The 72,089-nt window shown below is 45.7% G+C and overlaps 1 protein-coding gene across 19 annotated transcripts; it reads right to left on the minus strand.

Moving 5' to 3' along the window:
* Positions 1–19,797: 19,797 nt before the first annotated feature.
* Positions 19,798–60,528, minus strand: LOC103652160 (formin-like protein 12). 19 transcript variants are annotated; one of them, XM_035966302.1, is made up of 19 exons: positions 59,930–60,509; positions 57,463–58,160; positions 57,171–57,388; positions 54,747–57,087; positions 52,745–54,662; positions 52,411–52,534; positions 38,068–38,139; positions 37,075–37,173; positions 36,939–36,980; positions 36,702–36,782; positions 36,567–36,617; positions 36,401–36,482; positions 36,160–36,254; positions 32,081–32,152; positions 31,887–32,003; positions 31,652–31,720; positions 31,500–31,566; positions 20,283–20,619; positions 19,802–20,176 (listed from the first exon to the last, which is right to left on the minus strand). In XM_035966302.1, exons 3-18 carry the CDS (start codon positions 57,288–57,290, stop codon positions 20,429–20,431), a joined length of 5,541 nt encoding a protein of 1,846 aa, XP_035822195.1. In that variant the 5' UTR covers positions 57,291–57,388; positions 57,463–58,160; positions 59,930–60,509; the 3' UTR covers positions 19,802–20,176; positions 20,283–20,428. The 19 variants fall into 19 exon arrangements, with proteins under 19 accessions (XP_020405882.1, XP_035822195.1, XP_035822192.1 ...); XM_035966299.1 differs by adding an exon at positions 37,330–37,378 and having other exon boundaries at positions 52,745–57,087; positions 57,171–57,392; positions 59,930–60,340; XM_035966295.1 differs by having other exon boundaries at positions 36,567–36,612; positions 57,171–57,392; positions 59,930–60,330.
* Between the last annotated feature and the right edge of the window lie 11,561 nt (positions 60,529–72,089).

Genomic DNA, 72,089 nt, shown 5'->3' on the forward strand with positions numbered 1-72,089 from the left:
TCATTTTGTCCTCGAGGGATATTTTTGACAGAAAATCCTTCGAAGGAAGCTTCAATCCTTCGGACCGTGTCTAGATATTTTTCAAGCTTCGGATCTTTAGCCTTACAACTCTTGTCGATATGACCCGAAACAACCTGGGAATCAGTTTTAAAAATGGCCCTTCTGATTCCCATTGCTTTTAACTTCCGAAGGCCCAAAAGCAGGGCTTCGTACTCAGTAATATTGTTAGTACAACTAAAATCGAGTCTTGCTGCATAACAAGTTTTAACTTTGGATGGTGAGACCAAGACAGCGGCTGCTCCTGCTCCGAAGGTTCCCCAAGACCCATCGCAAAACACTGTCCATACTTCAGCATCTTTATTTGTTTCTTCATCCTGAGCCCCTGGCGTGCAGTCAGCAATGAAATCTGCCAACGCTTGAGACTGGATCGAAGATCTATGCACATAATCAATGCAAAATTCATTGAGCTCTGCAGCCCATTTTCCAATCCGTCCAGTAGCTTCTCTATTTCTCATAATATCCTTCAACGGTTGTGAAGAAGGAACAACAATATTGTATGCTTGAAAGTAATGCCGAAGCTTCCTGGATGCCATCAAAACAGCATATAACACCTTCTCCAATTCTGTATAGTTTTTCTTTGATAAACTAAGAACTTCAGATACAAAATACACTGGGACCTGCTTCTTGACTTGGCCATCAAGCTTCTCCTGGACAAGTGCTGCACTTACCGCTGAATGCGAAGCTGCCACATATAATAACAAAGGAGCCCCTGGCGTTGGTGGAGTTAATGTTGTTAAATCTATCAAATATTGCTTCAGTTCCTCGAAGGCTTTTTGTTGGCTTGGTCCCCATTGAAAGACTTCGGCTGATTTCAGCACTTCGAAGAATGGTAAATTTCTCTCTGCTGATCTAGATATGAATCTATTGAGAGATGCCAGCCTCCCTGTCAATCTTTGGGCCCCCTTTTTTGTAGTTGGTGGCTCCATTCGAAGTATAGCTTCAATTTTACTTGGATTAGCTTCAATTCCCTTTGTTGAAACCAAGCATCCAAGAAATTTCCCCTTCTTTACTCCGAAGACACATTTTTCTGGATTCAACTTTAGACCAGCCTGTCTAAAACTGGCGAAGGTCTCCTGCAAATCAGCAATGTGATTTTCCTGTTTCGTGCTTTTTACAATGATATCATCAACATAAGTTAGCACATTTCTGCCTATCTGAGACTGGAGAACCTTCGCAGTCATTCTGCTGAAACTTCCTCCAGCGTTCTTGAGCCCCTCAGGCATCCGAAGGTAACAATATGTTCCACTAGGGGTTATGAAACTGGTCTTCGGCTCATCCTCCTTCTTCATCCAAATTTGATGATAGCCTGAATAACAATCGAGAAGACTCATAAGCTCTGACGAAGCTGCTGCATCAACTAAGGAGTCTATCCTTGGCAATGGGAATTCGTCCTTCGGACAGGCCTTGTTGAGATCCGTAAAATCGATACACATTCGCCATTTGCCATTGGCCTTTTTTACCATAACAGTGTTAGCTAGCCATTCTGGGTACTTTACTTCTCTGATAACTCCTGCACTGAGGAGTCTTTTGACTTCATTGCGAGCACCTTCGGCCTTGTCATCAGATATTTTCCGAAGCCTCTGCTTTCTGGGTCGGAAAGATGGGTCAACATTGAGCGAGTGTTCTATAACATCCCTGTTAACTCCGCAAAGATCATTGGCTGACCATGCAAAAACATCTTTGTTGTTGAACAAAAACCTTATCAAGGTTTTCTCCTGTTCTTCGGATAATTGAGAGCCCAACAGCACCTTCTGCTCTGCTATGTCCTCACATAAGAGCATGGGCTTCGGCTGATCTGCTGAAGCTGCTTTCTCCCTTCTGAATTTGTACTGTTCACAAGCTTCAGCTCCATCTATGTTATGGATTGCTTTTGAGTCAGTCCAGTTTCCCTCGGCCCTTCTGGCAGCTTCCTGACTTCCATGAATAGCAATGGGTCCTTGATCCGAAGGTATCTTCATGCAAAGGTAAGCAGGATGAAGAATTGCTTCGAAAGCATTGAGGGTGCCACGACCAATAATTGCATTGTAAGGGTATTCCATGTCAACAATGTCAAACACAACTTGCTCGGTTCTGGTGTTGTTGATGAAGCCGAAGGTCACTGGCATGGTGATCTTGCCCAGTGCTACAATCTGTCTTCCTCCGAAGCCACAGAGAGGGTGTGTACCATCATGAATCTTGTCTTCTGGCTCTTGCATTTGTCTGAAGGCCTTAGCAAATATAATATCAGCTGCACTGCCTGTATCAACCAAAACATTGTGGACCAGAAATCCTTTGATAACGCAAGAAATAACCATAGCATCGTTATGAGGAAAATCCTTGAGCTGAAGATCCTCTTGGGAGAAGGTGATTGGAATGTGTGACCATCTTGACTTGATGAAGGGTCCCTGCACTCCAACATGTTGTACCCTTCTCTGCGCCTCTTTCTTCTGCTTTTTGTTGGCTGGTTCTGAGCACGAACCACCTGTTATCGGGAACACCAGCTTCGGGGCCGAAGCAACTCCAGCTTGATCGTTAATCGAAGCCATCAGCTCAAAAAGTGGAAGTGAGTTGACCGGAGGTGAGCGCCAATGTTGGGGACTTGTTCTCAAATGTTATGAATTAAGAACAAGGCAACATAAAATGTTAAATGTTAATGTCCTTCGTCCAACGAAGTATTATTCCCTTGGGGATTAATGGACCTTGGACGAAGGTTGATGATAAACCTTCGTAATTGAATTTTAATAAATTGTATAAGATAACATAAAATATAGAGTATCGAAGGTAAATGAATCATAAATGAACCATATTATATTTACTCAGTATATTTAATCATTGAATACAGTTATACCTCTGCCTTGGCAAAGATTGGTTCCCGAATGATGCGATTGCAAATACAGGAATGCGTGAACAGTAAAGGAATACTGTTCACTATTTATAGGCACGGGACACAGCCTGTGGGGAATTACAATTATGCCCCTTATAAGGGATTACAACAGCGACCCAAGCATTTATGGACTAAAAGGTCATTCTACTTTTAAGTCGGTTTGTAATTCCGAAGCTTCATGAAGAGGATCCTTCGGTCATCTCATGCGGACAGCTTCAGCCGAAGCTGCTTCTTCCTACAAGACCTTCGGCGACGAAGCATAGTCCCAACATCACCATTCAAAAATAGAAAGAGATAGCAGAAGCTACAGCCCAACAGAGCCAGCCGAAGCAGGTTATGCATACTGCTTCATATCATTCACTATACATTCCAGAGTATGTGGGCAACCATCCTGCAGTTTCTGTTGCTTCGGCATGCCAACCTCAGGCATCTTGGCAACAGCCCCCACCTCCACCACCAATGCAACCCGCTTATCCCCAAGGCCAGCAGCCAGAAGGGAGCCAGCACAGTCATCAACAGAGAGACTGTAGGGAGCAGTCCGAAGCTCGCACAGTCAACAGTACTATGCCAGAATCAAAGCACATCTACTAAGATATATCCTACCTCAGAAACAGTTTTTACATTTGTTATCATTTACCTTTTCAATAAAGAACAATCATTGAAAACTCAGTTCTTTTATTGTTTTCAATTTTTGTAATAGTTTCGTCATTATCATAATGAATATACCTTCTTCACACATCGACGAAGTTCTAAAGGTTTTTGACAAAGGAATGCATTGCAAGCTATTGTCGAAGCAACAAAAGACGTTCTTAAGGGAACACAGCGTAAGTTTTCTGCTCAAAAGTCATTCCAAAAGGGAATGCAGAGCTTACAGCGAAAAATAAACGCAGATACCGCCGAAATAGAAGGCGAAGAAGCTCTTAAGGGAGGCTTACAGCGAAAAATAAATGCTGATACCGCCGAAATAGAAGGCGAAGAAGCTCCTAAGGCAGGCTTACAGCGAAAAGTCAACGCTGATACACCGAAAAATAAACGGCAAAAAGATTGTGTGCTCCGCTAGGGAATGTGTGTGTGCCTTCGGTGTAAAAATCATTTTGCATGACATTACATCATGAGCATAGCATAGCATCATACATCATATTGCATCAATGGCACAAGAAGGGGATGCAATGTTAACCTTCGGAAAGGGAGACAATGTTGACCTACAATATTGAACTTCGGAGATCGTTTCAAAGAAGTGCCAAGGCACAAAATAAGTTTTCAAGAAATACAGCTTCGTCATTTCAATATGAAAAGGAGATCCATTGTTCACAAAGCATAATGTTTTTTCGGAAACTATATATTATTATGGAATATGGATATTCTTCACGAAGCATGAAAAGAAGGGAAGGTGTTTTTTCACCGAAGGCTCAAAAACGGTATGTATGTAAAGTTTCATGCATCGTAAAGAATTGAATTATAAACAGCTTATATATTACATTCAGAATTATAAAATATTACACACATTGTTCAGCAAAATATTACATTTCAAATGTCTTCACAATAACAGCTAATCTTCTCTTAAAACAACTTCGGCAACTTCGTTTAATAGTTGATCAACAACTTTATCCATAATAGCTTCGGCCATTTTTCTAATTTCGTCATCCCCTTCGCTTTGGGGTCCGCCAATGGCTCGGCGGGCTTAGGGGGAGGAGACAGTGTGGCTGTGTTACAAAGTGTAAATAAGTCCGAAGTCATAAAATTACAACATAAAGTCAAAAGTTATTAGTCAATACCTATTCGCCTCTTGAGATCCGCACTTTTCTCAGCGGTCTCTACTACTTTTCTAGCATCGTGAATACCTTTTTCACTTTTCCTTATAATTTCTTGAGCCATCTCCCGACCGCCATTTTCCCAGATGTCGGTGAAAAATTTTCCACCAACCAAGCTTGCTTCGGCCGAGGGGTCTTTTATATCCTCAATAGATAGTGTAGCTTCGGTTTGCGCCAAGGATTTCACATGATCGCAGCCTCTTCTCTCCAAGATAGTGGTAATCCCCCTAGCACCCGAGAAGGCGCATATGTCCCCACGGCCACTCAAAATTTCTTCAAAAGCTTCGGCCTCGCCGTTGATCCAGTCGATTGGACCTTCGGGATCTCCCAGTACGAAGTTGCTTTCATTCGAAAATGCGCCGACGCTGGCGAAACTAGTCTTAATTGTTTCCACACATTTCATGGATTTTTCATAACATCTTTCTTTTGAAGATCGAAGTTCTGCAGTTGTTTTCTCCAAATGATTCTTCCAGTAATCGCAGGCGTCTCGGTCAGCTCCGGCAGTTGCACACTTTAATTTCGCTTCAGCCAACTGTTTATGAAGATTTTCAATTTCACACTTCTGGGCTTCAGCTTGGGCCTTGGAAGTAGCTTCGTCTTCTTTTATTTTGTTAAGCAATGAATTTAATATTTTATCTTTCTCAAGACCTTCGTTCCTTAGATCAATCACTTCGGAACGAAGGTTATTCAATGCTATGGTACATCCCTCATCTTCAGCGCTTTTCTGCGCTCTGAGGGCATTGCTAAGAATAAGGCCCTGCAAAAGGAATGTGGTATTAAGAAATAAACACACGAATTTTTAACCACGCAAAAAAGTTTATTTTCTCACCTTTAAGCTATTGTACGCTAAGCTGTCGGCCAATTCATCTTTTGAAAAACTGAGAGCCCATCTTCTAGAGTTGGGAATCCGAAGCTTCTTGCCATTTCCCGGCAGACAGAAATCTCCTTGCTGTCTGGGAGACAATACAAGAAGTCTTCTTCTCCGCTGCCATTAAATATCAACGCCCCTTTCAGATATTTCAATTTCTGGGCATAATGATGAGCTTCTCGCTTTTCCTCTTCACATAGCATTTTGCCCGAAGCATGTCGTACAATGTAATCAGGCAATTTGGAAGATGCTTCGGGAGTTGAAGAAAGAGTTTTTTCAGATAGAATTTGCTTTAAAGTTTCCTTTGTATTTTCTCCTTCGGTTTCCAAGGATTTCTCCTTGGCAGACTCTGAAGGTCCAGTTTCGATTTCAGCCTGGTGCTTTGTAGTTTCGGCTCCAGAGCCTGTTACTTCAATTTGTGCTTTTTGAGCTTCGGCAATTTTTTTAGGAGTAGAGCTGGAAGACTTTATTGTCTCCAGTACATCCAAAACATTAACCATCCTTTTTCTTTTGGGGATCGCAGCTGGACCTTTTTGAGTTTGTGGCACTCCAACTTCTTCCGAAGGGCTTAAAATTTCTGATATTTTTGTCCCTTCAATTTTCGGCTCTTCAATTCTTTCAGCCTTCGGTATTGCATTTAGTTCTTCAGCTTTCTGCGCAGGTATAGGTTTTTTGGCTTCAGTGGCCGAAGCAGCCTCGCCGACAAATTCGGGCACTATGGCCGGCTCAATGTAGCATGGCCGGTGGGTAAGAACCTTCACCTTTTTTCTCTTCGGCGTTGGCTCACTAGGAGCGACCGAAGCAACTTCCTTCATAGAAACTATACCTTTTCTTTTTTGACCCCGTAACGGGTAACGGTAGTCAGGATAGACAAATCCAATAGCATCAAAAACTCTGTTCAGCCTCTTCTTTTTCCGACCTCCGAAGGCCGCTGATAACGCAGTATCTTCTGCCTTTGAGTATGCCCCAAGTAATTCATCGCTTGTAGCTTCAATACATTTCAGCCAATCATCATCTGGTTCGACAAATTCACCCTTGTATCTGAAAGTGAACTTCATCCTAACCAGCCCACCTTCGTCAGGCTTGGTGATAGTTTCTTTTGGCATTTCCCACTTTTCTACAAGTGGCCAAACTCTGAAGGCTATGTGATCCTAGACTAAATCCCTTGTCCCAATGAAAGAGCAAACTACGCTGAAGGCTCTCTGGCATTCTTCGACTGCCTCGTCAACATTGACCTTCGGTTTCCGGAGTCCGAAGCGTTGCCAGATAGGGCGCATAATGATATCTTTAATATCTTCTCGTGCCTTCAAATCGTTTTTCACATAGAACCATTCCTTCATCCAATCCCCGGGCCATCACTTTCGAAAAGTCGGCACGGGACAGCTTGACCCAGAGCGGGCACCGAAGCTATAACAGCCAAAATTGTTATGATATTGCTCTTTACCCCAGGGTTTCGTCTCATATAATAGCTCATGTATATTGCAAAAGCTTTTTGCATTTGGCTCCAAGCCCTAGATCTTCACGGCCCAGACAAAGATTCCCATTCTTATGATTGCTTCGGGCGTAATTTGATGAAGGTAGACTTGATAAATCTTTAAAACCTCAACCACAAATTTGCTTAATGGAAACCGAAGCCCAGCTTTAAAAAAGCTTCGGAAGATCACAACTTCATTCTCTTCGGGGGTAGGCACAATCCTCTCTCCGTCATCAACCCTTACAACAGAAATGTCCCGAAAATATCTTCCCCTCATATTATCGAGATGACTCTGTTTAATAGTTGATTTTCCAAAAACTGCATGACTTGGTCGCCAGGGTCGATCTTCGGAGTCTTCTCCCCCACTTTCCACATCATAACTGTCACTATCACCAGTGTCTTCAGATAAACCTTCTAAAATCTCCCTAGTAATCTTCTCTGTATTTGTTTTCGCTATCGATTCAATAAAGCCCAGATTCTTCTCCTTAGAAAGGCTCAGTTTCATTTTGGCAATAACTTTCTTTTCCTGAGACATCCCTTCGAAAATGCTGAAAATGTGCTCTTAGGGCCGAAGCTAAAAATCTAGGAAGCTGGTCAAGTGTTTGTGGGCAAAGAGCTGTTTGAGCAGGCAAAGCAAATGGAAAGAAGGCGTGCCAAATGAGCTCGCGGTAGTAACATATTTATACACCCAGGGCATTGCAAGTGGGAGGGTCCCGCTTGCCATTGACTGTTGCTATTCTAGCAAGAGGAAGGTGTTTTTTCGGACCTTCGGCTTAGGGCCTTCGTCCATATCGCAATCTGAATTTATTATCCTAACAAATTAATATTGCGAGGGGCTACTGTTGGGGGCTTTCGGCTTCCAAAGGTCCTCAAAACGTGATTTGACAATGTTTCTGGAGTATAATACATGAACAGGTACCTTCGGACATGGACCCTTCGGACAAGTCAAAATCGTTGTATGAAGAAACACAAGGAGGACGAAGGATGGAACAGAGCCGAAGCTGTGCGCAAGGAAGCTTCGGCATGATGGCAGAAAAGAGGAAACCGACTTAAAGAGGAAAAGACTATCTAGACCCCGATAAATTATTATAGAGTTATTATCAAAAGCAAAGGGCCTGGATGTAATTTTACATGGGCTGCGACCCGTGCCTATAAATAGGTGAACAGTACTCCCGTATTGTTCACGCTGACTTGACATTCGCTTTTGCGTCACGCTTGTACTTTTGCTTTCCTTCAAGCCGAAGGTACATTTGTAATTTGTTATCATTTCTATAATAATAAAAATAGAAATGAGTTAATAATAATATTTAAGTATTTATGTCATCTCTCATACTTTATGTGTATTCCTTTTTCATTATTTGTTATACTGATGAAGGTATGTCGTTCACAACCTTCGTCCGAAACCCATTATATCCTAAGGGAAATAATGCTTCGAAGGACGAAGGACTTTAACTTTTAACGATTTCTGTGTTGCCTTGTTCTTAATTCATAGCATTTAAGGACAAGTCCCCAACAAGTAATATCCTTCATTTGGTGTCATTTTGAATTATATGTGCTAAAGTTTGGATTATAGACAATTTGCCCCTACTTGATCTCAAAGTCAAAGTGCATGTCTCCTACAAGTATTCAAAAACTTATATGCACACTTTTAGGGGGAGGTACTCTATAATCTAAGTCTTTAAGACTAACACCATTTTTCAAGTCTGCTATGTGTGTAGTAGTCTCATTGAAAGAAAATAGAGTCCCCTGAGAAAGACAATGTGCTTCCACCGCAAGTGTTTCATAAATCATTATCCAAATCTTTCGATTGGTATCATTTACATGTCTTCTCCAATCTTTGAATAAGCTATGTCAATTTCACATCTTATGCCCCCATGTTGCCAAATATGCATAAGCTTTTAAATTCTTCATTTGGTATCACTAGAATATTCTTTACCATATATATAGTCATAGATTAAGGGGGAGTTAGTCTATTCAATCATGTCTTCTTTCCTGTTGCATGAAATTATTATGTTTTTCCTAAGTGGAAGTTTTCGACATGGGGAGTATGTCTTTTTCCATAAAAGGGGAGATTGCTTTACAAATTGGGGAGAACTTTCTTTTAAGGGGAGAAATCTTTTTAGAGGGCAATCCATTTATTGCTTCCTGTATGATTTATCATATCTTCATTTTCGGTGTCTGATTTCAAGGGGGGGTTTGTGGACCAAAGAAACCCAAAGTTATCAAATACCAAAAAACACCAATTTAAATTGTTTATGACCTTTCAACTGGGTTATGATCTTTCAAGTGGTTGCTTATGTTTGGTTTCGGTCCTAGATAGGAAATATGTGGATGATGGAGTCAGGGGAGGCTTAAGTCCATAATCACACATTGGGGACTATTTCATATGCAAGAATGTGCTTAATTTCTAAATGACCACACATCTATCAAATTGCTATCTCATTCATCTTGCCTATGCAGATGCATCCATACCAAGTAGATTGCATATTTCAATTTGGTATTTAATATTTGCTTGCTTTGGTTGTGTTGTCATCAATCACCAAAAAAGGAGAGATTGTAAGAAAAATAGACCCTGACCCATTTGACTAAGTGATTTTGGTGTTTGATGACCAACATAACCTGTGAACTAATGTTTTCCAAGTGTTTGTGTTTTATAGTTCATAGGATGCGACACCTCAAAAGAAGATTTGAAAAGACTCTAAGAAGACCTACAAATATTTAGCACAAGTACAAGACACAAGACCAAAAGAGCTCAAGCAAAGAAAGTTGAAGAAATAGAAGATGGGCTAAATCTGGGTGCACCAAACCGAGGCAACGAACCAGTTTGTCAGGAAGCCACTCTCGGGTTTTCAACGAGCTAGGGCACCGAACCGGGTGAGTGCACACCGGGCTGGTCCCAATAGTCGGCAATGACTAGTCAGCCAACGGTCAACTGACGTGGCGTGTACTAGACTGTACGGGTGGCGCACCAGACCACTACTGTAGCTATAAGTAGGCAACGACTAGCTAACGTGGAGGTAGTAGACCCGCGGTCTTGTGGTGCACCGGATCGGTCCGGTGCGACACAGACATGTAGGATTTCTCCAACAGCTACATTTGAGTGGGGGCTCTATTTATACTCCCTTGGTCGACCATTTGAAGGTGTGGAGAGCTCAAGAAGTTTGCCCAAGTGTAGAGACACATTTCCAATAGCTCCATGTCACACCCGAGTTTCAGGGGCACCAAGGCCCGGGCGTGAACATAATCACCAAGTGTGCTAGGACCAAGTCTTACACATATGATGACTCATGGTACAAAAACGAATGTCACATCTTTACAATATAATAGGAGTTCTGTACAAAATAAATAAATAAATAAATACATCATATGAAGACAACGATCCAGCAACCCAAAGTTGACTGGGAGACGACGACCTAGACCTCTCACGAACACATCGCAACATCCTCCATGCGCCTCATCCTGCGGTACCTATTATTGACCTATGGGGGGTGTGAGACAGCAAGGGTGAGCTCACATATTTTCATCGCTCAACAAGTTGTGGGGAATAATGTGCATGAACTCGCTAAAGGTGGGAGCTCATGTGAAGTGTAAGGCTTACCAAAGAGAACGGTTGAAGCTGAGCATTGCTTTTAAAGTTGGTCAAAACTTTATTAACAGTTACTAAGTATAAGTAGATATCAACCCAAATAAGTAGTAGATCAAAATTGATAACAACACCCGCGATGCAATGCATATGACAAATTGAATTTAGTTCCATAAATTAATCATGCAAGAGTCCTAAGCTGCTCATGACCACGAGCACGGCTAGTATACCAGTTTTACACTCTGCATAGGTTGTACCGTGTACCCACAAGTCATGTATCCCATGTTGCCTAGGTTTGCAAGGCCCTTAGACACTGCCGAGGTGAATGGCTAGGGATCCACTATGAGGCTTTTACAAAGTTCCACTAGCTTCAGAAAACCCGCTACAGTTTCTAGGAAGAGCAATGCAGGAATCCCCCATCTGACCGCCATCGCAGAAAAATCAACCCGAGAACCTCCCTACACGCCTACTCCCCTACTGCCCTTTCCCCTATCGGGTAAGGTAGTCCTCCACTAGCTTTCCTAGTTAGTCAGCCAAGGGCGTCCCATTCCACCCTTGTGGCGGCACGTGTTTCTCAAGTTAAGCTCCATGTTCCAATTAATATCATGATCTTTTCATGAACAATATGTAAAACAACAGTATAATTGGAACATAATCATAATGTAATATTAATCCCAAAACCATATAGAGCAATAGCAAAAACTACCCAAATAGTTCAGGGGTAAACAAGGTGAAAAGTTAACCAGACTAGGTGACCTATTGGGTCCCATCAAAATTAAGCCTATGCATGATAAAATGATTATAAAGAACATTATTGGGTAATAAAAGTGGTCAAGGGCACAACTTGCCTGGGACTTGAGATTCCAGGTATCAACTTGCTCTTCAAGTGACTCATAACCTCGTGCTAGTCGTAGCAATACAAATAAACAGGGTATAGGTAAAATTAACATTACAGAAAATATAAGAACAAACTGCATAATAAAAGTCTACACGTCGCTATGAGATCGTGGGTTCGCGAACCACTAAAACCGGAGTTATGGTTAAGGAGTTGTGATTTATGGAAGATCTATGTGATTCAAATATTAAACTATATTATAAATTGATTAGTATACACCATATGAAATAATATTCTATAATAATTAACCACCTTTAATCTAAGACATTACTTGATTAAAGGTCATCTTTTAGTCAAATTTTAAGATTAGAATACTATATTAATATTAGAAAAGCTAATCCATTAAACATAGATTAATCAATTTAGTTACCTAATTGCAAAAATACATGTTATCGTATAATTAATGTTGCTACTATGTAGTGAATATTTCTATGAGGCTTTCGCAATTTGAATGGATCAAATCGGAGTTAAGGTGTAAAAGTTATGATTTTTTGAATAATTTAGGTGTTAAACATAAAACAAAATGAGTGTTATTTTTATAACTAAGTTACATAGTAAAATAAGGTTACTAAACTATAGACAATATTATCATGAGTCTAATGCAATTTAAACGGTTTAAATCGGGGTTAAAATGAAAAAGATATGGATGTTACAAGTTTGTAAAGCTTTTTAATACTATTTTTATACTAGATTATAAATCCAAGGATCGTTTCGCAAATTCCAGGGACCCTGATATAATTACTCTGCACATACTAAGAGCACGAGTTACTTTCCTTTAAACACAGGGCTTCTTTACAAAAGAAACAATCACGGATGCCTACACAGGACACGTGGCGCTAAAACATTTATTTTAGGAGGTGTGACTTCAAGAGGTTTTTTTTAAAAAAAAATATTCTAACTCAAAATCTTTGGAAAATTTACATAATTCTCAAAAATGAGATTTTGAGGTATTACACTCCAACACCCAAGTGCTTAATAAAATCACTCAGTAATTAGCGTAGGTGCTTTGCGAAGTGTTTAGGTTAATATTGTATCGAGTGGGACGATGCCTTGCGAGACCACACTGAAAGGGAAATAAGGTTTAACCTTTTCCTATAAATAATTTTGGTGGTTGAATGCCCAACACAAATAATTGGACTAACTAGTTTACTCTAGATTATATATTCCACAGGTGCATAAAGGTTCAACACAAACCAATAAAAGATCAAAGTTAGGGTTCAAAATCAAAGGAGCAAAGTGTAAAGCCCTAAAATTTGTATAATAATAAAATAAATAAATACATATATTTATATAAAAGCGTTTTGGGGATCATGGAACCTTTATAGACTATCTAGTTTTCTTTTCTTTGTGCGTATTCAATTAATGGAAATATATTGATCAAATAACAAATAAATAAATATGACCTGCATCTCATGCTGAGTTGTTTGAATGTGCATATGAATTTGACCAAAACCATATTAGAGTTTAGATATTTGAACTGAAATAAAATAGAAAAAATACAAAATAGAAATGAAAATATAAATAAGAAAAAGAAAAAAAATGAAGAGAGCTTGCTGGACGACCCATCATAATATATAGAGCCAGCCCATGTCTCCTCCCATTTTTTTTTAATATTTCTTGCGGGAAGTGATGTCATCATAACATCAGGCGTGATGTCAGCATGCAAGTTAACCAGCTCACGACCGTGCAAGAGTAGATGAAAATGAAAAAAAAATTTGTTCTGCGTATTCCCTTCGTATATGAAATACAAATATATAGAGAATACAATACGACCACAAAAGTTGATCCTAGAAAACAGTCACGTAGCCTCAGGGACTCGGGCGAACAACTGGTAAATTAAAATAAGATCAAGCTAACAGACAACAGAAACGAAAAAAAGAGAGCTAATAGATATATGTTTAACAAGCCACACACACGTTTAACGATTCTATCGTTGTACTTTGGTCCCGCTACATGGGGCGCTGCTCCTACGACCTTCACTATTTAACAAACTCGAGAGCCGGAGTATGTAACTGCATGGACAACGTGAGCCGTGACCGCCAGGAAGATCGCACTCATCTGCTCCATACCCGCCAGCCACGGCCGCCGAGACCAACAGGGCGGAGCTGGCGCCGGGATTTCCGGGGAAAGGTCGCGCTCGTAATCCGCTTGGCTCGCCTGGGATGTTGCTAGCTGTGCCCGCCGCCTAAAAATTCGTCGGGCGTGAATCTGTTGCGAAGAACGAGTCGCTGTTATGGTTGTTAGGATTTTAGCGAATCTATAGCGATTCGGTTGTGCGGTCTAGCACGTTTCTGCCGCCTCTGCCTATATAGTCTTTCCGCGACCTCCCCTCTCATCACAACTGGTTAAACATCGCCATTGCCGACCAGAGAGCGCCACACACCACAAGGTCGCGGTGCTTGTCGTCAACCTCTACGATCTCTCCAAATGCTGGTATGACCCCCCGTGGATAGCTTCATCGTTCTCCTCTCATCGTTTAGCACATATGCACGCGAGGGATTATGCACCGGATCGCCGAATGCGCTTCACTCCGGCAGGGCTCCACCTTGGATCTTGCCGCCTCCGCTCGGTCTGTCTGAGGGAGGAAGATGCACAGCGGCCGTCAGATGTCAAAGGTGTGGTCAGGATTTGGACGAGATCACGCCACCACATACCCCTTTCGTCCATCGGATCCCCGCCATCGATCCTCGATCTAATGGTTAGGATGGCGTACCGGTTCGGGTTCTGATCTGGTGCGTTGGATCTTGATCGGGCGGCCCACATTATGTTCCGGTTCACTTAAAGCACGGTTCTAATCTGGGCCCTCGATTCTGATTGGACGACTCAAGTTGGCTGATACCCCTTCGGCCTGACCGATTTGCAAAAGAGCCCCTGGCTTTCTTAACAATAAACCCGCCGTCCGTGGGCGATGATCACGGAGTCTTGGGTGTATTTGTAGATCAGTCCCTAGGTTTTTCAGAATTTAGCGCCCAATCCAGAGATCAGAAAGAATTAGAAAAATAATTATAGAAATCGATTTTTAATACAAAACAATTTCAGAAACTTGTATAATTCATATTAAATCCATTTTAATTACAAATTGAGTCATTCCAGAGACATTAATTTTGTATTAATATTATTTATCACCTAGTACCTTTGTTTAACCATGAAACTTGAATTAAAATTACTCAATTGAATTAATCTATTCTAGGTGCTAAATGATTTTAGAAATTCATAACTCAATATCTGTAGCTCCGAATTTAGGGGTTCTTGTTTCTACGATCTTGTAGCAACGCGTAGATCATAATTATACAGTTTATCCTTATGTTTGGTGTGATGTTAATTTTACCTATACACTGTTTGTTTGTAATGCTACGACTAGCGTGAGGACATGTGTCATCTGAAGAGCAAGTTGGTACCTGGAATCTCAAGTGCCAGGCAAGTTGTGCCCTTGATCACTTCTTTTTACCCACTCATGTTCTAATTAATCATAATGATCTGCATAGTTTAATTTTGATGGGACCTAATAGGTTACCCTAGTTTGATTATCTTTATACCTTGTTTACCACTAAACTTTTTGGGTAGTACTTGCTAGTGCTTTATGTGGTTTTGGGTATGAAGATATATTATTCATGATCACACTTTTATTATCTGTTTATTATTATTGTTCATGATAAGATCATTATGTTAATTGGAACATGGAGCGACCACTCGGGAAAACAGTGCTACCACAAGGGTTTATGGACGCCCTTGGCTGATTAATTAGGAAAGCTAGTGGAGGACTACCTTACCCGAAAGGGGCAAGGGCAGTAGGGGAGTGGTCAGTGTAGGGAGGTCCTTGGTTGATTTTGTTGCGATGGCGGTCAGGCAAGAACCCTGCATTGGAGCTTCCCATAAACTGTAGCGGGTTTTCTGAAGCTAGTGGAACTTTGTAAAGGCCTCGTAGTGTTACCTTGCCTCGCCTCCTCGGTAGAGGTGTATGGGAAGTCGCGATCCCTTGGCAGATGGGTAACATGACTTGTGGGTAAAGATGCGCCACCTCTGCAGAGTCTAAAACTGGTATACTAGCCGTGCTCACGGTCATGAGCAGCTCAGACCCTAACATGATTAACTTATGGAACTAAATTCAATTTGTCATATGCATTGCATCGCAGGTGATGTTGTCACTTTTGTTCTGCTACTTAATTGGGTTGGTATTTACTTATACTTAGTAACTGCTAATAAAATTTTGACCAACTTTAAAAGCAATGCTCAGCTCTAACCATCCTCTTTGGTAAGCCTTACACTTCACGTGAGCTCTCACCTTTGGCGAGTTCATGCACATTATTCCCCACAACTTGTTGAGCGATGAACGTATGTGAGCTCACTCTTGCTGTCTCACACCCCCCCACAGGTCAAGAACAGGTACCACAGGATGAGGCGCATGGAGGATGCTGCGACGTGTTCGTGAGAGGTCTAGGCCGTCGTCTCCCAGTCAACTTTGGGTTGCTGGACCGTTGTCTCCTTATAATGTAATTATTTATTTTGTATAAAACTCCTGTTATGTAGTAAAGATGTGACATTTGATCCTGTGCCATGATTCATCATATATGTGAGACTTGGTCCCAGCACACCTGGTGATTATGTTCGCGCCCGGGTCTTGGTGCCCCCAAATCCGGGTGTGACACAAAGGAACCAAGGGTGCCCTAGTCTGGCGCACCGGACTGTCCGGTGTGCCACCGGACAGTGTCCGGTGCACTAGGACCGTACAACTCCAAACTCGCCACCCTCGGGTTTCTCAGGCCGCGCTCTGCTATAATTCACCGGACTGTCCGGTGTGCCACCGGACTTTCCGGTGCACCAGCGGAGCAACAGCTCCTTCGCGCAACGGTCGACTGCAAAAGCTGAAGAACAGAGCTACAGTGCACAAACAGTGTGTGGTAGAGCAGAACAGTCGTCAGAGGCACACCGAACAGTGAACAGTACCTGTCCGGTGCGGCACCGGACTGTCTGGTGCCACTAGAAGACAAAGCTCCAACAGTCGACTGCGCCCGAACCCTAACGGTTGGATGACGTGGCTGGCGCATCGGACTGTCCGGTGCGCCCATCGACAGCAGCCTGCCCCAACGGTTGTTTGGTGGTTCGGGGCTATAAATACCCCCAACCACCTCCACTCCAACAAAAAAAGCATTCATCACACTCCATTCAATACAAGAGCAAAGTGCAACACTCCAAGACACAAATCAAAGCCACCGATCCAATCAAAGTCCCCAATTCAATTCTAGTGCTTTAGGACTTATGAGAGGGTCGTTCTTGTGTTTCTTTGTTGCTCTTGTTGCTTGCTTGGCTTTCTTCTTTCTCTCATTCTTATTCTCAAAGCCTTGTAAGCGAAGCAAGAGACACCAATTGTGTGGTGGTCCTTGCGGGGTCTAAGTGACCCAAGAAATCAAGGAAGAAAGCTCACTCGGTCTAAGTGACCGTTTCAGAGAGGGAAAGGGTTGAAAGCGACCCGGTCTTTGTGACCACCTCAACGGGGACTAGGTTCTTTAGAACCGAACCTCGGTAAAACAAATCACCGTGTTCATCCGCATTATTTCTTGGTTGATTTGTTTTCCCCTCTCTCCCGGACTTAATATTCGTTCTAACACTAACCCCGACTTGTAGTGTGTGCTTAAGTTTATAATTTTCAGATTCCGTCTATCCACCCCCCCCCCTCTAGGCGACATTCACACACCAACCGCGTTTGTGGTGTGGCCACCACTGTGTACTAGAGAGAACGAGACCCATGGCGTTTTGGCGAGAAGCTCGATAGTGAAGACGGCGGGGAGCGTCCGAGAGGAGGCCGGAAGCAGAGCACCACTTGTGTGTGGAGAAGACCTGTGGTTCTCTACGGAGTTACTCGACCGGGTGCTTGGCCCTCGCGTGGGCTTTTCTTTGCGTAGGGGCACCAACGAGGATTAGTTAGAACCTTGCGTGGTTCTATATACCTCAGTAAAATATCGGCACATCCATGTGAGTTTGCATTATCTACCTTTGCTCTTTAGCTTCCGCAATTACATTGAGTACTTAAGTTTCAATCTCTCTATTCCTAGTTTAGAATATTTAGGATTGGAACTTAGGTTACATAACTCCTTTTGCGGTAGAGATAGCAACATTTAGCCAAAACCTAGTTTACACATTATTGTTTAGTTATTTGCATATGTTTTGTTTAGGAGATTTAATTGTGGCCTAGATTAGCGAGATTTTTAGAATTCCTAATTCACCCCCTCTTAGGCATTTGTGTTCCTTTCACATGGAGGCTTGGGTGGTATCCCAAGTGTTTCACCGTAAGGAGGCTTGGGAGATATCCCGAGTGCTTCTCTGTAAGGACCTATTCGCTGAGTGACCACTTGGGAAAATAGTGCTGGTATGAGGGTGGTATGGGACACCCTTATCTAATTAATTAAAGTTACCTTAGGTGTAATTTGTTTTGTCGTCATGTCGTCAATGGGGTCTATGGCCTAGTCCTCACTCTACCAAGGATGGGTGCTGAGGTTTATACATTTGGTTTTTGTTAATCACCACCTTGGGGGAGTACTGTGCTTATGAACTAGAGAAACCTAACAGATGACTATACCTTTAGGGTAATCTTTGTAAAGGTTACGTAGTGAAACCTTGACAACTCACCTTGGAAATGTTTAATGATCTATACAACCCAAGAAAATATGGATCATGGCTCATGGGTAAAGTGTGCAATCTATACAGAGGTTTGGATAAAACTGGTATATCAGTCGTGCTCATGGTTAAGAGCGGCCTTGATAGCCAGATTGATTAGAGATACTATGGTTTTGGTTATGAACTGGTCATGATATTGGTAATGATGTTCCTCGATGAGGAAACGATTCACGGGTTGGCAATCTCGGGTAAATGTTAAAACTTGGTTTGTATTAATAATAAATATCTAAAAAAGTAAAATCAAACTGCTATTAGCTTAACTCCATATAAAGCTAGTCACTTAGCCAAGCGGGGCACTTGTTGAGTACATTGTGTACTCCCACTTACTCTCACATTAAACACTAGGTTGCTATCGATGCAACCATTGCTCAAGAGTCGAAGCGGACCTCCATGAGTTTTAGGACTTCAATGAATCTGAAGACTAGGCTAGTGATCTATCAGCCAGATTCATGTGGAAAGCCCTTTAATTTAGTTTGTTTCCGCTTGTGCACTTTGAACAATGTGATGGTTATGACTTCGGTATGTAATAATGGTACATATTCTTTATCATTATTTAAGCATTGTGCGATGATATGATATTTATGTAATCGTTGTATACGTGATCTAAGTCCTAACATGTACATAATTCACATTCGGTTTGTCTTCTAAAACCGGTCGTGACATTAACTCATCAAGATCAATGGTGTGATCTTGATGCAAGTTAGTCCGAAGCAAAAAAAACATCATGGGTGAAAACCTGACCCGCCTCACATAATCTCATAATAAAGTTTTTCCTCTATGGTTCCTAGCATGAACATGAAACAGAGCTGTGTTGGCATCGCCCTCACCCAGCCAGCTGATCCTAGAGCGGCTCCTCGCAATACGCTTGAGAGGAGAGGGCAAGGCAATGTTTCTTGATATTATTGTGCAGCCATGCTTCCTCGTTGGACAAAGTCCGAGAGTCTTGAGCAATTTCCAGTAGATGAAGAAACTCTGTGGCTCCAATTCTGAAGCTTTCTTGCAGTGGATTTGAGTTTCCTGGACAAAACATCAAAAGGGCAGGAGGATCCTAGAACCGAGTTCCAAGCTTCCTCAACAGTATGCATGAAGCCTTCGATTTTTGGCCAAAAGGATTCGAAGTGAAATCGAGGTTTTCCAGGCTTAATATCATCCAGCCCGAGCAACAGAAGACAGTGGTCAGAGTCCTCCGAGGCTGCACTCTGCAGAAGGCAGTTTGGAAACAGCTGCTCCCACTCAACTGTCAAGCCTTACCAACACCGGATCAGCTTGCAGATTTGACCAAGTGAAACTCCGACCCTGTAAAGGAATGTCCCTCAAGGCTAAATCATTAATAAACTTTCGAAATCTGCCCATCATTCTTGTCTTCATCTTTGTATATAAGGTTAAAATTCCCAAGAACATCCCAAGGTCCCTGACAAGCATCGTGAATTTCTCTCAACTCCTGTAGGAACTGCTTTCTATTTTTCTACAACAGAAATTAGTGTCATCAAAACCATAACATCGATTATAGGAGGTGCAGAAAATGAGAATGCAAAAGCAACAGGTGACCATTTTTCCCTTGACAAATCATGGAGCGAAACACTGAAGCTCACATTTTGACCAAGATTTAATTGATCTCGAGATACTTGTGGCAGGACGTCACGCACAAACACTTTGCTCTAGTCAAGAATTCAAAGATCATGGGCACATGGCTATATACTCACCTTTACCTGGTTAGAACCTGCCTGTGGTAGCACTAATCCTTTTCTATTGCTTCTGACCTACTACTGATCACTGCCTACACTCCTATTTCTAGTTTACAAACAATGAGCTACTCCTGGTGCTAGTATAAACAGAAGGGGGGAAAAAGAAAGATCTAGTGTGGATTTTGTACAGAAGAACCTAAGTTTGTGTGGGGTGAGCTTTGTACAGTGTCATGAGATACATGCATGGATGTTGAACCAAAAGCATCTGGAAAAAGGGCAGTGAATATATGTTAAGAGTGGTACTGGCAAGTATACATATTTCGCCTGTTACAACAGAACATTACACATATATGAAATAGATCATTTGTTACCTTGTCTTGTAAGCATGACTGCATGAGTTGTCCACATGGTATTATGGATTTGCATTACTATTGATGCTTGTGAAATTGTGCCGAGGCCAGAAAAGGCAGACATTCTTTGAGGAAGAAATGATGATCATGTGAACTTTTGCCGTATATCATTTGAAGGTTGATGGTGATCTTGGTGATTTATCTGCATTCCCATTTTTTGACTTTACAGGAGTTTTGTCCTGAGTTGCCTCCTTTTCAGCTTCTTTCTGGGCTTTCTTCTTCTCAGCCTCAATTTGCTTGAGGTTCTCATCATGGGCTTTCCGAAACAACCCCACAAAGGTCAGAAGAGTTGTAGCAACTGCAAATGTTTTAAAATTAGTTAGAACTAATAAGGATTGTAAAACCACAGATGTGTGCTTTGTTTGTAGCTCAGTGAAACCAAGCAGTACACTGCTAATGCATTTAGAAAAATAAAAAAATAAAAAAGGGATTGAAGTTAAAGCAAGTAGAAAATCACATAAAAACAACTGATGTAGTTCAGATTTTTTATTGAAAGAACGGAAAGCTTTTGCTTCACTGTGGAAACAAAAACCTTACAACTAGGGGGTATTCTACACTTCAAATAACTAAGGTACAACGTCATGACTTAGACACGTTTTTTTGGGGGAGAAAACCGGTAAAACACCTTGGTGCAGGACAGAAGGAAGTCAGACAAAAGTAGATCACAGGCTTATGTAAATAGCGGTCCCAACCAGTTTTAATAAGGCTGCAAAGCGCTTGGTTCTCGGTCACTACGAAATGTATAACTTTGTATGGAGGGAACTGGGAACAAGCTCGAATCACCAGACTGATCTATTGGAGTGGCTTGGACAATATCTACAACAATCCAGATGAGATTAAATGTCACGCCTTCTGCTTACTTTTTTTTTTCTCGAACGCGCATGAGAGCTGCGCATCATTATATTAATAAGAAAATAGGAATGGTCCAAAATGGATCCAATTACAAGGAAACCCTCCTAAGGAGGTCTAAAACATAGATACAAGAAACTAACTTTTGAGAAACCCTACTAGGCCTTTTTGTTTTATAATAAAACTTGGCCTGGGAGGGAAAGACCGCCCTCCTGGTGATATATTAAGAATAGATCGCCCTCCCGGTATTATATTAAGAATAGATCGAAACATGGTTCTGGCCGAGAAAATTCCCGAGCCCTAGCCCCCCTATCACTAGCGGGCCGTCACCGCTCACTCTGCAACGGCCCAGCCGGAGGGTGGCGCGCAGGACGTAACCCGAGAGCGTGCAGGGCACAACGAAGGGATTTTTTTAACCAAGCCCGAAATTCGCCCCCGAGGGAAATCAAACCCGGGACCTAGAGGTGCTACTCGGAAGCCTTAACCATTACGCTAGAGGCCCTTGGTGAGACTGGATCGGAAGTCTAAAAAAACACTCGACGGTAACCCCTTGGTGAAGATGTCAGCGAACTGCAGCGTGGTGGGGACGTTGAGAACCCGAACGTCACCGGCAGCGACACGCTCGCGGACGAAGTGCAGGTCGATCTCCACGTGCTTCGTGCGCTGATGCTGCACGGGATTGGTGGAGAGGTAGACCGCGCTGACGTTGTCGCAGTAGACGAGGGTGGCACGCTGAAGGGGACTATGGAGCTCGTGGAGGAGCTGTCGCAGCCAGGAGGCCTCTGCCACGCCGTTGGCCACGGCACGGTACTTGGCCTCAGCACTAGAGCGAGAGACGACGGGCTGCCGTTTGGCGGCCCAAGAGACGAGGTTGGCGCCCAGGAACACAGCGTAACCGGAGGTGGACCGGCGCGTGTCGGGACAGCCAGCCCAGTCAGCGTCGGTGTAGACCACGAGCTCCGACGTCGGGGATGGTCGAAGTAGGAGGCCGTAGTCGAGGGAGCCGCGGAGGTAGCACAGTATCCGCTTGAGAGCGGTGAGGTGGGGGCTCCCGCGGAGTGTGCATGTGTAGGCACACCTGCTGGACGGCGTAGGCGATGTCGGGCCTGGAGAAGGTGAGGTACTGGAGCGCACCGGTCAGGCTCCGGTAGGACGTCGTGTCGGCGACCGGAGGCCCGTCGTCCTCAGAGAGCTTTGCCTGAGTGTCGACAGGCGTGGAGCAGGGCTTGCAGTCAGACATGCCAGCCCGCTCCAGGATGTCGATGGCGTACTGACGCTGGTGGAGGAAGAGACCCTGAGGCCGGCGCTCGGCGGTGATGCCGAGGAAGTGGTGTAGGGGCCCCAGGTCCTTCATCGCGAACTCCCGCTGAAGGGCGACGATCGTGCGCTGTAGAAGGTCGGCGGTGGATGCCGTGAGCACAATGTCGTCGACGTAGAGCGGGAGGTAGACGGTGTCGTCGCCACGCCGGTAGATGAACAGGGACGTGTCCGACTTGGCCTCGACGAAGCCGATGGAGGCCAAGTAGGAGGCGAAGCAACTGTACCATGCCCGCGGCGCCTACTTGAGGTCGTACAGGGATCGGTTCAGCCGACAGACTAGATCCGGATGACTGGCATCGACGAAGCCGGTGGGCTGGCTGCAGTAAACAGTCTCCGTCAGAGTGCCATGGAGGAAGGCATTCTTGACGTCGAGCTGATGGATCGCCCAGTCGCGGGAGAGGGCGAGGGAGAGGACGGCGCAGACAGTGGCGAATTTGACGACGGGGCTGAATGTCTCGTCGTAGTCTACTCCGAGGCGCTGAGTGAAGCCCTGAAGGACCCAACGGGCCTTGTAGCGGTCGAGGGAGCCGTCCGAGGTCAACTTGTGGCGAAATAGCCACTTGCCGGTGACCACGTTGGTTCCTGGTGGACACGACACCAGGTCCCAGGTGTGGTTGGCCAAGAGGGTAGCGTACTCCTCCATAGCACGACGCCAATGTGGGTCGGCGAGGGCAGTGCGAACGGAGGAGGGCACCGGGGATGCGTCCGGTGGAGTGCAGGTCGTATCAGCTGCCAGGATCAGCCGGTTGACGGGGCGAAGAACGCCAGCGGCACGCCGAGTCACCATCGGGTGGACGTGCCCGGGGTCGCGGTGGATGGCGACCGGGTGGTATACTGGCGGCTCGGAGCGGGCCACCGGAACGTCGAGAGCGGTGGGTATGGCCCGCTCGCGACGGTGATAGACGACGGCGGGGTCGACAAAGCGGGCCGCGCTCATCAACGGGCCCGAGTCGGCAGGCGCCGAGGTAGCGGCGTGGCCGCGACGGTGGTAGACGAGCGCGGGGTCGGCGAAGCGAGCCAGAGTCGACGGGGCTGCGCGTGGCGCAGGCGGGGGTGACGGGGCCGCGCGTGGCGTAGGCGTGGTCGACGGGGCCACGCGTGGCGCAGGCATGATCGACGGGGCCGCGCGTGGTGCCGGCGGGGTCGTCGGGGCCGCGCGTGACGCAGGCATGATCGACGGGGCCGCGTGTGGCGCAGGAATGGGCGCGAGCGGTGGCGTCATGGCCGCACGAGGTACAGGTAACGGCGCAAGGCGGGGCGCCGAGTGTGGGGGGAACCGGATCGGACTCGAGCAGTGAGTCGAGATCGGTGGGTGCGGTGGAGCCTGCAAGGGGAAACACATCTTCGTCGAAGACGACGTGACGAGAGATGATGCGGTGGGAGGTGAGGTCCAGACACCGATACCCCTTGTGGTCAGGGGAGTAGCCGAGGAAGAGGCAGCGAGTGGAGCGAGGAGAAAGCTTGTTAGGGGCGGTAGCGGAAGTGTTAGGGTAGCAGGCACAACCGAACACACGCAGGTGGTCGTAGGAAGGGGTTGTGCCGGACAGGGCGAAGTGAGGTGTAGGGTGGCTCACCGCCTTCGAGGAAAGACGGTTGAGGAGATGCGTGGCGGTATGAAGGGCCTCTGCCCAGTAGGTGGCAGGGAGAGATGCCTGAAAGAGAAGGCAGCAGATCATGTTGGTGGTGGTGTGAATCATGCGCTTGGCCTGGCCGTTCTGAGCAGAGGTGTCGGGACATGAGAGACGCAACTGGACGCCGTGAGTGAGGAAGAAAGAACGGGAGGCGTTGTTGTCGAACTCGCGGGCATTGTCGCACTGCAGGGCACGAACCGGGCGCCAGAACTGGGTGGATACCCAGGCGAAGAAGTGAGTGAGGGTGGTAAACGTGTCGGACTTCAGCCGAAGGGGGAAAGTCCAAAGGAAATGGGAGTAGTCGTCCAGAATGACCAGGTAGTATTTGTAGCCGGAAAGGACAGGAGACGTCCAGAGATCACAGTGGACAAGATCAAAGGCCTGAACAGCCCTGGACGTGGAAGTGGAAAAAGGAAGACGGGAGTGACGGCCGAGCTGACAAACATGACAAAGGCGCTCAGAAGAGCCCAGAGTATAGGATATGTCTAAGTGGCCGGAAAGCTGAGACATGACGTCAGGTCCAGGGTGCCCGAGACGACGGTGCCAAATGGCGGAGGAGGTGGTGGTAGTAGCAAGAGCAGGAGATGAGACTACTCTGGTTTGAGGAGTGGAGGGCAAGTGAAGGGAATAGAGGGGACCGGAGCTGTCACAGCGAGCGAGCACAGCATGTGAGGGAAGGTGGCGTATGGTGAGACCCCAGGGGTCGAACTCCATAGAGCACTGGTTGTCACGATTGAAGCGACGGACCGAGAGGAGGGGATGAGTCAGTCCGGGAGCAACAAGGATGTCGTTAAGGAAGAATGGTCCTGGAAGAACCGATGTACCTACTGAGGTGACCGGGAGGGTGGAACCGTTGCCGACGACGATGGAGGAAGGATGTGAGGGGTGGGGTGGATGGGAGTGGAGTAACGAACTAGTTGTGGGGGTAGTGTGGAAGGAGGCCCCGGAGTCAACCACCCAATCGGTGGTGGTTGGGGGAGGTGGTGGTGGCGAAGGTACGGTGTGAGCGGAGAGGGCCAAAGAAGGTGCCCCGATAGAGGCACTAGGAAGGGAGGGAGATGACACGGGCTCAACCGCTAAGGAGGCGATCGCAGCACGTGGGAAGACAAGCAGTCCAGGCACGTGACGGACCGCCTGAGGGTGGAGCTCGACGCAGTCCTGGAGAATAGGGTTCCCGGCGGGATCGAAGGACACGAACATGCCCTGGATGAGCTGGCCGTCGTGGAGGAGTGCACGCACAGTCACGAGAGCAGCGGGTGAGGTAAAGCTCATGTATGGTGGGGGTGACGTCATGAAACCGGTGAGGGTAGAGGCACCACTGGTGGGAGAAGCGCAACAGCGCGAGTAGAGAGGAGGGATGGTGAGGGGACGACCACTAGGGGGCGTCAAGAAGGGCGCGCGCGCAGCTGCCGGGAACGGGTCGGGCGGCGAGGACGGGAGCTGGAGCCGACGGCGCTCGACGGCAGGGAACAGGGGTGCGCGGTGGGGAGTGCACGTGGCAGCAGCGCCTCCAGTACGGCGCCGGGCGCAGCCGGCTGGAGTAGCGGGCGGGTTTCGTCGGGGTGGCTCAGGGTCGGGGTCGCGGCTCCACGGGCGCGGCGCGTCGAGCCTGACGGCTGGGCAGGGGCGCAGAGCAGTCGGTCGGGCATGCGGTCGGGGCAGACGCTCAGATCCGGCCGCGGGGAGGCCGGTGCTCGGCACGCGGACGCCTCGCGCCTGGGGTTGCTCGGCGGGCGGCCGGCGGCTGGGTGAGGAGGGAGCGCGAGGGGAGGGCATAGGAAGACGTCGACCGAAGAAGGGGGAGAAGCGGGTGTGGCCGACGACCAGGAAGGAGAGAGGAGATGGAGGCGATCTGGCGGCGGCCGGAGGGGGATGGGGAAAGGAGCGGCGGCGGCAGCCAGGGGCTGGCGGCCGGCTAGTGGAGGAAGTTAGTGTGGCTCTGGTACCATGTAGGAATGTGCAAAACCCTTAACCCTAACAGGGGTTGGGCAATCTATTAAATAGACTGGAGTAACTGAGCCAGGCCCATTACAGAGGGGCGAGACAGTAATTACACGGGGAGAACCCCAAACCCTAATCGGGTATTCTAACAGTAAATGTGTGAATTCCTTCTATATCACTCAGATGCAATTTCTTACCCATCCAAGCCATCATCAGTGGCATAGAATAGATTAAAACATGCAATTTTCTTACCCTTCTATGCCACTAGTGATGGCATGGAAGTATAAGAAATTGCATCCGAGTGACATAGAAAGGATTAGGACATTTACGATGGCAAATAAGGCATTGAGCAATATTGCAATGGCATACAGAGAATTTTCTTTTTTTTAATAGATGTGTGTTGACGCATGAAACAAACTAAAAGAGGGTGAAGGCTACTGCCACAGCTTTAACTCAACTCAACCTAAACAAATCCATAAACTATGCTCCTATTGGATTCCAGAAGTATCAATGATATTTGGATCACAGCTATACCACTGTTAGACTACTCTATAGGGTTAGGTTAGGGTTTCCCTATATTTCCCTAATTACCCTTATTGTAATGGGCTTGGCCCACCTAACTCTTCTATATAATATACTCCCAACCTTGTATTAGGGTTAGGGTTTAACATATTCTAACTTGGTATCTAACTAGGTCTCTCTCTTCCCTCCCCAGCCATCGTCATCCCCCCTTCCCTGGCCGCCCAACCTCCCTGCTTAGTCGTGCCACCTCCTGGGCACGCTCCGATCTCCTCGTCGTGCCACCGCTGCGGAAGCGCCACCCTCCCCACCTCGTCTCTAGGTCGTGTCGCCGCCGCGGACGCTGCCACCCTCGCTCGTCCCATCGGCGGCCCCGTCCGCCGACCGATGGCATCCTCCTGCGACGCTCCCACCGCAGATCTCGTCTCCAACACTGGCGCCACCGTTCTCCTAGGCGCGGGCGACCTCCCCTCCCCTACAGGCGCGAACGACCTCCCCACCATTGCCAGCCCGGGCCGCCACGCCACCACTGCTGGCACACTCGCGGGCGGCCTCCTCTCCCCTATGGGCGCGGGCGGCCTCGTCGCCGCCACCAGCGCAGGCCGCCATGCCACCGCTATTGGCACACTCGAGGATGGGCTCCATGCGACCGAGAGAGCGCACATCGCCGTCGTTGGTGCCTTGGACGCCCTTCTCCCAGCAGGCGCACACAACGACCTTCTCCTAGCCTGATGCGATCTCCTCCCTGGCACCCTCGCAGTCGCAGCTGCCGTCCTCTTCTGCACCGTCGTCCCCTCCACTGCGTCGGTCGTTGCCCATCCCTCTCCTGCTACCACACCGGCCATTCTCCCCACGCCTGTGTTGGCGCGACTTCGGCGCGCGCGCCCACGTCGGCCCTGTCCACCACCGTGGCCGGCACCACTGGTCCGCCCTCTACTCCAGTGCACACCCCTACTGCCCTCTCCTTCCCCGACACGTCCTCTGCAGCTCCCCTTCCCGCTGCCTCAGCAGCACTCTACTCCACCCTCGCAGGCGCGAGTGTGGACACTTATGTCCCTGCCTCGTCCGGTCTCGCTGCACTGGTGTGGCCGTTGCTCTCCAACCCTTGGTCCGGGCACCCCTTCATGTGGTCGAGCTCGTCCACAGGGCTCCCTCACCATGTCCCTCGGTCTATTTTTTCTGACGATGCCATCCTATTGTGTCCCACCGCCCTCGGCACCTCCTGCTTCGCCCCACCTCTCACTTCTAGGGACCCCTACCTCCGTTGCGGTTCCCATGCCTCCCTACTGTGCACGTGTCTCCCTTCACGACGGCTAGTTTCTCTAGAGCACATTCATGGCATTTGATCGGGCCATGAACCCTGTTCTCCGTGATTGCGTCGCGCTCCACCCCCAGGCGGGTCACCATGCTCCTGGGCCGCTTGTTTTCCCCAATGCTACGATTGCCTCCCTAACGATCGAGACCTTGTTGTCTCCCCCACCTTCTAGTGGCTCTATAGGGGCACATCTCGTGGCTCTCTTCTCGCACCCTATGTCTTCGCCACCCCCTCCTCCCACCGATTGGGTGGTCGACTCCGGCGCCTCCCTACCCCTCTCATCCTTTCCTCGATCTTTGTGGGGAACGGTTCCACCCTCTTAGTCACCTCAGTAGTTGATTCGGTTTTTCCGGGATTGTTCTACCTTAACGACGTCCTTGTTGCCCCTCATATGATTCAACCCCTTCTCTTGGTTCGTCCCTTCACTACTGACAACTGTTGTCCTATGTAGTTCGATCTCTAGGGACTCCCTATACGACACTATACCACCCATGTCGTGCTCGCTCGATATGACATCTCCGTTCCACTATACTCTATCTCTTGTCTTGACCCACCTCCCTCCTCTTGTGTTGCCCTAGCCTATGCCCTGGACACGCTCCAGCCATCTGCTTGCCCCACCGACGTGTCCTCCCCTCATGCTCTGGCTACTACCACCACCTCCACCATTTGACATCGTCGTCTTGGTCATCCTGGACCTGACGTCATGTCCAAACTCTCCAGTAGCTCAAATATATCTTGGACCAAGGGCCCCTCTTAGAACCTTTGTCATGCATGTCAGCTCAGCCGCCATTCGCGTCTTCCCTTTTCTACTTCCACATCCAGAGCTGCTCAGGCATTTCATCTTGTTCATTGTGATCTCTGGACATCTCCTGTCTTCAACCTCTCTAGTTACAAATACTACCTAGTCATTCTGAATGACTTCTCTCACTTTCTTTGGACTTTTGCTCTGCGATTAAAGTCTGGTACATTCCACACTCTCGCACTTCTTTTCTTGGGTCTCCATACAGTTCTGTCACCTGGTTCATGCCCTCCAGTGCGATACGAACGCGAGTTTGACAACTCCGCCTCTCGCTCCTTGTTTCTCTCCCACGACGTTCAGTTGCGACTCTCGTGCCCCTACACTTCCCCTCAAAATGGTCGAGTCAAACGGATTATTCACACCACCGCCAACATGATTCGCTACCTCCTTTTGCTGGCGTCTCTTCCTGCTAGCTATTGGACAGAGGCCCTGAACACTGCTACTCATCAACTCAACCACCTTCCCTTCAAGGCGGTGAGTCACCCACTCCCACTTCGCTCTGTATGGAACAACCCCTCCTATGCGCACCTTCGAGTCTTTGGCTATGTCTCCTATCCCAACACCTCCGCCACTGCTCCTCACAAGCTACCCCCCTCCCCCGCTCCACTCGCTGTCATTTCCTCGGTTACTCCCTTGACCAGGGGTACCTCTACCCTGATCTCCTTACCCACCACATCATCTCTCGTCATGTTGTCTTTGATGAGGAGGTTTTCCACCTTGCTGACTCCTCCCCACCCCTGACCTCGATTCCCTCCTCGATGATGAGTGCGTCGATACTCTTCTATTGCCCTCTTTCGCGTCGGCACGTGCGGCCCCGTCAACCCCGCCTGCGGCCCTCGTGGCCCCCTTGACCCCGCCTATGCCACGTGCGGCCCTATCGACACAGTCCGTGCGACGTGCGTCTCCATCGACCCTGCCCGCACCACGTGCGTCTCCATCGATCATTTGATTCTAACGACCAATGTTGATCCGACTGCCTCCCCGATCCCCTCCTCTGTTCGCGTCGCTCTCACCAATCCACACTAGCGCCGTGCCATGGAGGAGTATGCGGCCCTGCTGGGCAACCAGACCTGGGACCTGGTGTCGCATCCTCCAGGCACCAAAGTGGTCACCGACAAGTGGATCTTCCACCACAAACTCACCTCAGATGGCTCACTCGACCACAACAAGGCTCGTTGGGTCATTCGGGGCTTCACTCAACGTCCCAGAGTGGACTACGACGAGACCATCGACCCTGTCATCAAGTTCGCCACTGTTTGAGCCGTCCTCTCCCTCGCCCTATCTCGGGACTTGGAGGTCCATCAACTGGATGTCAAGAATGCCTTGCTCCACGACGCTGGGACGGAGACAGTCTACTGCAGCCAGCCCATCGTCTTCGTTGACTCCGCTCGCCCGAACATAGTCTGTCGGCTGAACCGCTCTCTGTATGGCCTCAAGCAGGCGCTGAGGGCTTGGTACAGTCGCTTCACCTCCTACTTGCTATCCCTTAGCTTCGTCGAGGCCAAGTCGAGCACGTCCATGTTCATTCATCGGCAAGGAGACGACACTGTCTACATCCTCCTCTATGTTGACGACATCGTGCTCACGACGTCCAATGATTGCCTTCTTCAGTGCACAATCGCCGCCCTTGAGCGCGAGTTCGTGATAAAGGACCTGGGCCCTCTCCACCACTTCCTCGGGATCACCATGGAGCGGTGGCCATAGGGCCTCTTCCTTCACTAGCGTCAGTACGCTCTCGACATTCTAAAGCAGGCTGGCATGTCCAACTTCAAGTCATGCTCCACGGCTGTCGACACTTAGGCGAAACTCTCTGACAATGATGGGCCCCTGATCGCCGATGCGACGACCTACCCAAGCCTCACCGGCGCTCTTCCGTATCTGACATTCTCCCGGCTAGACATTGCCGACGCCGTTCAGCAGATGTGCCTCCACATGCACTCCCTACAGGAACCCCACCTTGCCACTCTCAAGCAGATTCTTCGCGACCTCTGCGGCTCCATTGACTTTAGACTTCTACTTCAACCCTCCCCGACTTCTGAGCTGGTGGTCTACACCGACGTTGACTAGGCTGGCTACCCCGACACGCGCCGGTCCACATCCGGCTATGCCGTGTTTCTGGGCGCCAAACTCGTCTCCTGGGCCTCGAAGCGGCAGCTCGTCGTCTCCAGCTCCAACGCTGAGGACGAGTATCACACTGTGGCCAGCGGTGTCGCCAAGGCCTCCTGGCTCCGCCAGCTGCTTCAGGAGCTCCACAGCCCCCTTGAGCGCTCCACCCTCATCTACTACAATAACGTCAGCGCAGTCTATATGTCCACCAATCCCGTGCAGCACCAGCGCACGAAGCATGTGGAGATCGACCTTCACTTCGTCCGTGAGCGTGTCACAGTCGGTGATGTTCGTGTCCTCCGCGTTCTGACCACCTTGCAGTCCGCTGACATTTTTACCAAGGGAATGCCATAGAGTGTATTCACTGAGATCCGATCCAATCTCAACATCTGTACAGGATAGAGTTGAAACTGCGGGGGTGTTAGATTACTGTTAGGGTTAAGTTAGGGTTTCCCTGTATTTCCCTAATTACCCCTATTGTAATGAGCTTGGCCCACCTAACTCTCCTATATAATATACTCCCAACCCTGGATTAGCGTTAGGATTCCACATATTCTAACTACCACCATAGTAAATGGAACAAAAACCATTTCCATGGATGTAGTTAAAAATGGAAGAAACAGTTTCCGTCCATGACAAATATCATTTAGCACCTATAACTTAAACCATTTCCATGGGTCTATAGGCATGAATATTACCTTGCTCAAAAGGAAATTTAGCAGGGTCTTCTCCAAAATAAAGAGCAAGTGCATCTGCGCTTTTACCCTGTAAGCAGTGAATAAGTCAAAAGGGGCAAATCTGAAGCACAAAGTGTTCACAATGGAAGCATGGATGATGACAAATGACTTACTACTTCAGAATAGAATGCTGACAAGGAGCATACATCAGCACTCGAACAATCAATGAACTCCTTTAAAGTCTACATTGCATTGAACGATTCGATAAATAATCAAAGGCTCAATCTTTTAAGCGAACATTAAGGATTCCACATGATGACACAACCAAAACTACAAAATACTGCCCACTAGAAACATTTCAAATAGAGAAGAAACTCTAAACATCACAAAAAGTTGTGAAAAATATACCTTACGGAAAACATCAGAAACCGGCCCATCACTTTCTGAAGCAGTTAGCTCCTGTTCAACTTTCTCCAGCCCCTTTACCACTGCCAGCTGCTCCTCCGCCAATGCTTTTAGTTGCAACTGTTTACAGTAAATCCAGAATACTTAACAAATTCTGTCAGTCCAGGTTATCCATATTAGTCAGAGAAGCAAATTACCTTTGAAGAAGCTTCCAAGTGGACAAGATCCTCATGAAAATCCATTACTTCTGGTGACTTCTCTGCAAGGGACTGAAGTACATTTAAACCAGTCATTAAGTTCTGAAGAAAACTGTACCGCTGAGAAGTAAGCAGTCATTGACAAGATATGTTCCCATCATAATGAGAACATATCCTGTGCTACCATCCACTAAGGTGTTACCATCGGAAAATGGTATTAATGACCAAGATTTAGGTTACATAAGAGATGATGCAATAAAAGATTCTGCAAAAAACTCAACTTTAAATATATTTTTTTTGAACAAACGCAGGAGAGCTGCGTGTCATTATATTAAGAAGAAAAAAAAACATAGCAGAGACAAGACTTGTCAACCCCTAATACAAAGGCCCCTAGGCCGAGACCCCCCTGAAATTAACACAACGTGCCACGCACACAGAGCAACAACCCGACCAAAAACGACCACCAGCAGGCAAACTGCTAGGGTCCCCTAGGGAGCCTGCACAGGAGGAGGTCCTGCAGAGCTGATGCACCAGCCAAGCACCAAACGCTGCCCTCTTCAATCACAGCACTCTGAACTCGCTGAGTGTAGGGCACAACCCCCTCAAACACACAAGCATTACGGTGCTTCCAAATCTCCCAAGCGACCAAAATGATCAAGGAATTAAGACCTTTTCTTAGACTCTTCTCCACTTTCTTGATACTTTGGCACCACCAATTTGAGAAACGAGTGCATCCAGGCTGAGGAACAATGGCTAGGAGGCCTAAATTGTGTAGTATGGACGTCCATATTTGCCAAGCGAACACACAGGAGACAAGAATATGTTGGATGGTTTCCTCGGCCTGATCACACAGAGGGCAAGCAACTGGATGGGGCAGACCTCTTTTTGCTAGTCTATCAGATGTCCAAACCCTGTTTTTGATTGCCAACCATACAAAGAATTTGCATCTTAAGGGGGCCCAGTTCTTCCAGACATGTCGCCAAGGGTCAAAAGGGATAGAGCCAACAAAGAGAGCATCATAGGCCGATTTGCTACAATAAGTACCATGAGAAGAGAGGCGCCAGATGTGTTGGTCTACGATGTCAGGTTGCAGAACTACCCCATCAACCAAGTTCCAGAGCTGCAGATACTCCACTAGGACCGGTACGGACAATCCTCCCTGAATATCTGACACCCATTGACGATTTGTGAGCCCCTCAGCTACTGTTTTTCGCTTTAAAACCCTTCTAGAAATCATTTGGATCAGGGTTGGACAGTGTTCAGCCACAGTTTTACCAAGGAGCCAACTATCAGACTAGAACTTCACAGATTCACCACTGCCTACCACTGAGGTAATAGCCACATCAACGAGGGCCTTTGCATTACGGTGCACTCGGATAGGGAGACCAGCCCATGGTCTTGACACGTTAGTCTTCTGTAACCAAAGCCACCTGGCACGTAAGGCCCATCCAAACATCTCCAGGTTGAGAATACCCAGTCGTACTATCAAGAGGGGTCAATGATTTTTACTTGATGTGAAACTTTGTGCCTCATAAAAGTGTATTTAAAAAGGGGGCTAAGTTGTCTGATCCACGGACCGTCCGGGCCAAGTGGCCGGACCATCCAAGAGCTAACAAAGAGGTCTACATATTTAGTGTGGTTTGCTAAGTTTGTATTGTGGACCGTCCGGGCCAAGTGGTCGGTCAGTCCGGCAGTGTTGGCTAGTAAGGGCCTTGTTTTGGTTAAGTCCCTGGTGCATTGTGCAGACTGTCCGACCGAGGGGCGCGGACTGTCCGCAGCTGACTTGAGAAATTTGCGCAGAGACTTTGTTTCCTAGTGGTTTGTATTACGGACTGCCCGACCCAAGCCATGGACGGTACATGTTCCCAGGTCGCGGACCGTCCGTGCTCATGTGTCGGACCATCCACAAGTGTTCAGTTTGGGCAAAGCTCGGGGTGTTCCTGTTTGAGGTCGGCGGACAGTCCGTGCCTCGCTTTTTTGACACGCTTTTCAAACGAAAGTAGCCGTTGACAGTGAAGGGCGGACCATCTGCCCATATGGCATGGATCGTCCGCGAGTGCGTAGAAAGGGGGCAGTTTGTCCATAATGACTAGTTTTTGTGGGAGGAGCATAAATAGATGGGTTCCCGGTTCGGGATAGCTCTCTTGACCATTTTTTACATATATTGAGCATACTCTTGCCTCCCAAACTCTCTCACTCACAACTCTTGCCTGGGATTGCATTCTAGTGAGTTGAAGAGAGCTATAGTGCACTGCATCATTGTGTGATCTTGAGGCACTAGGTGGTTCATCAAGCAAACATCATTAGCTTGTTACTCTTGGAGGTTGTCAACTCCTAAATAGCTTAGTGAAGTCCCCGTCGAGCTTTTTAAGAAGATTGTGAAGAGTCCACGGTGGTGATTGTAAGAGCCACGCGCTTGACTCACCGGAGCAGTAAAAAGCGACGATAGTAGAATCGAGTTTTAAGAGATTCCTTGACCATCCAGCTCAAAGATCAAGCGAAGTCTTGATAGAAGAGCGGGTGAGTGCATGTAATACCCCGTCCAATCCCTGGACCGATGGTACTTACTCCTGGCAGCTCTCTAAGATTATATATCGTTCCCACAGACCAACACGGGTCTTTTGTGTGCATTTTGTCCTCACTCATGCATACCCGAGAAAGCTTCCCGGTTGGTCACTCATCCCAAATTGCTCCAAGACAAGCATGCTTAACTTGAAGGTTTTTCAAGATAGGCTTCCGAAAAAAAAGATGCACCTTGTTGATATAATTACTCTATTAATTCTACTAAGCATTGGGCCAGGATATCACCATCCTAGGGGCTAGGATATCACAATCCACCCCCCTTAAAAGACCGACGTCCTCGTCGGTCAACCCCAATCCAGGAACCTCCCCTCTTAGCCACGTCTGTGTGTCTAGTATCATCATATGCCATGACATGTGACCACTCTAGGCTCACATGCGCCATATACCTGAACCCTCTAACCCACACACGCCCGTGAAACCGCGATGGTCGGCTCTGATACCACTTGTAACACCCCGTCCAATCCCTGGACCGACGGTACTTACTCCTGGCAGCTCTCTAGAATCATATATCGTCCCCACAGACCAACACGGGTCTTTTGTGCGCACTTTATTCTCACTCATGCGCATCCGAGAAAACTTACCGGTTGGTCACTCATCCCAAATTGCTCCAAGACAAGCACGCTTAACTTGGAGGTTGTGTTCAGATAGTCTTCCAAAAAAGAAGATGCACCTTGTTGATATGATTACTCTATTAATTCTATTAAACCTTGGGCCAGGATATCACCATCATAGGGGCCAGGATATCACCATCCTAGGGGCCAGGATATCACAGTGCATCGAGTCCACCTCAACGTGGATTAGGGGTGATCAGCAAATCACCGATATCACGATAAAAATCCAATATCTCCATTGTTCTTTATTTTTTTCTCGAACACGCAAGAGAACTCCATTGTTCTTTACATTGTATTGATCATTGTTAATTGTGTTCATTGTGTTCTCTATTCCATTTCTAGTCATATTGATCACTTGCTCACTCTAGGTTGCAAACCATATTTAGCTCAACATAGGTTAGAGGATTTAACTCTCTTGTGGTTCTAATTAAATTTGCATGTGCCTTTGATTTTAGTTGAAACCGACTATCCACCCCTCTAGTCGGTATCATTGATCCTACACCTTTGTGCATGCGCATATCCATGATAAATAAGAAAATAGAAGAATTTGGGAATGGAGGATGCATGTGTAGTTTCTACAAGAAAGGTTGGGAAGATCAGAAATCCAGTGCCTTTGTTTTGTTACGGAACATGGCTCAACACGTGCATGACCAACCAACCTAGCAGGAACTAGGCGGTTTTATATGAAGAAAATAGGCACACAAATTTGCATCGATGAGGACTCACTTGGGTGGTCTAGGCTTACATCCACACCCTCAACCATCCTAGGCTCATTTGCAACACATGGATATATAGGAAAAATACAAAAGGTCCATGTGAACATTATCTTTTGAATGCATGCTACTTTTCGATTATTCAAATTTTGGATTTCAGTTCTCTACATACCTTACATAGAAAATGCATTAATGTCATTCTACCACTAGTGGCACGGGTCTCTATAAGTTTTAGGAGGCTGTCCAAGCGAAAACCAACAGCCTGGCCTGCAATGAAATAGCAAGAACATTACTTTCTCTTATAAAAAGGTAATATAAGGTACTGACAATTAAACCTATTTATTGGCTAACAGGGCATGAAGATATATGCAGAAAATAAAGTTCAGAGACATCAACAATCCAAAGTCCATTACCTCTTGGTGTGCCTTGATTCAATGTATTCCCAATTAACAGAATGTTCTTCATGATAACCTTCAACTTCTCAGAGCTTCTGAGCTGAATGCAATATCAGAGATGAGTTCTCTCATGATGAACACACGGATACCAAAGTTCAAAATAAAAATACAGGAAAATGTATACCTCCTCACAAGCAGATGATACAGTCTGCAAATTCTTTCTGACATCCCTAATCTAAGAGAAAAAGAAGAAAGTTGGATGGTGAAAAGCCATGAACATCTCAATGATCAAAATATCAAAATGTTACCAACATATGACCTGAGACTGAAACTGAATCTTGAAAGCAAATATCTTAAGCTTAGATTCAACCCTTGGCACCTTCATTAACTCTAGAAAGAACTGCAGATGACAGGCAGCAAGGTAAATTGGAGGAAAACAGGTAAGTTAAGATTTTTAATAATTATGAAATACTCCAGTATACATTTGTATACCTAGAAAACAAATATAGACATGTGAATCCGGGATTTATCTATAAAACAAAATATGGATGCTTACATGCTCACACTTGCCAAGAGCTTCCTTGTCCCCACTGTAGTTCTGATGGAAAAAATGTGCAAAATTTATTTTTTATGGATTCAGAGAAAAAAATGGTTCAAACATGTGGAAAATTAGATATTAATTCAAAAACAACCTTTAGAAGTTCCATCTCCTCTTTTGTTGGGCAAAATTTTATTAGATTTTCAATCTGGTCAGCATCCAAAACTGAATCGTCCAAAGCTAGAGCAGCACTCTGTTATAAGTACAGAAAGTAAATATAATCATGTACTTCAAAACTTACTTGACTAGTAGTCACTAATTTGGGGTTAATCTTTTCTAGATTTCCCACAAAAAATTAGGGAGAAGATTGTCATAAATGAAGCAACATTAATTACAGAGTAAAACTCACGAAAAACAGGTGATTCTGACTTAAACAAGCTGATGACTTTACGACAATCCTGTTAGATTGTAAAATTGTGTATAAATGTGATAGAATCTGGTCAAAGTAGAAATTGCAATGAAGAACCATATGCAAACTCTACCATATACAAAATGCATTTTCAATTCAAGGCAGACATGGAGATTGACTGGGATTAAAAAATGCAGCCACAATGCAGTTATTTTATCTGACAATGCTTGTAACTTTGTTGTTGTGAAGTAATGAAATTTGGGTTTTGCCATCGTGGAAAAAAAATCAGTTATTTTATCCACATCTAACCAATACATCAATTCTTAAAGTATAGGCAGGAACACCCTTTCTTGCCTGTCATTTTGTTTTTTCTACCTGGCACTTGTTATTTATCGATAAAAAATTAGTGAGAGAACCAAAAAAATTCCCCCAAAAATTTATTAATGCTTTCACTTTCAACAAGACTGTTTAAAGATAACTAAATTGGATTTTCTTTGAGTATTAAGATTCATGCATTTCTATGAAAGGGAAATAATTGGCCATGATAAATGATAACAAGAAGCTTCAACACGATTGACATGGAACTCATGCAATTGAAATTGCCCCTCCACTGACATCATGTAACATATGCTTCAAAATTGCAGAAAATCAATGCGTTTCACTTCGAACTTTGACATATTTTTTGTCATTCGAGAATGCAAAGAGGCATAGACACATTACTAGTCAAAATATACTTACCATCATATCAGGGAGCGGCATTTTGATTTTTGTCAACATGATCTCTGTGTTATTGGCCCGTCTTAGATCGATCTGTGGATTTTTCAAAGACACCAACAAACTTTTTAAATAAAATAACAACACACATAAAGGATTTCTATTGCCAGGAAACACTTTTGTTTAAAAAATAACTCCAATGCTAGCATGTTAATGCCAAACAAGTATATTTTAAGTTAAAGTATTAAAATGGACTATAAATATGGAATCCACAGCGCCGCATGTTTTCCTTTCCCAAATTTCATGCCTAGGAGTTTAAAAGAAGCATGAATTAGTGATAGGTTACTTGATCCTATCGCGGTTGTGAAGTGCATAAGAATATGAGATTGGAGGTCGGGTTCGAAATTTCCGACTTCGGGAAGGTGCCATGGTGGCTTGAGTGTAGAGAGGCGGCACGACAACGAGCTAGGGAGAGAACAAGTAGGGGAAGCCCCTCAGTCCCGACAAGATATTTGCCTTGCTTGCCTTCATCTGGTTACACGACCCCTATATTTATAATCTCTAGAGAATTTGGTTCCCAAGCAAACTAAAGGAGGAATCCTTATAGATTTGGACTCTCTTTTCCTAATGAGGAATCCTTATAGATTTGGACTCTCCTTTCCCAACAAACTAATTCTATTTACTAAACAAGTATTGTTCACGCCATATTGTTCATGCCCGGTTGTAGTTCGGGCCACCACATGGGTGCCCTATTTTCCGGCGTGCATAGAAAATACCAGTCATAACCACTCTGTCTCTTCAAACAGCTCGTCCTCGAGCTGAATCTTTGGGTAGCGGTCCTTGGAAGTCGTGCGGTGGTCCTCAAATAGTGTCATCGGTGGTCAGGCTCTACCACTATACGAGCACATGCCAAGTGCCACGACGTAACTGAGCGCATAGTACACACTATGGAATAGGCAAATCGGTCATCCTGAACGGGTGGCACCAATGGTGGAGTCGTTAGAGGGTCCCTGCAAAATGGCTTTAGCAACCCAACATGGCGACATGGAACACGTCATGGAGACGGGCGTCATGCAGGAGTTGAAGATGGCAAGCCATGTGCCTAGTTCACTACACTTGAAAGGGGCCTGCAGAGCAAGGCCCAAGCTTGCCCTTAGATCGGGGCTCCGGCGAGCGTATCAGGTGGTGGAGAAGGTGGAGCCACACCCAATCACCAACCTCGAACTTGAGCTCGCGATGTTGGTCGTCATATTACCGCTTGGCATACTGTTGAGCCTAAAGAAGGTGTTGATGAACCTCCATGAGGAAGGTGTCGTGGCCACGAAGGAGTCCACCACCTCCATTTGAGCAGCCCTTGCGGTGTGTGGTAATAGAGGTGTTGGGGGCCGGTCGTACACCTTGCGCAAGCACACGGTCGGTCCTCCATGGTATAACAGAGGTACATGGCTATCACCTTGTTGATGACCTCTGATTGGCCATCCGTCCGGTGTGGAATGCTATGCTCAGGCAGAGTTTGACGCCGAGCATCTTGAAGAGGCCGCGCCACATGTGACTGGTGAAGATCGTTTATCAAGGTCGCTGACGATGGAGGTGGGAAAGCTGTGCAGACAAACAATGTCCTCGGAGAAGGCACAAGCAACCGAGTATGGATGACTGCAGGCAACAAAGTGTGCATATTTGGAGAAGAGGTCGATGACGGTAACGATAGATTCCCCTGGACCATGGGAATGCCCTAGATAAAATCCATCAAAATGTCCGCCCATAACTGAGACGACACGTCGAGTGGCTAGATCGACCGGCTATAGGGTCGGCTTCTTGTTGCATTGACACATGATGCACGCGTGGACAAAGTCGCAGATGAGTACTCAATCTCCTAGGATACGGAAGTCCTCGCACAAGTGTTGAAGGGTCTTTTCGATCCACTCATGGCCAACATAATGGGCCAATGTGTGAGGTGTCCCAGGAGTCAGGGTAAGAGGTGCCTCGGGTGCCGGTGCAGGAGGTGCCCCGAGAGTCAGGGTAAGAGGTGCCGCGGAGGCAATACGTCTACGCTAGGTGATGCAAGGGTTGATGCGCCTACATCTGGTTCCCCAAGGGCTGATGCTCGAGGTACCTTGAGGATCGGGGCAAGAGGTACCTTGGGGGGTCGATGCGCTGGATGCCTAGAGAGCAAATGCACTGGGTGCCTGAGAGCCAACGTGTCTTCGTTGGCTGCCCTGGGGCGGATGCCCAAGGTGCCCCATGAGCCAATGTGTTGGGTGCCCCGAGGGTCGGGGCAACATTTGCCCTTAGGGTCAGGCAATAGGTGCCTAGGCATTGACGTGTGAGGTGCTCTAGGACCAGGGCAAGAGGTTCCTCGGAGGCTAGGGCAAGAGGTGCCAAGAGTACTAGCACACGAGTTGTCCCGAGGGCCAGGGCAAGGGAAACGTCCAACAAGTGCCATTGGATGCAGTTGGCTTCTGCGTCAAGTCCCATGGCAACACAAATTTCCTTGAGGAGACAAAAAGAGGAGGTCGACAGGGTGAGTAGCTCGGCAGGTGCAAGTTATGAGTCGGGGTTGGCGATCACATTTGCTGAGTAAGAGTCACGATGGGATAGGGCGCCAAACACCAAGTTGAGGCATCCCGGGAGGCACTCCATCGTAAAGTCAAACCTGAACAACTTGTTGATAACAGCGAGCCAAGGAGAAACTTCAGGCTATAGTGGTCGGTGCGAACGAGGAAGACAACCCCAAAGATACACCCGTTGGTGCCATGTCGTTTAGACTAGGCTGATTAGTCCGCACTCGTACGCTACTAGCTTGTGGTGGCTGGAATCAAAAGGTAGGCTAAGAAGGCTAGGGGACCAGCCCCCTTGTGTAGAATAACGCCAAAGCCTGAGCCCCATGTGTCGCGGTCGACAACAAACTATTGGTTGAAGTCCGATATCTGCAACACCGAACCAGAGGAGAGGGGACACTTGAGTGTCGTGAAGGCCTCGGTAGCCTCCGATGCCCAAGAAAATGCTCCTTTGCGCACCAGGCGTGTGAGTGGCACGATGGTTGTTCCTGATGAAATTCTGGTAGTAGCTGGCCAACCCTAGTAATCCACGCATTCCTCAGGGTAACCGAAGCTCTGGCCAAGATGCGACGACACCCACCTTGTTGCTATCCACCATGATGCTCTTGGCAGAGATAGCGTGCCTGAGGTAGGCGATCGAGGGCACACCAAAGTTGCACTTGGACCGCTTGAGGAAAAGGTTGTGGGTGCATAGGGCATCGAAGACGAGACACACGCGCTACAAGTGTTTGGACCACGACGAGCTATAGATCAAAACGATGTCGAAGAAGACAAGCACAAACCTACGGAGGAAGGATTGAGGTTGTTGTTCATGAGGGCCTAGAACATAGCTGGTGCACTGAAGAGGCCGAAATGCATGGCGAGGAACTCGAAGTGACTGTGGAGCGTGTGAAACGCCGTCATTTTAAACATCCTCCAAATGCATCCGGACCTAGTGATAGCCATGCTGGAAATCCAGCTTGTTGAAGGACCTAGCGCCATGAAGCTCGTCCACCGTCGGAATCGAGAACTTGTCGTTGGATGTTTTGTTGTTCAATGCCCTATAGTTGATGCAAAAGTGCAAGGACCCGTCTACCTTTTTGACGAGCAAGACCAGCGCCGAGAACGGGGAAGTGCTGGGGTGGATGATACCTTGTTCCAGCATGGAAGTACACTGCCGCTCGAGCTTGTCCTTCTAAAGTTTAGGGTAGCGGTATAGATGGACAACTATTAGCGTCATGCCTGACAACACTGTATCAAGTGTTCATAGGCGCGTGTCGAGGGAAGTTCGCAGGGTTCGCCAAAAAATGCCCTATACAACCAGAGGAGGCGGTCCAACAAGGGCTATGGAGGGTCCATGGATAAGGCCCAGAGAGCTGGCTCCCGGATGTCGTCGCGAGGGGAGCCCACCCCCTTTTAGAAGACGCATCGATCACCCCGTCGGAAGGACATGCAGAGATCCTCAAAGTCCCACAAGATGGGTACAAGGGGACGGAGGTAGTTGACGCCTAATAGCATGTCAAAACCACCAAGATCGAGCTGATAAGAAAGTCTTCCATGCTGATGTGCATGGCCACGTTGTGAACCATGCCGATGTAAGCAATGGGACTCTTACTCTCATCGAGAGGATGACACTACGAGTTGGGGCAATTTTCGTTTTATTTCTCACACACTACTCAAATGCCATACCCTTCTAAGGGTTGGGATACATACTTATAGCCCCAGGGGTGGGGGGCTGCCGGGCATATGGAATATGCTTTCCTACTACTAACTGCACTACACAGAGGTGTTGTGTACTCTAGTCAAAAGAAAGACTGCAACAAGTTGTTGTCCTCCAAAAATTGAAAAGGAGATGTTGTTGTCCCTGTTGCAGCAAAAGCTGAAAAGGAGATGCTGCTATCCCTACAGCACGTTGTACTTGCAGTCAAAAGACTGAGATGCTGTTGCTGTTGTGACACCCCAGTGTCACCTAGGGTTTATCTCAAATGCCAAACCAAGAACCATTATTTTATGTGAACCAAAGTAAGCATGAACATCAAAATAACTTAAGTAAAAAAAAGAATTCACCAAGTATATACTTAAAAGTATCATGATCAAAACAATTGAGTCCTTGAAAGGGGTAGAATGTGCAACCCAAATTAAAAACCCTAAGTGAGCCCCATGAGCAAAATTCAAGAAAATAAGAAAAAGGGGATGAAAAGTTTAAAGTTATGACTTGAGCCAATTATAAAAATTGAAGTATATCTAATGAGCAACAAGAAATGTTGAGAAAGCTTAGCCAAAATAACTCAAATAAAACCCCAAATCAAGCTTCTCATGTGGGGACTTAATGGGAATTCTGAATTTCAGAATTCTGAAATTCAGACCTTGAGCCAAAGATCAGGGATGTTCACCTTGATCCCTAACTCGAATCCTAATGGCCCCATTGACAAAATTGTGTCTAACTAACCCCTCTGTCGTGTGCCAGAAGATGGCATTGGGACGCGAGCCCTAGACACGACAAAACCTTGGATTTGCCTCGGGTTTGGGCAGGGAGACAGACCGGATTTCCTGGCTCCATATCTCTGCAACCAGTAAGCAAAATCCTATGACCCCCACACAAGAATGGTAGCTTGTAGGGAGGAGAAGAGGTTTTGTGCACTGACCAAGGCGAGAGCAGGCTCGGATGAGCGACCACACGCGCCAGAACTTGGGCAGAACGCACGGGCACACGTGTTCGACCCTAGTCGGCACGCCAGAGCTTGCCCAACCCGCGCGCGCGCTCACCCCGGCGTTCGGTCAAGTCCGTCGCGCGCCCACGCCCTCGGTCGTGCCCGCCCGCGCCTATAAAGCCTCCCCGGGCGCACCTCACTTCGCCCCGCACTCACCCTCACCGGCCGGCCACTTTCCCTTAGCTCCGGCGAGCTAAATTCCGCCCGCCATTGCCGCCAGAGCTTCGGCCACCGTGGCCAGCCCACTCCAGCCACCCTCAAGTCGAGCCAGTGCTTCGGCTAGCTCCGCCAGTAGCCCGTGAAGCTTGCCAAGCCCTCGGACCCGGCCAGACTTCACCGGAGGCCCGAGATCGACCTCACCGGACTTCGGTCTTCCGCCGCCGCGCGTGGACCGAGCTATCCAGTGAGTCTCCGCCCAATTCCTTGCGCTCATATCTTCTCTGGCATCCCGTGAACCTCCCTGACCCATCCAATTGAACTATCTCGCCATGACCAGGCCGGACTCCTCGCCGCCGACGAGCATCCCCGCCTGCGCGCGTGGACCGACCGACTCCGGCCATCTCCGACGGCGACCCGCACACCGTTGTGATCCCCGAGACTTCCCCTTCGTCCTCGACCACTTCACCGGAGCAATCTCGCCGCCGGTAAGCCCCTCCGCCCTTTCTTCCGTCGCGGTTACTGTTTGAGGTAGAAGAAGGACCTCGGGTTAGGATTTGTAGAACCCGAGGGGTTTTCTATAACGTCAGTGACTCATGTGAATAGTAGCTTAAGGACTGATCCGCGAAGAAAACTTAAAAACCCGCCAGGGACCCCAGTGCAAAGTGGATTTCCATTAAACCAATTCTGTTATTCTTTTTAAAATGACCAGAGAACTTAGAAAACCCACAACTTGATGAATTTTTCATAAAAAGTTGTCAAACCAATTTTGCTAGCTCCTGAATATTATGAACCATCATTTAAAAATGATAAACCCTATGCTTTCTGTTCTAAATTTTAAAGTTTAAAATTAAAAACAGAAACCCACCAACCCTTGTTTAATTAAGGAAAATTAGTTTTTCTTCTGTGCTGAACTTAAGGAAATTTGTAGATGTTCAAACCTCATTTAGACATTGTTTAAAAATAGTAGGAACCCCAACATTAGAAATTATGATGTAGTTATTCATTTAAAGCTATTTTGCCCAAAGCTTAGAGAAAATCAGAAAGGCATTGGAAATTATTGAACAGTGATTAAGATTATTTTTCCTAGTTTACTTATGTAACAGAGAACCTAGGAAAAATACAGAGACCATTAATTTGGACCAGTTTTAAATTAAAATGTTTTATTTAGCCTTATTTGGACTGAAAATCAATTATTAGAGCAGCAAAACTATAACCAAAATGAATAATAAAAATCCAGTGGACTTACAACCACCAGAGCCCCACTACAAAAATACAGAGCACCTCAGCCCAACTTTTTAAGTAAGGAAAATAAATACAAAGTGATAATAAGGCATTTTCCAAATAAATCATGAACAACCCCTATTAATGTGATAATGGACAACCAAAAATTTGCTAAGTCCATGATGGGATAAACTACCAGAGAAAAATGACAACCCATGAAAAAGAAGCAAACTCATAGCAATTGCTAATGATTTAAGAGAAAGGCCATTTAATTCAAATGATGCATACCACCCCTTCCCTTAAGCAAAAAGAGGTCAAACTTCAGAATGATTGCTCTTGCACAAAACAATAACTGAGAAAAATAAGCACCCTATTGTTTGATGCTTTTCAAATATAGTGGTAGTAGAAAGCACCCATTTGGCTAGAAACTTGAGAAAACCATAGAAAAATAATTAAAAGGTATTAATGATTAGAAATTTGTATCAAGTCATATTATAACACCTAAAAGCCAGCAAAAATAAGTTTTGGAGAATTTCCCACTGTTAAATAATAGTTGTAGTTCAAAGCACCTCTTCTGCCCTAAAATTTGGTAATTTTGTCCAGAGAAAACCATTCACTTTCTGATCTCCAAATTTTGAGACAGAGAAACATACACCAGTAACAAGCCACTGTAATTTTTGCAGAATTTTTGGAATTTTATAAAAGCAACTTGTAGTTCAAACCTACTCCAAAACAATAAAGAGAATAAAAGAAAAGGAAAGAAGAAATAAACCTCACCTTAATAAATCTAACTCGAGTACTTATCAATTCTCACTAAAACTTAAAAGGAATTCAGTGGAACCCCAAAAAATTTAATCTACTTACCTTAGCTAAGTTTAAACCAATTTACCAAGTATACCACCCAAGGGTCTTACATAAGTAAAGTTAACCTTGTTTAACTCAAGAAAGATCATGCACCTTTAAAGTTGTGATTTCTAAAAGCACATGTCATATCATGCATATATCTTACGCATTGCATTCATTAGATTGTAATCTTGCCGACGAAGAGTACGTGCTTATCCCCGAGCAAGGATCTGTCCAAGAGGAGGACCAGGAGCAGGCTTCAGAGGCTGCTATTGAGGATCTCCCCGTAGCCCCAGCAATGGAAGGCAAGCCCCGGTTTTATGCATAACCTGTTAATTATGCTATTTTACTACACTTAATGCTTGTAGGATTGCAATGTGCACTTAAGTGTAGGAGTTGCTTGAAACCTCTAGTTGCATGAACTTAGGATTCCTTTTTGAGATGAATACTAGTATGCTAGGTCGAGTAGCTGCTTGCTAATCAGGATCTCGGTAGAAGACGAGTGATTTTCTAGCGTTCGCGCGAGGTCAGGAATTGATTGTATTCATCTTGATAATGGGATATATGTTAGTCTATGGACTTGGATCCAGGGAGGATGCCTTGTCCATGAGACGGGAAAAATGAATTAAGGATTAATGTGTGGATACCTGAGTCAAGCTTTTGAACGTACTAAGCACATGCCGGGAAAAATGGTAACCGGTAAACCTAGTACCTGAGTGAAGCCGGGCGCGGACTTTATCCCTCATGCGACCTGAGACTGGGTCTCCCATGCTAGCTATGGTGGGTACAAGTGCGGTCACTGCACGGCGGCAGCCGGGGTCAGTGGAGCATTGTATGCCAAGGCGGTGAGGCCTGGACGCGAACGGGGAATCGATGGGGACGGTTGTCATGTGTGGGGTCGGAGTACCCTGACATGCCGTGTGTTTAGGTTTACCTTGCAAGGTTAAAACTCGATTTGAATCGTCTGCTTCTCGCAGCTAATGAGACTGCTTGATTTCCTTGTACTGCATCGAGTAAGAAGTGAAATGTGGTTACATGAGATAACTTGTTGATTGAACTAAATGCTTGTTACCATGTATGCTTAGAAGGAGCAAATCTAGTTAAGTTAATGATGATAGAATTTGAAAAGCTAAAAATTGATTTTAGAAACAGCTAGTGCTTTTGGCAAACCAAACCCCTCAGCCAAACAGCTGCATAGTCTAGAGGTAGAGGAGTAGACTCCTCACACCGGTTAAGTCTAGCTGAGTATTAGTATACTCAGCCTTGCTTGTGGCACCATTTTTGCAGGTACCATTCAGGAAATGGTTGATGGTGTGACTTGGCCTACCACCCTGCCACCGGGTTGGACGGTCGAGTGGGATGTTGCTCCGGCAGGAGAGGAGCATGAGGAGTAGTGGGCTAGGCCTTGCCCATTTCCTCATTACCGACGACATCGATTATCCGCTGCACTTTATTTTGTGAACTTTATTTGCTACGCAAAAACTCCGATTTATGTAATAACTCCGCACTTAATTTGAGGTTTCCTGTTTTATTGTATTTCTTCTGTGACTCACCTTCGAGTGAGATTGTGGAATTTGATCCTGGTTAAGTGGCTCTATCAGACTAGATCTGAAGGACTGACGGGTTATTCCGATTTAAGTGTGTTACGGCCCCTGAGGCATGACTTAGGCACTTAAGCTGGAATAATTCGGGTGGTTCTGCCACAGCTGTTGTCCCACGTTGTCCTTGCAGTCAAAAGACTGAGATGCTACTGCTGTTGTTCTTCCCATAGACCACGAGACTTATTCCAATAATTCTCCCCCTAAGTCTTGTTTGTCATCTTGTTGGATAGTTGGGCCATCCCGGACCTGGAGCAAAGTTCAAGAAACTTGATTCTCCCAAAGGGCTTAGTGAGCAGGTCTGCAAGTTGATCCTTGGTGTTGATGTAGCATGCCTTGATGCTCCCTTCTGCCAAGCAGTCACGGATGAAGTGATACCTCACTCAGATACGCTAGAGCGGACTGGCTATCCACCCTAAGTTCCACCGCTCCAGTATCTCTCCCAAGGAAACCATCAAGCAGTCGAGCAAGCCAGAGCGCCTGAGTTGAAACGGTGGAGTACGCTATGTACTCAGCCTCGCAGATGGATATGGCCACCACCTTCTTTGTAACACCCAGAATTTGGGGGTATAAAATTTCTTCTCTTATATCTACCAAATTCAGGTGTTACTCCTTGTTCCACTCTCTATAGATTTCTTCTCTCTTCTTTTTATTAGAGTTGTGTCTAGTATTTGGGAGATGAATTCTTTCTTTACTATATCAAAACCTATGGGAGTCATGAAATGTTGCAAAATGCTGAGCCTAGATTATTTTTTTGTTTGATGCACATGTTTGGAATACATGAATTTGAATTTGTAGCATGTTTGAATTTGAATCCAAAAGAAAAAACAATGCCAAGGGGCTCTGCCATCTAGCTATACCTTTAGCTGAGAGCTAAGGAGAGTCTAATGGATTCTTTTATGTATGCTTCTTACTGGCCTCCGTAAGGAGGCTGTTTTGTACTGGCCTTTCTTGACCCCCTTTTTCCTCTTCTTAATATATTATGGGGCACAGTTCTCCTGCGCTTTCGAGAAAAAAAGAGAAAACAAAAGGGAAAGGAATTAGGAAATTTAGAATAAAAGAAAAAGGCAAAGAAGCCCAGCCGCCCCCCTTCCCCGGCCTTTCGGCCCAGCCAGCCAGCCCGCGCACGCGCACGGGTCGCTCTCCGCCAGGTGGGTCCCACCTGTCGACGCCGCACCCCGCTCGCCCGCGTGCACTCGCTCTCTCTCCTTTCCTCTCTGCTTGGTGGGGCCGCCTCGTCAGCGTCGATTAGCCCGCTCGCTCGCTGACTCGCGGGCCCCGCTCGTCAGTCCCGTCTCCTTCCCCGCAACCGCCACGCCCGCGCCCATGGCGTGCGCTCCGCGCGGTCAAACCGTGCCCACGCCCCACGACTCGCCCATGAACGTCGCCCGAGCGCCTAGGTGAAGCTCGCCCCTGCCCCTCATTCACTCGCCCATGAACGTTGATCCGTCGTTCCGCCGTCCCCGCCGGGCCTTTGCCATCGCCTCGGCCACGGTGAGCTTCGCCTGAGCTCAGTGCACCGGGAACCCGCCTTGGTTTCCCCTCTCACCGACCCCTCTGCCCGGTCCGCGCCTAACTTCTCCCCTGCACAGACCGGAGTTCGTCGCCACCGTGTTTCCTCATCATCCGGTCAATCGAAGCCTCCCAGCGTTGTGCCAAGCTGCCCCGAGCGCCGCCTCTGGGTAAGGAACCCTCCCCCGCCCTTCCTTTGCACTGATTTCGTCTCACCGTGAGGAATTTCGTCTCGCCGGAGCCACTCCTCGTCGGGCCGGCGCGTCCTCATGGCGCCTGGCCGGTATAGCCCTTCCCCGTGCCCAAACCCAGGCATAGAACACCCCTACCCCCTCACCGAAACTCATGTCGGCCTCGGTGCACCGGATTGTTCCCCACTGCGGCGGGGATTGCTCACTCCGGCCCGTCCGAGACCCTCCTCCGTCGTCAGCCCACCTCGGTCCCGTTCTCGCCACCCAAGCTTCGCCATAGTGCTCGTCGGGTCCTCCCCAACCGCTCTGGCCTGTCCAGACCGCCCCGGCACCCCGAGACCCCGGCCTGCCTCGCCTCCGATGGCTACGCCGCCGCGGGTGCGAGCGGCGCAGCCCCTGGCCGTCCACCCCTGATCCAATGGCCCAGGTCTTCAAATAACGGTTCGCGTGGTTCGTTGAACCAGGGCGCTTGATCCGAGATCCAGTGGCCAGAGTGCCCCGCGCCCTCGGCGCGTTGCTGGACTGTGGGCCCTACGCGTCAGGCGCCCGCGTGCTCACCCGCCGGTTCTAATCTCGGTCGTTGATCCGAGATCCAACGGCCGAGGAGATCTAATACCTCTTTGGTTTGCCGTTTTGTAGAAAAAACCCTCGGTTCTCGGGTATTAGAACCCGTCGTCCTTATTTCTTTCAGCCGAGCCCCTGGATTTTTGCAGAAAGAGCCCCAGGCTTTAATTTAATTAAGAAAAAGTGTCTAATTTAGGGTTTCAAATTCCAAAACTTGTAAATTTCATATCTTTTGCATATGAACTCCAAATTGGATGGTTCAAATTGCAAAATGATCATAATGTTATTTCTATCTGTTTAAATTATATTCACCCATTGTCTGCATGTCTTAATTTTGTGGCTAGACTCTAGGTTAATTTAAAGTAATGGAATATTTATTAGAGAATAAAATAAAAGGTGAAGCCCTAATGAATGTTCAAGTGTTTAACTTTGTAAACTTAAATTCATTTAGTTTAATCTCATCCCTGGAATAACTTTAATTAAGTAAGTAAATTATTAAGATAGACCTAGTTAGGGAAGTAATTTACTGAGATAAATTTAGTTAGAGAACAGTAGACCCTTAAACATAATGATCTACCCTAGAACCTAGAGTTCACTTGTGTACCTGTACTTTTCTAATGAAACTGTGTTTGATCTGTTGCATATGTTTGGTGTAATGTTCTTTGTTATTCCCCAATTATGTTGAATGAATGATTGCTTTGCGTAGACAATGAGCAGTCCGTGGTTCCCGAGTGTGTTGTAGGAGACTTCCCTGACCAGCAACCAGGTGAAAGCAAGTGTCCTCTGACCCATTATGTCGTACTTTATAATTCACTGTCCCGCAATAACTTGATCAACCTAAGAATTGACTAGTGTTTTGTTTTCCTGTCCTTGTTTAGCCTTTGGGAATTGGCTATTGTGTATTATGCTACTACTTTACTTTAATCAATGAACGTGATAAAGAATATTTATGATACGATGATGTTATTCTGGATATGATGATGAACTTGTAATACTTTAGGGGACTCGGGATGTTTCCCGAGTACCTCTCCGTAAGGACATGTTCGTTGGATGACCACCCGGGAAAACAGTACAACCATGAGGGTGGAATGAGACGCCCTTAGCTGATTAATTAGAGGAACTTGAGGTGTAGTCGGCTTCACCGTTGTGCCGTCAATGGGGTCTGGGCACAGTACTTGCTCTGCTGAGGCTGGGTGCCGAGGTTCTTTTGTGTTAAGGGTGGCACAAGAAAAAATCAAAGTGCAATTGCAAATTAAGTACTATATTAAAAGGACATAGCACAATTAAAAATAGACAACCAGGCAAAATAGAACAGGATGACGATCGTGCAGGACGCACAACGGCCAGGCCGTCGGGGTGATGTGCATGCGCAAAACAATGACAGACAGAGGAGCAGGGGTTGGCGATGGACAGGGCAACAACTACACAAACTGGTCGCGGGCCACAGGTGGAGCAGTAGGGGGGTTGGCCGACGAATAGGCGGAGGAGCGTCAGGTGGCTGGCAACCATCTCGGATGAATGGTCGAGTGTCGAGGCAATCAAGGCCAGAACAGCCACCAGGCCAGGAAGCTTCATGTGTGGGGCTTGGATGCTTAGTGTTTAGGACTAAATTTTTTTGTATAGAATTTGTATTAGGCGTCTTGGTATTGCTCAGGCAATACCAAGCCACACGGGCTCCTCCGCCCCTGCCAGTGCGCATTGGAAATACTGGTTATAACAATAAGAGTTTGTATGCATATCTTAACCCCTAGGAATGCAAGACGCAATAGAATAAAATATTCACTAATCTTCTAAATCATGCTATAAGGTTTTATTCATGGGTTCCATCAAGTTTGAACCTTGGAAAAGATTGTGGAAGTCTTGGACCCCCCAAAAATGTAAGTTGTTCCTTTGGCTGGCCATAAGAAATAAATGTTGGACAGCTGATAGGTTACACAAGTATGGGCTTCCATATCCAGAAGTTTGCCCTCTTTGCGATCAAGAGGAAGAAACAATTCAACATCTCCTAACATCTTGTGTCTTTGCTAGACAGTTTTGGTACATCATCTTGTCTCCTTTGGGATTAGGGCATCTCACTCCGGGCGCGGAGGTTTCCTCCTTTGAAGATTGGTGGAGGGAAGTGTGCTCTAGGAGTCACAAAGACATGAAGAAGGGCCTTAACAGCGCTGTCATCCTTGGGGCTTGGTGTCTTTGGCTTCAGAGGAACCGGGTTGTCTTTGATAAAGATTCACCCTCCATCGAAAAGATGAAGAGCAGCTTCCTAAAAGAATCTTCCTACTGCGTGTTGGCTGCAGCTAAGCAACTAGGAGTTTTCGGCCTAGCTTATGCTCTTAGGGTGGTAGGGTAGAGTCTGTTCTTTATTGTGTTGTAATCTGCAATTTTTGTTTCAGTTGTTAGTGTGTGCGTGTGGGTCATGGTTTTTAAAGAGGTAAGGCGGTCCAAGGCGTTGGAGCACCGCCTGGACGCCTAGGCGACACCTAGGCGAGGTAGGCGAGCAAGGCGCCTAGGCGTTAGACCACCGCCCGGACGCCTAGGCGACGCCTTAATAACAGTGGTGTGGGTGTTGGTGTCCCTAACCTATACCTATCTTGTAAGACCCTTTCTTCTATCTTATCTATAAAGATGTGCAGCTCTCCTACGTTTTTTCAAAAAAAAACCCTCAAAATTGAAATGGATACTCCAATATTGTTGAAATCGACTTATTTACACAAAATGCAATGATACGCAACTCTCTTGCATATTCGAGTTTTTTTTTTGCATATTCGCACACTTCTCTATGACTTAGGTCAATAGGGGAAACTTAGCAAGGTGGTATTAGTTTAGCCTGTTTAGGATCTGAGCATAACCTTAAATGTACTATACTATTGTGCGGTGTCGTAGGCCATGCAGTGTCGGTTGGCTACAAAAGTAATTAAAAAAAAGGGAAACAAACTTACAAAAAGAAATAAACTTCCATGCAGCGGTTAATAAAAAGGAAGTAGGTGAAACTCAAGATTGGCTATTGGCTTGTCTATCATGCTTAGTAAATTACCAGTTGAACTTTATCAGATTTTGTTCCAAGGGATTTTCCACGGCCTTCTGATTTTGAGCCAGCTTTTGCCTTTGGAGCAATGGTAAACAGAGACTCTAGTTCATTTACATCGAATTCAGCATGGCTGCATTGACCACATTACCAGTTAGAATAGTAATAAGATAAGAAACATACATTAAATGCCACTAGAATCTACAATCAGTAAAAAATATGGGATTCAAATTAAGTAAATATGTGGGAACTAAATTAAGTTCATGATGACATTTATCAACAGAGCTTTTCCCGTTATGAATATGGTTAAATAGTGGAGAAACTATTGGGCAGTTGATAGTACCTATTAGCTTCCACTTGTTTTTGTAGCTCCGCCCATAAGCTTCCTTGCATTGCTCTTGTTACTTTGACCCAATGTAGTGGTTTTAGGGATGACTTTCGCATTGCACTTTGTAATGTCGGGCCTAACGTTCGAGCAAGGCCATGTCCCCTTCCGCCAGGTGGAGTAGGCATCCCTCTTCCACCTGGAGGAGGAGGGGGGCCACCAGACATTCCAGGAGGCATTGGAGGAGAAGGTGCACCGGGAGGGGGAGGGGGACCACTTCCATGTCCTCTAGGAGGAGGTGGTGGTGGACCTCCATGACCTCCAGGAGGAGGAGGTGGTGATGGAGCTCCACCTCGAAACCCTGCTGGAGGTGGAGGCGGTGGAGTTCCTCCTAGTCCTCCAAAGGGTGGTGGAGGAGGAGGAACTCCTCCAATTCCTCCATATGAAGGCGGGGGTGGTGGAGCTCCTGCATATCCTCCAGGGGGTGGCGGTGGTGGTGGAGCTCCTGCATATCCTCCAGGAGGTGGCGGTGGTGGTGGAGCTCCTGCATATCCTCCAGGAGGTGGCGGTGGTGGTGGAGCTCCTGCATATCCTCCAGGAGGTGGCGGTGGTGGTGGAGCTCCTGCATATCCTCCAGGAGGTGGAGGTGGTGCTGGAGCCCCTACATATCCTCTGGGAGGTGGTGGTGGCATTAGAACTTCTGCATATCCTCCAGGAGGTGGAGGTGGCGGGGGAGCCCTTACACATGCTTTGGGAGGTTGAAGATCCCATGCACATTCCCCTAGAGGTGGCGGTGGTGGTGGAGGCCCTACATGTCCTCCAGTAGGTGGTGGCGGTGGTGGATCCCCTCCACATCCTGTTTGAGGTGGCAGAGGGATCGAAGCCTCTACAAATACACTCGTAGGTGGTGGTGGCAGATCACCTATGTGTCCATTAGAAGATAGTGGTGGTGGTGGAGGTGGAGGTGGAGGTGGAGGTGGAGGTGGCAAGCATGAAGGGCCTTTAGATTCTCTGGTAGATTGGAGGAATGACAAGTCTCCACTATGAAATCCAATTGGCAATGTAATTCCTCCTATCCCTTTAGTAAAGGGTGGTGGAGGTGGAATGGCCCCACATCCTCTAGGAGGAGTTGATAGTGGAACTTCTCCATGTCCTCCAGGAAGTGAAGGTGGAGGTATTGGAATATTCACAATTTCTCCACAAAGAGTTGACAATGGAGATCCCATTTGTCCTTCAGGGGGAAGGAGAGGAGGTGGTGGGTTTTCTTTAGTAACTTCAAGAAGAGAAGCTGGTCCTGTTGATTGCCCACCATCAAGAGGTTGAGACAAAGTTTCACTTGTTCTAGGAGGAGGAGGTGGCAATGGAATTATATTAACCCCTTTTGAATGTGGAGGTGGAACTATTACAATATCCTCTGAAAAGGTAGGTTGGGTTGCTATATCTGCATAGAAAGAAGGTTGGTACGAGCACGGAGATGCAGGTGCGATATGATGTAAAGTTGGTGGTGGAGGTGGTGGAGGTGGATATAGATTAATATGTTTTCCAGGAAGAGATGGATGATTCAAGAGTGGAGCTGGAAGTGGAGGTAGAACAACACATGATTCTCTAGAAAAAGGTGGAGGGGAAGAAGGTGGATTTTCGTAATGTTCTGTTGGAGAAGGTGGTTTTGAAGATAAACACAAAGAAGGTATAACTGTTGCATGACAAGGTGGTGGTTGTGGAGGAGGAGGAGGTGGAGGTGGAGATTTCATATGTTCTCCAGAATGAGGCAACTTTTGTGGCAATTGCAGAATTGGAATGCCTCCGTGTTCTTTATCATCAATTATAGAGGCCAAGACTCCGTTAATTGTTTCACCTTGTGATATCTCCACCTCAAATGGCCTCAAATGAATTGATAATGTTGTTTGATCTAAAGGCTGCTCACAATTTACTTGCTCTGCAGATATTGAACATGAGGAATTATCTGTTACAATGTGAAACATTGGATATGGAGGTGCTGCAGGTATATAGGATGACATACTTGAAATTGTATCTTCAGCGCTTCCAACCACATGCTGAACTTTATACTCAGAATGCTCTGATGGAGATAATTCGACAGCAGTATCAGATTGCAGAAATTGAACTTCACTTGCTTCATGTCCTTCGAGAGAAGTAGCTGGAACATCAGATTTGTGTTCTGGTAGCATTGTTGGTTCTTTATATGGACAATCTGAAGACGGATTTGAGTATACCAGTGGAACTGATCCACTATCACTGCATATAGTTGGCAGTGGTAGTTGTGATGGTGGTGGTACTAGAGGCAAAGGTGGTGGCGGCAGCGTTGGTGGTTCAGCACGTTGTAATGTTTTGGGAGGTGAAGAACAAGTCATGTGCAACAAAGAATTTGTATCTTCATTGGTAAATGGGACATCCATGGCAGTTACTATATTAGGTCTACTTGTTACTTCCTCATCTACAAAATCAGAGGCTCCTAAGGGACATTCAGTTGCAGCTATACTACTATTAGAGAGTGAAGTTAGTGAGGAATCACCTAAGTTGAGAACACTTTGTCTATAATCTGGACTATAGGAACAAGATCCATCAGCTCTTATTTGTTCAGGTTCATATATTATGGTGCTCGAATAACTTTGGGTGCAAGAATCATGTGGGGGTGGTAGTGGAGGTGGGTGTGGGGTTTGAGGGCCATATTGGTTGGAAGCAGGCAAAGTTAAGCTACCTGAATGTAGATCATTTTCCTCTGTCATTGGTGGGTGAAGATGTTGATCTTGTGGTATTGAGGGAGATCTAACATGCTCTTGGTGTTTGGGTGATCTTGAAGAAGCCATTGACATCTCTATGAATGTGCCAAATGATAATGATGGTAGAGATGAAATCGTTCTTATTGGTCGCAGAGTAGGATGTACTAGAGACATTTTGGATGATGATCCCAGGGATGTGTAGAGCTGAAATGGTGGAAGCACAGAAGATGTATCTGAATCACCCCTTCCACTTGTAGAAGTAACGGAGTTCTGCTTAGATTCTGTTTGTGATGGAGAAAAAAAGGACAAATCTGTGGATGCAGCACGAAGCAGATTGCGTCTGGGAGATGATGGAGAAAAAAGACTAGATGTCGCCAATGGTAGAAAAGGTTTTTTCTTTAGCACCAGTCGAGATGAATCGGTTGTATCTGTATTTGCATTCACAGAAGTTGAAGCATGGTTTATTATCAAGTTAGATTCTTCTGGTAGAATGTTCGCACAAGAGATATTAGAAGACTGACTCCTGGAGCTGGAAAATGATGTGTCAATTCCTGCTCTTCGCTCTGCAGTGACATTACTACTGCAAGCACGAAGCTGATCAATATTTTCATTGGCTGAACTTAGTTCCAAAGAAGTGTTTGAGCTGTCAAGATGTGGTAAATCTTTGGGCTCAGCCACTAGTGAATCTGTGCCTGTGATGGTAAATTTTTCTTTGTTGCGACTTTCTTCCCGTTCAATCACTATGCCATTGTCATAAGCAGCATATTCATCTCGTGCACTCTGTCCCTCATCTTTTTTGAAAAAAGTATTAGGTCGTTTTGTGTCCTCGTCTTCTCCCAGTGCAGTGCTTTCTGAACTGTGGACTGCCTCATCTAATTCAGTTTCCATCATATTCCCCTCTACCACTTGTTTGGGAGTTGTAACTTCAGATATGATGACCTCTTTGATCATCTGTATGTCATCAGTACTATTAGTTTCTAATATAATCACCTCCTTAACCAATACATTATCAATCTGGCTCAAGTCTTGATTGGAACCCATCCTTATATCCTGCTTGGAACTACCCTTTTCAAACATGCACCCATCCTCTTTATAGGTAGAACTTGAGATGCCGCTATCTGTGTCTCCATCTATTGTAGCTGTAAAAGTTGACTTCACAACTGCAGTCTCATCGTTGAGCAAAATATTGGCTTCAGTGGATGTGCATGCTATTGTAGCGGTAAAAGTTGACTTCACAACTGCAGTCTCATTGTTGAGCAAAATATTGGCTTCAGTGGATGTGCATGTCTTTCCATCATTTACTGTTTCTAACAACAAGCCCAAGTTATCGGCTTTATTGTCTTGTGATCCATCAATGTCAATATTCAGATCAAAGTTGGAAAATGGAGAGTTTTTCCAACATTCGGCACTTGGAGTTCGAATATAATCTGTAGAGACCATAGAAAGAGTATCCGCATCCTTATTTCCATCTTGAGATTCAGCATTACTGAAGATTTCTTCTGCTTCAAAGAACTCATCAGCAGAGGCAACATCCATATCATTATCATAGTCATAATCATAATCATAATCAGGTGCTACTTCAGTTGACGCATCAGACTCAGCATCAAACTCTGAAAAGAGTACCTGGTTAAGACATGCACCCACAATTAACATTGATATATTTGGTGACGGATTATCACATGCATACATGAGAAATCATGGCCTACCTCTGCTTTGAAGTTCTTTGTGAACTGGTGATCGGCATCCCAAGGGACATCGATGTCCTCAAAGTTCAACGGTAAAATGTGAGACTGGATGAAAAAGGTATTGAACATCACCCTAAACATTAACCTTTCATTTCCTTGGCCATCATCCACATGCAGACATTCAAGGACGACATCACCTTGGACGCAGGATCCTACATTTAACTTCACTGGCGCATTATCTGCCTGCAAAAATAGTTAACGAGTAACTTGAATAAATAGCAGAACCATTTAGATAAGACATGCTTGATGGTACCTGTCTGTAACGCCTAATATGTTTCTTGGCCTTTGATGGTGGTGAAATGACACTATGACTTCTGTCAGTTGTTGGAATATCCTGCCCATATACTCGAACAATTGGCCGACAACCACCGACTCCATCAAAATTTGGAATTTCTCTAAGAATTACACAATCCAAGGTGAAAGGAATAGGTTGTGTAGGCCATCCTATGCCGTCATCCATTCTGCATATGTACCCAAGATACCGAAGATGAGACGGTTGTGGATTCAATGTGGTTAGCATCTGAAGAAGCTCCTTTGGGGCTTGCTTGTACACCATATCTAGAGTTCTTTGCTCCCCATTATATTGTTTCCTGTACAGAAGAAGACCTGCAAGCATAAATGCCAACACTGGCCATCCATCTTTCTCACAGTGCATTAGTAAAATATTTTGCTGCCCTTCAAGCATAAGCCACCTTTCACTCAGCCTTAGGAAGTGGAGAATGATATCCAAAGGAAGTAACGGGCATCCTAGATACTTGCAAGGGTAGTCTTTGGCTGTAATATTGTACTTGGAGAAAATGCCTGAAATAAGACTTTTTCCTTCATCTCTAAAGTTAAGTACCATCAATGAAGAATCTGCAAACTGTTCACGGAGCTGCAAAATAATGTTGTCCAGGTAATTCTTGTATCTGTATTGGTCCATGGTTTCTGTTGAGAAGCAACAATCGAATACTGCAAGCACAAACAGACCAATCATTGCACATTAATGTCAGACTTAATTTGACAATGTCTATAACCATCATAGAAGTATGGTGCAAGGCCAGAAGCCACCCATTCAATTTTTTTATACGAGACTACAGAAGTAGCAGATCAATACATGATAGCCTTGATCCTACATAATCAAATCATAAACGCATGAGCTGGTGTGTAGAAAGAACAGGACAGTCCTGTCAGAAGTTACACAATGGTGACTATATCCGATCGCTCTGGACATAATCACAACCTCCACACAAATCCAAGAATTCGCCGAACTATGGACCAGAATACAAATTGTACAGATGCTGCTCGGCATGCAGGATTCTATAACTCGGAAATGGATGGCTGACGGAAAATATTCCACATGTTCAGCATACAAGATCCAGTTCGGAGGATCGCATCGAAAATTCCAGGCCGAGCTCATTTGGAAGGCGCAGGTGGAAAATAAATGCAAAGTCCACGCCTGGATACTCATGCACAACAAAGTCCTAATGGTGGACAACCTACAAAAGAGCGGGGTTCCCACATTAGGACCATTGTGTCTTGTGTAATGGGCCTCTAGAGATAACAGACAAGGTTACACCTTTCTTTGCTGTGCCCCTTCGCAAGGGCCAATTGGAGCCAGGTGCTATCCTGGAAGAATTTCAATGTGCAGCTACCCTAACAGGACCCCGCCTGCATTACCGATTGGTGGGAGGAAGTAGTAAGCAAGGTGCCAAAGCACGACCGCAGCCGTTTCAACGGAGTGGTAATCTACATTGTGTGGTACCTGCGGAAGGAGAGAAATAGGAGGATTTTTTAAGATGTGTACAAGACATCGCAGCAGGTCACCTCATCGACCAAAGAAGAAATAGTGCAAAGATGTAGGACGAATGGACGATGTTCTTTGCGGGTTACCCCACCAAGAGTGGGGGAGGGCTTCTCTTTTTGTCCTAGGACCGGTCTGTTGGGCACAATGGGCGTTCAGCTTACATAAAACTCCCTTTTCCTTGCTTAATTGAGCAGTGCCTTTACTTAAAAAATGCATGAGAGTTATCCTGTTAGTCCTACTAAGAAGTCACCTAGTTGCACTACTGAAAACCCATCAGCAAACAATTAAATACAGCAACACAAAGATGCCAATCAGTATTTCTACTTATGTGAAACTTCATGTCTTCAAACATGTTAGCAGCATTTTAGACTAAAATGCACTTCTTATTCAATTTTTTTTCTGATAGTGAAGTAGCAGATTAAGACATGATCGCATTGTTCTTGTTGATCAGCAAGCATTATCGTATTAGGCATAGACTAAATGTCACAGCTCCTCATCTATCTTCAAACATGGGTGTTACATTAATCGCATAACATAGAAACTTCAGAATCAAACCCTTGCACCAGCCAACGAGGTTGCTGGCAACGTTACTATTAATGTGCAGTAATAAACACGGGAAAAATACAGCGGTAGTCGAACAGTGAGCGAACCCTTCTTTTTGAGAAGCATAGCTCGAACGAAACTAGAATGGGGCCATAGAATCATGGTGGCACCGTAAGCTGATGCAGCATGCACAAGGAAGGCATGTTAGCTGGAAGCCTGAAAACAACATCCAGAGAAATTTGTTCCGGCACTGAGCGAAATTACATAATGCAGCTGCATTTCCGGTGCTAAAATCAATAGAACCTCCGATTGCACACACCCCGAAGTACCCCCCAAATCGGTAATTCGGTTCGGTGGCGGCAGTCGAACAGGAGGCGCGGGGTTACCGTACCGTAGACGCGGTCGGCTATCTCGAGGAGCCGATCCGGCGGCTTCCGATAGAAGAGCCTCCGGAACAGCGCCATTCCCTTGCGCTTCCGACCGCCGTCGGCGTCGCCGCCGTCTCCGGCGGCCTGCCCCCGGACCCACTTGCTCCGCGACGCCCGGGACCAGCCGACCGCACTCTTGCCGGCGGCCAGCCAGCCAGACCGCAGCGGCGGCGCCAGCGATGATCGGGCCCCGTGCTGCCCGCTGCCGCCGCCGACCTAGCACCCACTCGCCAGCGGAGGCTAACGATACGAACGCCGGCGATCGGGTGCGCCACGCACGCACCCGCCCGCCAAGCTCCCGGCTCGAGTCGCGGGAGGGCAATGCCGCGCGCGGCGGAATTCAGACAGCTAGGGTTTCCTTTCCCCCTCTCGTTGAGGAATTCTTTTTTTCGAGCGGAACTTTTTTTTCTGCTCGTGCTGCTAAAATTATTTTTGGGGTGTTGGAGGTGGCGGAGAAGGAAACGGAGGAAGACAGAGGGGAGACGACGGCGGAGGCGGAGGCGGCAGGCAGAGCAGAGCAAAGCTGAGCACGCGCGAGCACGATTGCTCGAAACAAACACACGATGAAATGCCTCGGGGGTAAGATTTTTTGTGCGTATGACATGTGGGGCCCGGCGCCAACGGTTGCACCGGTGCGCGCCACGCTGCTCGGCGCATGACATCACATCAGGCAGCGGTCACCGTGTGGGCTTTTTCATGATAGGCCGGATCTGCACTAGTCAGGAGCAATTGGGATGGGCCCGTAATAGCAGGATGAATCAAAGTTAGCCCAACGAATGGTACTCTTGCCGTGTTACAGAGAGCCCAACGTGTAACGGGCTGAATCCAGAGCTAGAGATTTCCGAGTCCGGTTTCTAAGAAATTTTTCATCTTTCCAAAAAAAAGTGATGGCCTGAGTTCATCATAGTTTAAATTCTGTCCAAATATGGAATCTGTTTAATGTCAAGAAAATAGACGAAGTCTCTATCCAAAATCAATGTTTAGGCATTTTTTTAGATAAGGACCTCAATCAAAGCCAAAAACCATCACACTTAAAAGAGCTTCGGACGACGAAGAAATGGGAAAGTGAAGGGGAGCTTCAGTGCCTTCACAATGGTCTATGGATAAAACAAGTTAAGAAGGTTTACATGGAGAAGAAAATCAGGATTGTAAAATGGTGTGATTGTACCCTCTCGTTAGCGAAGGACTACGGTGTAAACGTAAGGGCAAGGTTGCAATTTCATATGAATATGTATATCGTTCGAACCCTATAAATAGATGAATAATATCACTGTTACGGGGATCGGTCATATGTAACCTTGCGTCTATAGCATCTTTTTCCCGAGAGAACCTCCAAAGATACTACAATGTCGAAGTATATTTGGATGTTCCCTCCCTATGTTATCTGATATCTGTTATTCAAAGTAACCTAATCATTGAGCTTGACTGTTGCATATATGAAACTAGTTCATTGTCATCAATTACTTTGTATAATGTCATTTGTTTATACATTTAGTATGTTAACCCTTGTACTTGTTCCATGTGCTCTCTGGACACGGAGAACACAATCACCCTTCTCCCCTTCGACACCTTTGGAGGGGAGAAGGATTTGACAAGATAATCATATGACCATTAATATTCAGGTATGTTAAAAACAATGAGCTTCAAAACTGTGGATCAATTAAACATTGGAATCTTGATCATCAATTTCATTATATACACATCTTATGAAAGACAAAACTCTGTTGTCAGGGTCAAAACCGGGTCCCCAAGGCCCACGAGTCGTGATGAGTAAAGATACTCTGAAAAGGCTCGAGTAAGGCCCAATCTGCTTCTGGATCATGAGTAAACCGCTAATGTTTGCCCCTAGTCCCGATGTGAAGCAAGGACGCCTAGGGGTTGGGCAAAACGAAAAAGGGTTGAACGAGCCCTAAGTCAACCTAGGGGTCAGGCGAATCGTGCCTAGCCTAAGGGGATGACCAAACTAGACACAGGCACAAACAAACCACACACGGGTCAACGATCAAAAGAATGAGGATGACCACTCCATGATTAGCCTTCGTCATCATAACGGTCGCCACAACATGGAGGGGAATGGAGGTTGTTCCTATTCTGACTAACATCCACATCCATTACGTCTAAATCAACCATGAAGCACTCATTCCTCTCGTACGGATATAGGAAACGACACTATGGATGGACTACACTGCATGGTGAACCGTCAGATATTGGGGATACGAACGAGCCCATTGATAAGCTGACCGACCCTTGAAGCACGACCACTATCATAGGTGATACTGTGCTACCAACTTCGGCTTGGACCCCCCCTCGCTAAAGCCCAATACGTGCATGAAAGGGAAATGGCCTTAAACCATTTATTATATTGTTTTTTGTGCTTGATGACCATCACAACCATTCGGACTAATTAGTTTGCCTAGTTTTTGATTCACAGGTTCATAAGTTCAACATTTAGTTTCTAAGTCACAATAAGCTCAGATACAACGAAATAGGGGTAAAACATGGAATAGATGAACTACCAATAGTTCTACTCTTTGGATAAGTTCTAAATACCCCGAGGAACCTATTCAACACTTCTAGAGAAGTTGGAAAGCTCAGAATCAACTTCTCACTATTTTGGAGCTAGTTTGAGCAAAAGAAGAAATATGAGTTAAAGAATTAAAATGTTTAAGATCCATGACTTAGACTAGATGGACAACCACTAGAGATATTCTTCTAAGTCATAGGATCTCTCTCAAGTTTAGCCAAAGCAACTTGGAGAAGATTGTTCAAAGATCAACGACAAGTCAGAAACTCAAGTTCTGAAATCGCCAAGTGCGGACCGCCTGGCCCCTTCTGGCGGACCGTTCGTGACACCGCTATGACTTTGGATAGGAACTATAAATCGTGGACAGTCCGGCTATAAATCGTGGACTGTCCGGCTATAAAGCGTGGATCGTTCAGCTATAATTCATGGACCGTCCGCACGTGAAGATCTGGTTCAGCCTGAAGGTGACTAGTTGTGCAAAAGGATTTCTAGAACTGGCGCAGACCATCCGGGACCAAGGGCAGACCTCCGCGTATCGAGACAATTGTTGATCTAGCCATTGGGTTGTCAGACATAACCGTTGTAACGTCAGATCCTACCGTTGGAGGGTCGTGGATCATCCGGGCCCAAGCTGCGGACCGTCCGCCAGTGCGCAGAACAGACAGACAGGGCATAACAGTTATATGGGTGGTTGGAGGCTATAAAAGGGACCCCAACCAGCCCATTCTCATTGATTGATTGATCCATATCATACACAGGAGTTGGGTATTCACTCCTGTCTACTAGTGCAGCACTTCTATACACATCAAGGCCTCACAAGTGCCACAAAAGAAAGATCAAGCAAGAAAGAGCTACTCGTGTGTGTTTAGCGATAGTGCATTATGAGAATCATTGAGAGAAAGTGTGAGCTACCTCTTGTGATCATTTGAGCGTGGAGTTTTGACTCCCATTCATTGTAAAGCTAGCAAGAGCCCCTTATCTTTGTGGTTGGCCTTGTGGAGACTTTGGTCTTCGGACTGTTCGGTGTGCACCGGACTGTCCGGTGCACCCTCTGCCAGTGGGGACAGCCTGGCCCAGAGAAGAGGGTTCCCTGCGTAGAAACATGAGAGCGCGCAGTTCACGAGTTGAATTTTAGTGGCACACCGGATAGCGCATCAGACTGTCCGGTGCGCACTGAACAGTGATTGTTCACTGTTCGGTGTGCCATCTGCCCAACGGCTAGCTGTCAGAACTAGCCGTTGGAGTCGACCGTTGGTGCACCGGTGGCGCACCACAGTCCGGTGCGCCCATGCGCAGCAGGGTTTGTGTAACGACTAGTTGGTGGGTGAGGGCTATTTATACCCCTCCACCCACCATATTGATTGTCTTGTTGCCCACATTTACTCCTACACTTTGGTAGAGCATTGCAAGCACCACAAAGCCTAGTGAGGTGATTTGAGAATCTTAATCCCGCATTTGGACCTCATTAGCGCTAGCGAGAGCCACCTAGAGCACACACCGCATGCATTTGGCTTCTCTTGGTCAAGTGAAAGTCTACGGCTTGTTACTCTTGGTGATCGACATCACCTAGACGGCTTGGTGGCGTTGGGAGCTCGGTGATCACCGTGGAGATCTTGTTGGTGACCCGACTCAAGTTTGTAAGCGGTCGTGAGAGATCCACCGAGCCGGAGTGGCAAAAGATCATCTCATAGTGAGCACTTGGTTCTTGCAAGGACCAAGGGGGAGCGATACCCTTGCGCGGGTGCTCCAACGAGGACTAGGGGAGAGTGCCGACTCTTCGATACCTCGGGAAAAAATGGAGGAGTCTTCTAAACCTTGCTTTACATTACGCACTTAATTCAAGCATTTTAAATTGTGTATTTATTTAGCAAGTATTTAAAGTATTGTCTTAGCATTGTTGTATTTCTAGTATTATTCTCTTATTGCTAGTTGTTGGGGTGAAGTTGGGCTCTTGCTTAGGTTTTAATTAGTGTTGATTTTTAGAAAAGCCCAATTCATCCCCCCTCTTGGGCATCGTGATCCTTTCAATTGGTATCGGAGCCTTGTTGCTCTTAGATTAGCTTAACCGCTAGAGTAACGATGTCCGGTGGGGATGGATCGCCTCCCGTTTTTGATGGTGATGATTTTCCATATTGGAAAATTCGTATGGAAGCTTACTTAGAGGCTATAGACATTGGTGTCTACAAAGCCGCCACACAAGGTTTCCCCGAACCTAGAGATCCCACAAATCTTGTAGGTGAAGAGTTTAACTATGAGAAATGGAATGCTAAGGCCAAAAACACTCTTTTTAGAGGCCTTTGCAAAAATGTGTTTAATAGAGTTAGAAACCATAGAAATGCTCATGATTTGTGGATGGACATATGTGCTCTACATGAAGGAACTAGAAGTGAGCGTGAGGAGAGATATCACATTGCTATGAGAAAACTAAATTCTTTTGAGATGCTTGCTAATGAAAATGCCAATGCTATGTACTCACGTCTCAATATTCTTGTAGAGGAAGTAAATGGCTTGGGGCTTACACAAATTTCACAACCGGATGTTGTGAGGAAGATTCTCAGTGTCCTCCCAATTGACAAATATGGACACATTGTCACAGTGCTTCATCAGATGGATCTTTCAGTTGCCACTCCTACACAGATATCGGGAAAGATCAATGCTCATGAGATGTACATGCACATCAATGACAAGGATGAGTCATCTTCCAAGAGAAAGGATTTGGCTCTCAAAGCAAATCAAGAAAGAAAAGGAAAAGCTAAAGTACAAATTGAGGAGGAATCCTCAAGTGATGATGATCTTGATGCTAACATTGCCTTGATGGTGAGGAAGACCACCAAGATGTTAAAGAAGCTCAACAGAGAAGGCATCAAATTTGACTCAAGAAAGAAGAAATTCTTTTCCAGCAAAAGAAAGCCCATTTCTGAAATGGATTGCTACAACTATGGAGAGCTTGGTCATCTTTCTCATCTATGTAACAAGCCCAAGAAGAACAAGTTCAAGGGCAAGAAAGAAGATGACAGTGATGATGAGAAAAAGGAAAAGAGATTCTTCAAGAGGAAGGATGGGAAGCACAAGAGGTTCCACAAAAAGAAAAATGGAAAGGCATACATTGTTGGTGACTGGCTCACTGACATTGAGCCATCAAGTGGATCTTCTTCAAGTGAAGAAGAAAATGATGAAAAAGTTGCCGCCATCGCTGGGGACTTCTCTTCACCACCACCATCACCATCATCGACTTCTCACCTATGCCTCATGGCTAGAGGTGAACGGAAGGTACAAATGATAATGATATTATTTATGATAGTGATAGTGATGATGAATTTGCTTCACCTTCCTATGATGAACTAGCTGACTTGCTTAAGGAATACACTCAAATCATTAGGAAGTCAAAAGCCAAATGTGATAAGTTGAAAGATGAAAATGAAATTTTTAAATGCCAAATATGACATAGTTATGAAAGCTAGTGATGAAATGAAAGAAGAAAACAAAACTATGTCATCCACTATAAATGAGCTTACATCCTCCCTAAAAGATGCTAAGGATAAATGTGACAAGTTAAATGAAGCTAATAGGGAATTGAAAGATAGACTAGTGAAAATTAAGGAAGACTATACTAAGATTAAATTTGATCATAATAATCTTCTTGTTGAAAATGAACTTTTATCTTACAATACACATGAGGCTATTAACCCTATTGTTAAGATTGATGTAGCAACCTCATGTGATGATTTGAGTCAAGGTGATCAAACTAGTCTACATGATGAACTGACCGAAAAAGTTGAAGTCTTGACATTAGACAACCAAAAATTGAAGAGATACTTGACTGATGCAACTACTAGAGGAAACGTTGCCATTGAGAACAATGACTTCAACAATGAGTTGACAGTGGATAATTAAAGGCTTAAAAATGAGGTCAAGAAACTTAAGAGTGAAAATGAACATCTTGCAACAAGTGTGCAAAAGTTCAACAAGGGTCAATACCTCCAAAATGAATTGCTCATGAACACTGTCATGAAAAACAACAAGAGTGGTATTGGATATAATTCTTTTGTGCAGAAGAAAGATACAACTCAATACAAGCCAAAGCAGACTCATAAGCCTATCAAATGCTTTGAGTGTGGAAAAGAAGGTCATTTTGCCCACAACTGCAAAGCCAAACCACCAACTCCCTTGCCAAAGCACTCAAGACCATTTGCCTTCAATGCTCATTATGTTCTAAGAAAAGTAGCAAATGGAAAAGTCAAAGTTACATTCCTAGGTCCACCAAGCAAGAGTAGACCTAGACAAATTTGGGTTGCAAAGTCCTTGATTGAGAAAGTCACTGGTCCTATGCAATATAGGCCCCTCAAAACTCAAGCTTGGTTTGTCTGTAGATGTAGGTGAACTACAAGACCAGTGGGAGCCATTGGGTTATTGACAGTGGATGTACACAACATATGACAGGCTACCCACGAATGTTCACCTCACTTGATGAGAATGTTGATGGACAAGACAAAATCACATTTGGGGAGAATTCAAAGGGAAAAGTTCAAGGACTTGACAAGGTGGGAATTTCAAATGATCCATCAATTTCAAATGTTCTCTTGGTTGCACCTTTAAGATTCAACTTATTATCAGTGGGTCAACTCTGTGATCTTAGACTTCAATGCTTATTCACTCCAACAGAGGTTATTGTATCAAAAATGGATGATGAATCAATGGTGTTCAAAGGATTTAGATACAACAATCTCTACTTAGTGGATTTCACCTCTGAAGATGCAGACTTAAGAACTTGCCTCTTTACTAAAGCATCACTTGGATGGCTATGGCATAGAAGGCTTGCACATGTTGGAATGAGCACACTCAAGAAAGTATTAAAGAAGGACATGGTTAGAGGACTTAAGGATGTTGTATTTGAAAAGGACAAGCCGTGTAGCGCATGTCAAGCCGGAAAGCAAGTTGCTAACACACATCCTACAAAAGCTTTCATGGCAACATCAAGGCCACTGGAACTACTTCACATGGATTTATTTGGACCAACAACTTATGCAAGTGCTGGTGGCAACCTCTACTGTCTGGTGATAATTGATGATTTCTCAAGATACACTTGGGTGTTCTTTCTCCATGATAAATCTGAAGTTACATCTATATTTAAGAAGTTTGCCAAGAAATCTCAAAATGAATTTGATTGCAAGATCAAGAAGATTAGAAGTGACAATGGAAAAGAATTTGACAACACCAACATTCATGAATACTGTGATGAGATTGGGATCAAGCATGAAGTATCAGCAACATATACACCTCAACAAAATGGAGTTGTTGAAAGGAAAAACAGGACCTTGATCACTCTTGCAAGGACAATGATTGATGAGTATAACACACCGGAGAGGTTTTGGGCTGAAGCTGTAAACACTGCATGCTATGCATCAAACAGGCTATTTCCTCACCGGCTACTTGCGAAGACTCCCTATGAACTGCTAAATGGGAAAAAGACAGACGTCTCCTTCTTTCGGGTGTTTGGATGCAAATGCTACATTTACAAGAAACGCCATGACCTAGGGAAGTTTCAAAGACGTTGTGATATTGGTTTTCTACTGGGTTATTCATCATAGTCCAAAGCATATCGAGTATTCAATCATGCCACTAGCGTGGTAGAATATGATGTGGAGTTTGATGAGACTAATGGCTCCCAATGAGCACTTGAAAATCTTGATGATGTAGGTGATGAGCCACTTAGGGAAGCCATGAAGAACATGCCAATTGGAGCTATCAAACCAAAAGATGATAAAGAAGAGATGCAAAACATTGACATGCCTTCTTCATCAAGTGTACCACAAGATGATGAAAAAGATGAGAGGCATGCAAATGAAGATACATTTGTCTCTCATGAATAAGCAAGGGCACAAGCCGAACATGTTGATGCTCCAGGATCTTTTTCCCAAGTGATTGACAGGAGAAACTCATCACTACTTCAAGCACACCCACAAGATCAAATCATTGGGAGTCCTTCACAAGGGGTTATTACTCGATCACATAAACATGCTTCATTTATTGAACATCACTCCTTTGTTTCTTGTGTTGAGCCTACATGTATAGATGAGGCGCTGCAGGATCCGGACTGGGTGAACGCCATGCATGAAGAACTAAACAACTTCACCCGTAACCAAGTTTGGACCCTGGAGAAGCCTACACAAGATGCAAGGATCATTGGAACAAAGTGGGTGTTCAGAAACAAACAAGATGATCAAGGCGTGATTGTGAGGAACAAGGCAAGACTTGTTGCAAAGGGCTTCTTTCAAGTTGAAGGCTTAGATTTTGGAGAGACATTTGCACCGGTTGCTCGACCTGAAGCCATCCTGTAACACCCTGGGATCCACAAACACCCTAGAATGCTACTAAACTACACATCTAACATTCATATATAAAATTTCGACAGCATCCCCTTTGAAAATTGCATAAATAGGGAAGCAACAAAGTATAAATAGATATCATGATTAGAAAACATAATAGACATTAATAATCTGCTAGCAATGGAAAGACAACCATAACGGTATGAACTAAATCAACCTGTGCGCACAATTAGTTAGAAACAACATCCTTTGACAAGAAGTTTCTAATTAAATCATGACTGCGCCTAAGCAGCGTTATTATGAGAGTGAAGGTGGATGTGCTGCTACTTCCCACTTCCCTTGATGAGAAACAAGCATCTGCATTGAGTAATGCAAGAGTGAGATGAAACATCTCAGCAAGCGAATTGTTTTGACAAGATATTTAAACCACAAATTGAATTAATCAACATTTTAAAAGAATCACAATTAAGATCAGAAATACTTGTAGATATAGAACTAAGTAGTCTCAATATAACCAATGCCATCTCATTTCCTTGAACAACCACAATAGTTTGTATAACACTTCCCTGCGTCAACAATACCCGCAAATATCACTTCAATGTATGCATAGGAACGCAAAATGTAGGTACTCTATCTTCATACCTCTGAGGGTATAAAACCACATCATCTGCAAATATCACTTCAATGAATGCAATGCATATGTCCTCTGCCTTCATACCTCTAAGGGTATGAAGCCGCATCGTACCCCTCCTCGGACAACGTACGATGCTAAGTTGTACCGGTACGGTCGGACCATAGGTCACGACCCAACTTCAGATGCAAGTGAATCATGCAATGTATGTGGCATGCTGCATTTATCAATATACTTAACTTCCTTCACATGCAATACAAATCTCAAATAATACTTCATTTACCTTCAGATACAATACAAACCTCAAATAATACTTCATTTACCTTCAGGGGTGTGAATTAATCTCATGAGTCGTACTCGAATCATAATCATCATCAATATATGATTGAGCATCAGGATAATGCAAGCAAGTAAAGCAACACCATGGAGTCCAATTATGAAAGAATCCAATAATTCTGAATACTAGAGTGTAGGCGATAGAAATAACAGGTCAGAACGTAAGCAACCACCCCTACATTCACTTGCCTTCATCGAAGAAGAAAAATGTACTAGGCATGATCTGGAGTGTAGCCACCTGCTAGCGGGCATAAAACTTAGTACAAATATTTCACAAACATTTGCCAACAATCAACAAATCGCTCCTACACCTGAAACCAAGACCTGGTGGAAAACCTCCCACTCTGAACCACATGCCATACAGCAGCAACGTTGTTTGTTAATTTTCTATCTTTAAAATTATAACAGTGCTGATATCAAACAAATACTCTAGGAGTATCTACACAAAATACTCTACAACTTCGGCATTCGATGGATAATTAAATTCTGCCATCTATAAGTTCTAAAACATCTGACAAGATAACTGACTGAATCTGTTTTAGACAGCAGCATAGTTAACTTTCAAAATTCGATATCTCACAAAATACTCAACCAAAAATCATGAAATTATGCTGGAAGTAAGAACTTTTATCCCTCTACAAAAGTCTCCATATCTAGAAGAGCCAATTCGGCCATTTACCAGATGAAACCTACCAATGAACAGACCCGCTCATTTCGGTCAGGCCAACAGAAACAGCCACAGTAAAACAAACATAACTGGAGTTTCATAATTCATATGAATACACTCTTTAACAATCTGGAAAGCTTATGAAATTATCTACATCTTTTCTTACAAACCTAAGGTTTAATTCAGTTGATAAAATTGCCTAAACCTTAAGAGAACAGATTCTGCACAGAATTAAGAGACTGAAAAACTGCTATAATCAAACTGCAATAACTCTCTGATCTGATGTCCGATTGAGGTGTTCTTCGTGGCCACGGAAAGATCTACAAATTATCTACGACTCATATATAGACTTTATATTTTTTTTGAGGCCACTAAGACCACGGAAAACTGGCATGAACAGAAATTGTCGAATCTGCCATTCTGCAGAAAACTAAATTCGAGATCAAAACCTAACCCCACATCTAATCCAACCTCTAATCCTTTAATTCCCATGATCCACAACCTCCAAAATCACATAATTACAGGGAGGAACAAGGATCTCATCCATACCTAGGGTTTTCCCAAGAAATTCTTCAAGAAGAGATGGGGAAGAACATCTCCTTGATCCTCTCTTCCCCTTCAATTCAACGTGCTCCTCCTCTTCTCGATCCTTGCTGCGCGGGGGAGATCTAGATGGAGGAGGAAGCCGTGGAGAGGGCTGCCATGGGAGGAGAGGACGGCTAGCCCAAGGGGAAAGGAGGGAGGGGCGGCCAAGTGTGGGAGGGGGGGGAAGGGGTGGCGGCCAAGTAGGGGCAAAAGGGGGAAAAGGCCACCACTAGGGTTTTCTTTGCGGGAGAAAAGAAGCGACACCACAGATGACTCTGACTTAGCATCCAACGGCCCACAACCCTTTTCCCACATCCACGCACCGAAGATCAACCTTTGGCAACATTATTTTTGGATATTACACTCTACCCCCCTTAAAAAGAATTCGTCCTCGAATTCGTCCACTCCAAACAAAACATCCAAGGTACCCCATATAGCACCACCATTCCAAAACATGGGTCCATTATTGGTCTTAACTAACACAAGAACTTCTACCTCGGACTAAATGTCTAAGGAAACTACACCACCTGACATCAAGCATGAACTAACATGTAATGAAGCTAAAACCAAGTCATAAATGCAATCAACACTACGATTTCACAACATCGAATTTGGATGCAGCCATACATCCACATCAATGTCTTAAAACGACACTCTTTTATGAAGGGGTAATATGTACTAAGCACAACCTTTACCAACTTCAACAATTCATTTTAATTTAATGGTGAAACATCCACACTAGATGAATGTATAAGAAGATCAAACACCTCACCTCACAGCACCACGAAACAAGTAGTTCTATTGAAACAAAACTCCTAATCTTCCTAAACCTTTTTCTTGCCATAATGAAAAGATAATCATGTAATCTAACATTCTTTGCACCCCACCGAAAGGGAGAAAATCTACAGAACTAATGGAGCAATAAAACCGACAAGAAGCCAATAACATTCTGCGCGGCACAGTTCATCGAAGAAATACCAAAAACTCCACATAGAGCACTGACAGCCCAACGACAACACAATAATTGCTTAACCCATGTCACTATACTTCATCC

The sequence above is a fragment of the Zea mays genome, chromosome 3, assembly GCF_902167145.1.
Source record: "Zea mays cultivar B73 chromosome 3, Zm-B73-REFERENCE-NAM-5.0, whole genome shotgun sequence".
In the NCBI taxonomy this organism is placed as follows: domain Eukaryota; kingdom Viridiplantae; phylum Streptophyta; class Magnoliopsida; order Poales; family Poaceae; genus Zea; species Zea mays.

What these genes read in the sequence shown, in the direction of transcription:
- LOC103652160 (XM_020550293.2), bottom strand. Translation starts at nt 60,002, where the DNA reads ATGGCGCTGTTCCGGAGGCTCTTCTATCGGAAGCCGCCGGATCGGCTC. An exon ending in GATAGCCGACCGCGTCTACG is followed by an intron (nt 58,161 to 59,929) that starts GTACGGTAACCC and finishes TTGTGCTTGCAG; the next exon opens with TATTCGATTGTTGCTTCTCA. An exon ending in AAACAAGTGGAAGCTAATAG is followed by an intron (nt 52,535 to 52,744) that starts GTACTATCAACT and finishes TGGTCAATGCAG; the next exon opens with CCATGCTGAATTCGATGTAA.